This window comes from Hemiscyllium ocellatum, chromosome 32 (assembly GCF_020745735.1).
Source record: "Hemiscyllium ocellatum isolate sHemOce1 chromosome 32, sHemOce1.pat.X.cur, whole genome shotgun sequence".
In the NCBI taxonomy this organism is placed as follows: domain Eukaryota; kingdom Metazoa; phylum Chordata; class Chondrichthyes; order Orectolobiformes; family Hemiscylliidae; genus Hemiscyllium; species Hemiscyllium ocellatum.
This window is the reverse complement of record NC_083432.1, coordinates 1,817,028-1,889,116: the sequence shown is the minus strand read 5'-3', so window position 1 is coordinate 1,889,116 and position 72,089 is coordinate 1,817,028.

The following is a 72,089-nucleotide window of genomic DNA, read 5'->3' as shown; positions in this document are numbered from 1 at the left end:
AACTGCTTGTACTCACTCTGCAGCACCTTATCCCTCTTCCTACCCATGCCACTTGGACCAATACGCACAACGACCACAGGCTGCTCACCCTCCCCTCTAAGAATTCAATGCAATCGCTCAGAGACATCCTTGACCCTGGCATCAGGGATGCAACATACCAATCTGGATTCTCAAATGCAGCCACAGGATCAGCTGACTGTGCCTTTAACTAGCCAGTCTCCTACCACTATCACTTGCTTGCATCTTGCCTGACCATGTTTTACCGCAGAGAGTTATAGAACTACATGCATTGCTGCTAGTGGTACACTTCATTGAAAAGCTATACCACCCACATAGTATCCAAAATTGTATACCTGTTAGAGATGGGAATAGCCACAGGGGACTCCTGCAAAACCTGCCTGTATCCTGTGAGTCATGCATCTACCTGACTGAACCTGTAGTGTGACCCTAATGTGTCCAATGGTGCTTCAACCAAGCAACGTGGTCTGTGAGGAGCTGCAACTGACCACACTTTCTGCAAACGTAGAGGTCAGGGAGCCTAGACTGTTCACTGATGTCCCTGGCAGGAAGAGCACGCCACTGACATAACTACCATCTCTACCACTTTACATTGAGAAAGATAAAATAATCTTACCTTGCCTTTACTTTGCTCATCTCACTCACTTGTGTCCATATTCACCTTAGCTTGCACTTGTACTAACTAGCAGCACTAACTGGTTACTTTAATTAGAATGCACTCCTTACACACATACCAAATACCCTGCAACAAATATATATCAGTCCTGCCATTCCGGAAATCAGAATAATGAATCTTTGTTGGACTCCTTTAATAGCTAGAATATCCTTCCTCAGACTTGGAAATCAAAACTGCACAGAATATTCCAGGTATGGCTTCAACATGCCGTATAACTGTAGGAAGGCATCCCTACTCCTGTACTCAAATCCTTTTGCTATAAAGGTCAGCATACTAACAGCCTTCCTCACTGCCTGCTGCACGTGCATGCCAATTTTCAGCAATTGTTCCACCATGAGTCCACATTGCACTTCAAATTTCACTAAATAATATTCTGCCTTCCAGCTATCACTCTCTAAGTGGCTAAACTCATATTTATCCACATTACATTGCATTTGCCAAGTATTTACCCACTCAATCAACCTGTTCAATCACCCTTGTACAGAATATGTAGATAATTCCATTTATCCTCTGTTATTCCCAGGGTCAAACTGTTCATAATGAATGCCTTTGCCATGCTGTCCTGCCCAATGAGATTACCTCACCTTTATTGGGACTGAATTTATTTTGCCAATAATAACCCATTTAATCAGCCCGCATATATCCCTATTTAATCTAAAGCTCTCCTCCTCCTATTTACCCATCAATTATTGTATCACATGTGATCTTTCTGACTAATCCTCCTACATTCAAGTCCAAATCATTTGTGCAAACAAAAGAAAGAGCAGCGTACCACCACTGACTATTGTAGGACCTTATAGTACACATCATGCCATTGGAAACATACCCCTCAACCATCACCCCTCGCTTCGGCCAAACGGTCAATTGTTGATTCATTATGTAAAATTTCTTGGATCCCATGGGCTCTCACCTACACAATCAATCTCCCATGTGGTACCTTATCAAAAACATTGTTAAATTTCAAGTAAATTGCATCAAGAGGATTGCCTTTATCTGCATCCTAGGCACCTCTTTAAAAGTTTTAATCAGGTTGACGACAGTATATTTAAGACAGAGATAGATGGGTTTTTGATTATAAACGGGATCAAGGGTTATGGGAAGAAAGCAGGAGAATGGGGTTGAGAAACTTATCCGCCATGATTAAATGATGGAACATAGTTGATGGGCTGAATGGCCTAATTTCTGCTCCTATGTTTTATGGTCTATGACATTATCTCCCATTTTCACAGCCATGCTTTTTCTCCTTGATAGATCCTTGCCTCTCCAACTGCAGATCAAGTCTATTCCTCAGAATTTCTTCCAGAAGTTTCCCCACTGCCATGATTAGGTTCCAGTTTGGTTGTTTTTCTCTTGCTCACTTCTTGAATAATAGTGACACGTTGTCTGCCCTCCAGTCCTGTGGTATCGGTGTGAGCAAAACTTAGAAATGCCAAGGGGCTGAAAATTATACTGAGGATTTTGTATAGAGCCCTGAACACTACATTGGGCAAGGCATTAGACCCGAAAGTGGATAAAAATTTCATTGATTAAAAATTTGTTGTATGTGTAAGAAGTGGTTATCAGTGTCAAAACATTGAGGAGCCAATTTGAGAATAGGTCACCCTAGCGTGGGTATCCTGTTAAAAGAAATGAAGGTTCCTTGCACATTTGCGTCCATAGTATGATAGAATTCATCATCAAGAGGAGTTGCTGGTCTCGTCATGTGAGTGCTAGACTATTCATTCAAAAATTCAGACAATATTGTAGGAACCATACCCGAATACTACATTGCAACTTGTTGAAATTGAATTCTATAAAAAAACTGGAATGATGACCATTAACTACTGTGAATTGTCAGGAAAAATGCATCTGTCTTCTCTGATCTGTACTACAACTGACTTCAGAGCCATAAGAAAGTGAGTGATTCTGGAATGCACATTTAAATGACCAATGAAGTCACTTATTTATATCAATCACTATGGAGTTTCAATAAAAAAACTGAAACCAGACGGACAACCTGGTATCGACCATGACATCAGAAATGACAACTGCAAAGGTAGATCTGTCAACATTGGTAACTCCTCACTACTGGCATATGGGGGATAATGTCAAAACTGGGAGAGCTCTACCAGATACCATTTAAGAAACAATCTTACATAGTGATACGCAGAGAATCATAAATTACAGACAATGTCCAAGGCAGCACTACCACCATGTCATACCCAAACAACAGGACAGGTCCCAGGAGAGATGAAGGAACAATGGTATACAATCTGGAGGTTATTGCTAGTCCACACAATTGACTCTGGACCCTATGAAGCCTCATATTATCAGGTTAAGCATAGGTAAGGAAATCTCCTGCTGATTACTCCGTATCATCCTCCAATGGCTGATGACTCAGTCATCCTCCATATTGAACAACACTTGGAGGAAACAATGAGGGTGGAAAGGGAGCAACCTGTACTTTTCATGGAAGGATTCAATGTCCAATACCTGGAATGGATCGGCAGCAGCACCACTGATCAAACTGGTCGGGCTTGAAAGAACATATCTGTTCGTCTGATTCTGCAGCAGGTGTTGAGTGAACAAACAGGAAGGAAAACAGTTTGACCATATCCTCATCAATCTGCCAGCTGCATGTACATCAGGCCATGGCAGTCTCTGTAAGAGCGACCACTGCATAGTTTATGTCGGGACAAAGTCCTGACTTCTCATTGACAATAAGTGTTATGTGGCATTAGGGACACTCACGTGCTCTGAGTGAATATTGATTAAAAACAGACTTGAGGAAAGGGAGCAGTTTATATTTTAGCAAAGAAGGACAGAGGGATTAAGAAGGAAAAGTATTGTACATGAGCAACCTCCTTATGAATATGGAAGCTAATTGTAAATCATCCCATATATATGTGAAGAATGACAGATGAATGTGTCAAATAGAGGTCGCTTACAATCAGAAATAATGGAAATTATATGGGAATGTATATACCAGAAGACTGGAGGATAACAAATGTTGCCCCCTTGTTCAAGAAGGAGAGTAGAGACAATCCTAGTAATTATAGACCACTGAGCCTTACTTCAATTGTGGGTAAAGTGTTGGCAAAGGTTATAAGAAATAGGATTTATAAACATCTGGAAAGGAATAAATCAATTGATGATAGTCAACATGATGTTGTGAAGGGTAGGTCTTGTTAAGTTCTTTGAGAAGGTGACCAAATGGGTGGATGGGGGTAAAGCCATTGATGTGGTGTATATGATTTTCAGTGAGATGTTTGATAAGTATCCTAATGCTAGGCTGTTTTACAAAACATAGAAGTATGGGATTGAGGGTGATTTGATGGTTTCGATCAGAAATTGGCTACTGAATGAAGACAGAGAGTGGTGATGATGGGAATGTTCATCCTGGAGTTCGGTTATTCGTGGAGTACCACAAGGATCTGTTTTGGGGTGATTGCTGTTTGTCATTTTTATAAATGACCTGGATGAGGGCGTAGAAGGATGGGTTAGTAAATTTGTGGATGACCCTAATGTCAGTGGAGTTGTGGATAGTGCTGAAGAATGTTGCAGGTTACAGAAAAACATAGATATGCTGCAGAGTACTGGGCAAATGCAAGGTTCTTGGTCGTGTAGATGAGCAGGGAGATCTTGGTGTCCATGAACATAGATTCCTAAGCATTGCCACCCAGGCTGATAGATTTGTTGAGAAGCTATATGGTTTATTGGCATTTATTGATAGAAAGATTACATTTCAGAGCCATGGCGTCATGTTACAACCGCACAAAACACTGGCACGGTCACACTTGGAGTATTGTGCACAGTCTGGTCACCACATTATATGGAGGATGTGGAAGCTTTGGAAAGGGTTCAGAGAGATTTACTGGGATATTGCCTGATTTGGAGGGAAGATCTTACGAGGAAAGGCTGAGGGATTGAGGCTTTTTTTGTTAGAGAGATAAAAGTTGAAATTTGACTTAATTGAGACATATAAGATGATCAAAGGGTTAGATTGGGTGGACAGTGATAGCCTTTTTCCTTGGATGATGGCGATAGCCAGCGTGAGGAGACATAGCTTTAAGTTGAAGGGTGATAGATCTTTGATAGTTGTCAGAGGTACGTTCTTCAGCTCAGAGAGCAATAGGGGCATGGAATGCCCTCCTGCAACAGTAGTAGGTTCGCCAACTTTAAGGGTTTTTAAATGGTCATTGGATAAATATATGGATGAAAATGGAATAGTGTGGGTTAGATGGGCCTCAGATTGGTTTCACAGGTCAGCACAATATTGAAAACTGAAGGGCGTGCATGTGCTGTAATGTTCTATATTCAATGATCTACAAATCAAAGAGACAGCAAACTAAATAAATGCAAACTTTGGTTCTGTGTTTACAAACGTAGAGACAAATAACACCCAAATATGTTGGGAACAGATGGTTTAATGAGCAAGTGTAGCCCATAACAATGGACAATGGACTGACAGAAGAGACACAACAAACAGTGAGACAAACGGTCGTACCTATGATGATAAGAAAAAGACAAACACATAACCTCAACACCAAGGAGAGGGAAGCACTGAAAGCACTAAGAAACGATAAGAACATAATCATACTACCAGCAGATAAAGGCAGAATGACGGTCATCCTAGATAAATCAGATTACATCAAAAAAGCACAACAACTACTCGCAGATACCAACACCTACCAAATGAAGGATTCTGACCCCACACCACAACTCACCAACAGAATAAATAACACACTAAGGAATCTACAAAAAAACGGACAGATAACCAAAGCTGACCTACAAAGAATGAAAACGGAAAGCAACAACACCCCCAGATTCTATGGACTACCCAAAATACACAAACCAGACATCCCACTCAGACCCATAGTATCACTACCAGGGACACCAGCATACAAAACTGGCCAAAGAACTACAATAGAAACTGAAACACCTGGTCAGCGGATCCAAACACTCCATACAATCAACACAGGAATTCTTGGACGCCATCAGGAATACACACATAGACAAAGAAGAAACCATGATCTCATTCAACGTGACGGCACTGTTCACTTCGATTGACAAACCCTAGCCAGAGAAACAATAGCCAACCTACTGGACATACATAACAGAAAACAGGAGGCGGAACCTATCAACAAAGACGGCATACTTAAGCTACTGGACTTGTGCCTCACTACACACTTTACATTCAACAATCAGATATACGAACAAATCAACGGAACACCCATGGGATCACCAATCTCGGGACTCATAGCAGAGGCAGTTATGCAAAGGTTAGAACAAACAGCCCTATCACAAATTCAACCCAAACTCTGGGTCAGATATGTCGATGACACGTTTGTAATCATCAAAAACACGGAAATAGAAAAAACACACCGGATCATCAACGCCACACTCACAGGAATCCGATTCACGAGAGAAGAAGAAAAGGATAGCCAACTCCCATTCCTAGACGTGATAGTACAGAGAACACCGAACGGAGAATTCACCACAAGGGTACACAGGAAAACAACACACACAGACCAAGTCCTAAACTATGAAAGTAACCACCCCAACACACACAAACGAAGCTGCATCAGGACACTATTCAAAAGAGCCACAACACACTGCAGTACACCAGAACTGCGAAAAGAGGAAGAGGAACACCTATACAAGGTATTCGCCAAAAACGGATACCCACGCAACTTTATCAACAGATGCCTAATAGATAGACCACGGAACGAGGACATGCCACAACCAAAAGGACTAGCCACATTACCATACATCAGGAGCGTTTCAGAACTGACAGCCAGACTACTGCGACCCTTAGGACTCATAACGGCACACAAACCAAAAGCCACACTCAGACAACAACTTACTAGAACAAAGGAGCCGATACCCAACATGAGCAAAACTAATGTAGTTTACAAAATACCATGCAAGGACTGCACAAAACACTATATAGGACAAACAGGAAGACAGCTAACAATCCGCATACATGAACATCAACTAGCCATGAAACGACATGACCAGCTATCCCTAGTAGCCACACACGCAGACAACAAGCAACATGAATTCGACTGGGAAAACACTACTATCATAGGGCAAGCCAGACAGAGAACAGCCAGGGAATTCCTAGAGGCATGGCATTCATCCACAAACTCCATCAACAGACACATTGACCTGGACCCAATATACCAACCACTACAGCGGACAGCTGAAACTGACACCCGGAAGCGGCAAGGACAGACCACTATAAATACTGGAAGAAACATCAAAGAAGTGCTTCGCAGGAGGCTCCAGAGCACTGATGATGTCGCCTAGCCAGGGGACGAAACGTTTGCAACAACAACTTCCAGTTCAGCGAACAGAACCACAACAACGAGCACCCGAGCTACAAATCCTCGCACAAACCTTGTAGCCCAAAAGTTCAGTGCCAGTCATGAATTGGTTTGGGGGTCACTGAAGGCACTGAAGACCAATAAATCCTCTGGTCCACTAATCTACATTTCAGTTTATTTGAAGAAGTGGCATTAAACGTAATGAATGCATTGGTGGTCATCTTTCAAGGTCCCATCATCAATGCAGCTGTTCCTGCAGATTGGAAAATAGCTAATATACACCCACAATGTTTTTACAGAGATAGATAAAAAAAAAAGGAGCAAAGTTCAGCCATTTGTTTGATATCTGTAGTTATAGAGTCATAGAGTCATAGCGATGTACAGCATGGAAACAGACCCTTCGGTCCAACCCGTCCATGCCGACCAGATATCCCAACCCAATCTAGTCCCACCTGCCAGCACCCGGCCAATATCACTCCAAACCCTTCCTGTTCATATACCCATTTAAACGCCTCTTAAATGTTGCAATTGTACCAGCTTCCACCACATCCTCTGGCAGCTCATTCCATACACGTACCACCCTCTGCATGAAAACATTGCCCCTAAGGTCTCTTTTATACCTTTCCCCTCTCACCCTAAACCTATACCCTCTAGTTCTGGACTCCCCGACCCCAGGGAAAAGACTTTGTCTATTTATCCTATCCATGCCCCTCATAATTTTGTAAAACCTTAGGGTGTAGGTGTGCTCGCTGAGCTGTAGGTTTGATATCCAGACGTTTCATTACCTGGCTAGGTAACATCATCAGTGGTGACCTCCAAGTGAAATGAAGCTGTTGTCTCGTGCTTTCTATTTATATGTTTGTCCTGGATGGGGTTCCAGGGATTTGTGGTGATGTCATTTCCTGTTCGTTTTCTGAGGGGTTGATAGATGGTATCTAGATCTATGTGTTTGTTTATGGCATTGTGGTTGTAGTGCCAGGCCTCTAGGAATTCTCTGGCATGTCTTTGCTTAGCCTGTCCCAGGATAGATGTGTTGTCCTAGTCAAAATGGTGGTGTTTTTCATCCGTGTGTAGAGCTACGAGGGAGAGAGGGTCATGTCTTTTTGTGGCTAGCTGGTGTTCATGTATCCTGGTGGCTAACCTTCTTCCTGTTTGTCCTACGTAGGGTTTGTGGCAGTCCTTGCATGGAATTTTGTAGACGACGTTGGTTTTGTCCATGGGTTGTACTGGGTCTTTTAAGTTTGTTAGTTTTTGTTTGAGACAACTCATCAATGACATCCACCACAGACTCTGAAAATATAACCGGAAAATTGCGCGCCAAAAACCGTTATTCAAACAAGCAGCAAATCCAGAAAGGGACAGACGCCGTAGAATGATCCACAAACACCAAACAACGACAAACACAGAAATAGAAAAATCGAGACCTGAAGAAAAAACTTGACAAACTCACAAACAAAGACAAAGCCAATAACATAGGGGCATGGATAAAGACACAGAAAAAGCGGTACTAGAAAAAAGAACTAAATTTCAAGAAGGATTTCCTAGCGGCAGTAGAAACCACATTGAAGGACAACAATCTCACGGAAGAAACACAACAAACGATCAGACAGACAGTTGCACCTACTCTGAGCTGAAAGAGGGAAGGAAACAAACTGAACACACAAGAAAAGAAAGCCCTAGAAAACCACAAAAAAGACAAAAACCTCATTATATTACCTGCAGACAAAGTCATCCTGAACAGAAGGGACGACATAGAGAAAGCCAATGCACTACTCGCAGACACCAACACTTACCAACAGGTGGCGCTCGACCCGACCCCACAACTCAAACAAAATTACACAATTCCGGACAATTAAACAAGACGGAATTCCAAAACAAGAAACCCGACTGGACCAACACCCCACGATTCCACGGACTACCAAAAATCCATAAACCAGGAGCCCCCCTCAGACCCATTGTCTTTCTACCAGAAACACCAACTTACAGACTGGCCAAAGAACTACACACAAGACTGAAATACCTAGTAGAAGAGTCACAGCACTCCATCCACTCCACCCAGGAATTCCTAAACATCATCAAAAACACCAAAATAGAGGAAGACGAAGCAATGATCTCATTCGACGTAACAGCACTGTTCATCTCCATCAACATCGACCTGGCAAAGGAAACACTTACCACACTTTTAGAAGAGACCATCACACACACCCCAACCACCATCAATCACATTACCAACGAAAACATCATGAAGCTAATGGACCTGTGCCTCACCACCCACTTCACCTTCAACAACATAATCTACAAACAAACCAACGGCACACCCATGGGATCTCCACTATCAAGACACATAGAGAAGACTAGAACAAACAGCCCTACCAACCATCAAACCAAATATCTGGGTCCACTATGAAGATGACACATTTGTCATCACAAAATGAAACAAGATAAAAGAGACATTTAACATCATCAACAACACTCTCACAGGCATAAAGTTCACCAGGGAGGAAGAAACCGACAGCAAACTCGCATTCCTGGATGTCACAGTCGAAAGAACGGACAACGGAGAACTACAAACCTGCGTATACAGAAAACCGACAAAATACTTAACTACACCAGCAACCATCCCAACACACACAAACGAAACTGTATCAGAACACTATTCCAATGAGTCACCACACACTGCAGCACAGACGAATTTCGGAAAACAGAGAAAACCACCTATACAACGTATTCAAGAAGAACAGATATTCAAAAAATACAGTGCACAGATTCCTCAAGAACAAACCACGACAAGCAAACCAAACACAGCCAGAAACCCTAACCACCTTACCATACATCAAAGAAGTTTTAGAAATGACAGCCAGACTACTAAGACCCCTCGGAATCGTAGTAGCACACAAACCCACCAACGCTCTCAAACAAAAACTAACAAAGATAAAAGACCCAGTACAACCCATGGACAGAACCAACGTCATCTACAAAATTTCATGCAAGGACTGCCAGAAACCCTACGTAGGACAAACAGGAAGAAGGTTAGCCACCAGGATCCACGAACACCAGCTAGCCACAAAAAGACATGACCCTCTCTCCCTCGTAGCCCTACACATGGAGGCAAACCACCACTATTTTGACTGGGGCAACACATCTATCCTGGGACAGGCTAAGCAAAGACATGCCAGAGAATTCCTGGAGCCCCTCCTGAAGAAGGGCTCATGCCCGAAACGTCGACTCTCCTGCTCCTTGGATGCTGCCTGACCTGCTGTGCTTTTCCAGCAATACATTTTCAGCTCTGATCTCCAGCATCTGCAGTCCTCACTTTCTCCTAGAAGTTTGAATTTGAGTTCATCTCAAACCTCTCAACTCCATTGACTATAGAACCAGTTTATTCAACTGCTCCACATATGTTGTACCCTTCATCCTGGACCATTCTAATAAATTCTTTTAGACACTCTTCAACGCCAATTTAATGTCTTTAGATACAGTGCCTGAAACTGCTATCATGCTCCTAATGTGGTCTGACCAGAACTTTATATAGTGTCAGGAATACATCACGGCTCTTGCAATCTACACCTCTGACAATAAATGCTAACGTAGCATTTGCCTTCATAACTATCAACTGAACCTATATATTGACCTGAAGGTGACCCTGAACTAGATTTCCTAAGTTCACTTGAACTTCAGATTTCCATAGCCTTTCCTCATGTATAATATGGCCTCTAAATTATTCTTTCTACCAAAGGATATAAACTCCCATTTTCTCTCATTGTATCCCATTTGCCACTTCTTTGCACACTCTTCTAGCCTATCCAAGTCATTCTGCAGCCTTCTCGTTTTCTCAATACAATCTGCACCTCCATTTGTCTTTATGTCATCTGCAAAATGTAGCAACACTGCTGTCAGTTCCTTCATCCAAATCATTAATGTGCAGCATTAATTGTTGTCATCCCAACACAGAACCCTGCAGACTTCCATTGGCTGCGAGCCTGAGAAAGACCCTTTATGCCTTACCTCTGCCTTATGCCAGTCAATCAATCCCTATCCATGCCAATTACCCACCTCTAACACAATCGGCTCTGATCCTATTGAGCGACCTTAGTACGACACCTTGTCAAAGACTTTCTGGAAATCTAAATAGATCATGTTATCCTTTTTTATAACTTGCTCAAAGAAGTATTGAGTTGAGTGTTGACAAGCTCAATTGCATTGCATTAATAACATTGCATTAATAACATTGCATTAATAACATCGCATTTTAACTCCAGCTCCATGAAATATTGTTTACACTGAAGAGTGCAGCATTTGTAAAAAAAATGTGAACAGTTGTTATTTGTGTGCAAGTTCAGAAACTATTTATATTTCTTGAAATAAAAACTGCCATTACTGACCTTAGGGACTAGATTTGACTTTTCACTAAATTTTGCAACGTAAATTCGGCATGAGGCTTACACCTAAATACATAATTCAATGAGAGGTGGGGAAAAATGCCCTACATTTTTATATTTCTAAGATACTGATAAAGTTTCCTTGTATGGTTGTAGAAACGGTTCCTCCATTTTAGAAACTGACCATTAGTCATAATCTAATAGCATTGGCCACAGAGAGAAAGAAACATAGCAGAAACTAACTCATCCAGATGCACAAGAAATCTCAGTTGCACTGATCACTCACCAGTAACACCGATAACTGCAATGATGCTGTAGTATATTTTCTCTACAGTGTCAATCAGACGGTGCATTTTTCTTTTAAACTGTTTTGCCCCTTTGTGCTGCAGTGATATTTCCATACAGAAGTATGAGTTACTACATTCCCTGATCCTTTCATTTATACCCAGTCAGGCATCCTTTGGGACATCAACTTGTAAAATGCTTCAATTTCACTTTGCTTTAATTAAGCAATATATCATAACAGCAATCTGGATTAGTGGTGCTGGAAGAGCACAGCAGTTCCGGCAGCATCCAAAGTGCAGCAAAATCGACGCTTCGGGCAAAAGGGCTTTTGCTGCTCCTCGGATGCTGCCTGAACTGCTGTGCTCTTCCAGCACCACTGATCCAGAATCTGGTTTCCAGCATCTGCAGGCATTGTTTTTTACCTCGATCATAATAGCAAGCTAATTTTCTCTTGTCAGAAATCAAATTAGAGTTAACATGAAAGATTGTGATGGCTATAATTAAATAAGAAATTGGAACTGTGGGAAATATTGTTCACCAAACCAATAAAACAATTACATCAAAAATATCACATTGATATTATGTATTATTGTGTTACCAGTCAGTCACCAAACCCCACCAATGACACCACAGATTCTAAAAAGAGACAATGCAAGATGGCAGACGATGACACATTCCTCCCAGATCGTCTCAAGCTTTCTAAGCTCGCTTTGAGCAGAACTTCAGTGGAGAGGTAACACCTATTCTGACAAGTCCTAATGAACCTATCCCAACAGCCATTGCATCAGAGGTCAGATCAGTTTTCCTTCGTGTGAATCCAAGGAAAGCGATGGGACCAGATGGAGTACCAGGCCGTGCACTCAGAGCATGTGCAGATCAACTGGCAGAGGTCTTCTTGGACATCTTCAACCTCTCCCTGCAGTAGGCCACTGTCCCTGTCTGTTTCTAGTGGCCAACATCATCCCTGTGCCTAAGGCAGCTCATGCAGCATGTCTCAATGACTACCATCCAGTGGCCCTAACTTCAGTCATCATGAAGTGCTTTGAAAGGCTGGTCATGGCATTAATCAACTCCAGTCTCCCCATTACTCTTGACCCACTTCAATTTGCCTACCGGACCAACAGATCCATGTCAGATAACATATCACTTGCCCTTCACTCCTCCCCAGAACATCTTGACACCAAGAACAGCTACGTAAGAATCCTACTCATTGTCTACAGTAGAGCCTTCAACACTATTAACCCCTTGAGATTGTCAGTGATACATTGGCCCAACCACCCAGCTTTAAATCAAACAATTTATTCACACTATACAATGAAAGACCCAACCGAATTTAGAATAACTTAACCTATCTGAAAACCCAGTTAATTTGACCACAACTTAATGATGCTGTTCCGAATACCTGTGACATCCCATAACACCCTCTTGGCAAAAAGGTAAATTCAAACACAGGTTATTACAGAGGGTGGATTGCAGAGAGAGAGAGAGAGGGAGAGAGGGGATCAGCATGGAGCTGTTTCTTTTGGTCCAGCTACAGACTTGACCAGCAGCTTCAAACAGACTGTTTGCTAAAACCTGAGCTGTGAGAACTGGCCACTCCCCTTTAAAAGTACTTTAAAAAAAATTGAGAGGATATTTACAGACCTATCAGAATCTCGGCCTTTACATCCCCCCCCACACCCCGCCCCCCCCACCCCCACCCATGAAAAAAAACAGAACCTTGCTACAGGAGCAGCATTGTCAAACCTTTCCACTTAAAAATAATCAATATCCAAAGATGGCTTCATTTTAAAACCTCTTAATCTGCTGCTGGTGGTACCCTACAATATATTTACATTAGACAGTTATCCCTGCTTTTCGAATATTCACTTTACACAACTTCACTTTAATGAAAGACCTGCATTTGCTCCTGTTTTCGCTAACTGAAAGAAATCTGAAGATAATTTTCACTTTTACAGAAAATGGTGAAATTTGTCTGATATAAGTTCATGCTTTTTCACTTTAAACCATTTTGGCTTACAAAAGTTTTCATAGGAATGCCCTACTTTCAGATAATGGGGGAAACCTGTACTGGTTATAAACATGCAAACATGCGTTACTACATTCTATTTTAGTCCATTTACCAGAGCCACTGGTGGCCTCTGTTTCTCATTCAAGTCTGGACAATGCATCAACAATCAGGTTTTCTCATCCTGTCACATGCAGAATTTCAGAACGTTTAGATGACACAGTCTGTAACAACAAGCTCCGTCTAAACAGGATGGAATTTTTTGTCCTTAAATTTCTGCACAAACCTCAATGGGTTATGATCAGTGTATGTGATTATCTCAGATACATTACTGGTAACATAACCATTGAAATTTTGTAAGGCTAACACCAAGCTTAAAGTCTCCTTCTCAGCTGTCGAATCTTTTTGAAGATGAGAAATATCAGATAGTTCTTTCCAGGTTCTCATCATCTTCCTGTGAGAGCACAACACTGACGCCCACATCACTCAATAGCCACCTTGAATGGCTTTGCGTAGTTAGGTGTGGCTAACATTGGGGCAGTGGGTGACACAGCTTTCAGGCTATGAAATGCATTCTGAAAGACTGCTGTCTGCTGCAACATCTTCCCTTTCTTTAGTAATTCAGTGGAACAGCCACATTGCTAGAATTTGGGATGAATTTGCGATAAAATTCACTCAACCTCAGGAATTATGGTATTTTTCTTTTTATCGATGGTAAGGGGAACTCTCCAATTACCTATTTTTTAATCCTGTGGGCCCATTTGTCCATGCCCAATAACATAACCTGAGAAGCTGACATGGGCTTTGGCAAATTCAGTTTTAGCCAGGTTTCACTTGAACAATTTCAATAAATGTAGAAAATGTACCCTTCATCTGTGACTACAAATCACAAGGTTATCAATATAAATTACACAATTGTGTAATCTAGAAATTACCTTATTGGTAATCTTTAAAATGTTGCTGGCGCATTTTTCATCCCAAACAGCATGACTTTAACCTGATACAGTCCATTCAGTTTTATGAAAGCCACAGTTGACTTGGCTGTTTTGGATAAAGGTACCTTCCAGTACCCTCTGAGGAAGTCCAACTTCGAAGTATTAGCTGTTTGTCCCACCTATTCAACACAGTCTTCAACTGAGGGGTTGAGTATGTATCAGTCTTTGTCACAGCATTGACTTTGCAGTTCACAGAGAGTACACACCATTGGGTACCATCCAGTTTTGACACCATTCCTATAGGTGAGCTGCAAACACTGTAACTCACTTTGTTTGACAGCTTCAAAAAGTGTGATCTCATCAAGGCTCTGTCCAATTGCAAAATACTCCGATACACAAACCATCTTTCTATGAAGGCCAGGATCCATTAGCTTTCCTCACCACCTGCTGCCAGGCACAAGCCAACCTTCAGCAACTGTTCTGCCATGACAGCCAGGTTTCGGTGCACCTCACCTTTTCATAAACTGCCAGCATTCAGATAATAATCTGTCTCCTGGTTTTTGTGATGAATGTGGATAACCTCACACTGATCCACATTTTATTCCATTTGCCAAGTGATTGCCCACTCAGACAGATTGTTCAAGTTACCCTGCAGCCTCTTAGTATCCTCTTCGCAGCACACACTGCCACCCAGCTTCGTGTCATTGGCAAATTTGGGGATATTGCTTCAATTCATTCATCCAAATCGTCAATGAATATTGTTTACAGCTGGGGTCCCAGCACTGAACCCTGCGATACCCACCTCATCACTGCTTGTCACACTGAAAAGGATCTGTTTATTCCAACTCTCTGTTTCCTGTCTGCTAACCAATTCTCTATACACGTCTAATATTAATTTGTTTACTAATCCCTTGTATGATACCTTGTCAAAAGCCTTTTGAAAGTCCAGATACAGACCGTTTATTTATTCACATTGGTCCACTCTATTGGTATTGAAAGTGGTATAACTGTTTTGGAGGGAGATGTCTGTAATGGACACCTGCACTATCTTTCTACTCTTCCTCTGTCTGTTGATCACTCAGTTCCTATATTTCTCAGCAATTTTAATCTGCAGGTGAACAATTTATTGAATATTGAGAGTGTGGTGCTGGAAAAGGCAAAGCAGGTCAGGCAACATCCGAAAAGCAAGAGAATCGACATTTCGGGCAAAAGCTCCTCATCAGGAATTTCTCCTGATCCTTGGATGCTCCCTGACCTGCTGTGCTTTTCCAGCATCACAGTCGCGACTCTGATCTCTAACATCTGCAGTCCTCACTTTCTCCCAACTTATTGAACGTATTATCCCAATTCCCTCAGCCTCGTGGATGGTCTAAGTTGAATCTTATCACCAGTGTAGAGCTTTCAAGCACCCAGGGAGTAGCTGTAGTAAGACACAATTCCTACATGTGAAGCAGCCAGGAACATCAGAACGGTCCCGGAATTCCCACATTGCACAGGAGGGCATGACGCGGGTTATGGAACTCCTGTCATGTCTTAACACTAAAGTTAAAAGCAGCAGCAATCAAAGAAAAAATAAGAGAGAAGATAAACTACTCACCAGTTACTAGCCACTCACTTAACTGCTGTCTGTAACTTCACAGTTAAATTGTATTGTATTTTGCCTTTACCCTAGGCCTCCAGTAACTGCAGTAGTTCACGCCTCCTCCACCTACCTTACTTTTCTGCTGATCACCCTGTTCACCGAAGCCTGGCATTTATTTAAGCCAACACTTCAACTCTCCTTTTCCCGAAGGGTCTCAAGGACACTACGTGCTGACCACTTCCTGATGGACTTGTGGTCAAAGGTGGTTTTCTTCATAAGTTTCTCTACGAAGGACAGGTGATACGGAACAGTGGAACAGTCCAACTACTGAGTGTTCCGCGGCAGCGAGGCCAGGCCCATCCTTCGCAACACCGGGGACAGGGAGAACCTCAGTATTTCAAGCACAAGGCAACCCTTCTCAAAATGGCCACTGCAAAATTTGGCCACTCCTGTATAGCTCTCCTTCCTTTTATTTTTTTTCCTGGATAGTGACTGAGATGATTTTTTAATTTCAAAAATATACTTTATTCATAAAAATATTTTGATGGTCTGTACAATTGGTCATGCCATACATATGTAGACATTCCATTTCTTTGCAGACAGAGATGGAGTAATCATCATATATACAGGTCTGTACATTTACAATCCATATATTTAGCTGAGGTGTCAGCGGGGCCCGATTACTGCGTGGGCCCCCTGTTCTTAGGCAGGCAGATGGTACACGGTGGTCTTTCCCCACCGTGCCTTGGCGGCAGCTGCCCCAAGCTTCAGCACGTCCCTCAGCACATAGTCCTGGACCTTGCAATGTGCCAGTCTGCAACACTCAGTCGGGGTCAACTCCTTCACCTGGAAGATCAACAGGTTTCAGGCCGCCCAGAGACCATCCTTCACCGAGTTGATGATCCTCCAGGCACAGTTGATGTTCGTCTCGGTGTACGTCCCGGGGAACAGGCCGTAGAGCACGGAGTCCCATATCATGAAGCTGCTCGGGACGAACCTTGACAAACACCACTGCATTCCTCTCCAGACTTCCTCTGCATAGGCACATTCCAGCAGGAGGTGTGTGACAGTCTCATCCCCCCGGCAGCCGCTTCGACGGCAGTGTGCGGTGCGGCTGAGAGTCCGGGCGTGCATAAAGGATCTCACAGGCAGAGCCCTTCTCACCACCAGCCAAGCCATGTCTTGGTGCTTGTTGGAAAGTTCTGGTGATGAGGCATTCTGCCAAATGGCTTTGACAGTCTGCTCAGGGAACCGCTCGACAGGATCCTCCCTCTCCTTTTCCCGAAGGGTCTCAAGGACACTACGTGCTGACCACTTCCTGATGGACTTGTTTCTCTATGAAGGACAGGTGATACGGAACGGTCCAACTATTGGGAGCATTCCGCGGCAGCGAGGCCAGGCCCATCCTTCGCAACACCGGGGACAGGTAGAACCTCAGTACGTAGTGACACTTCTTGTTTGCGTACCGGGGATCCACGCACAGCTTGATGCAGCCACACACAAAGGTGGCCATCAGGGTGAGGGTGGCATTGGGTGTGTTTTTTCCTGTGCACAGGTCTGGTCTATTCCCAGTCACCCAGGCCATGTTCCAGTTTATATGGAGATCAAAGACGGACTGGGTCCGAAGGGACTCGCTATACAAAGATCTGGGCAACGGGGGAAGAAATACACCCAATGCCACCCTCACCCTGATGGCCACCTTTGTGTGCGGCTGCATTAATCTGTACGTCGATATCCGGTATAATAGCAATGACAGTGCCTCACACCTGATGACCAGGTATTTTTCCCGTGATGGAGAGCGACCGTAGCTTCCATCTGCCCAGTTTCTGCCTCACTTTGCTGATATTGTCCTCCCAAGACTTGGCGCACGCCCCAGCCCCCCTGAACCAAATACCCAGCACCTTCAGGTGGTCGGTCCTGACAGTGAAGGGGATCGAGGATTGGTCGGCCCAGTTCCCGAAGAGCATGGCCTCGCTCTTGCCTCGGTTTACCTTGGGCCCTAAGGCCCGTTCGAACTGGTCACAAATGCACATGAGCCTGTGCACGGACAGCGGATCCGAGCAGAAAACGGCGACGTCATCCATGTACAGGGAGGCCTTAACCTGCAGGCTCCAACTGCCAGGAATAGTCACCCCTCTCAGGCTCGCATCCTTCCTGATGGACTCGGAAAATGGCTTTATGCAGCACATACACAAGGCAGGAGAGAGAGAGAGAGGGCAGCCCGGCCTGATACCAGATCTGACTGGGAAGCTATCTGATTCCCACCCATTGATTGAGACTGCACTGACAATGTTGGTGTAGAGCAGTCTGATCCAATTGCAGATTCCCTTCCCAAAGCCCATTTTGGAGAGAACATCTCTCATATACCTGTGTGATATCCTGTCAAAGGCTTTCTCCTGGTCCAGGCTGATCAGGCAGTGTCCAACCCTCTGTCCTGCACGTAGGCGATCGTATCCCTGAGGAGTGCGAGACTCTCAGCGATCTTCCTGCCCAGCACAGCACAGGTTTGGTCAGGGTGGATCACCGACCCCAGAGCAGACCTGACCCGGTTGGCGATTACCTTTGACAAAAATTTGTAATCCGCATTCAACAGTGAGGTTGGTCTCCAATTTCTGATTTCCTCCCTCTCCCCCTTCCGCTTGTAGATGAGGGTGATGATGCCTTTCCTCATGGATTCACTCATGGTACCTGCCCGAAGCATACTGACATACACCTCCAGCAGGTCCTGGCCAATCAAGTCCCACAGAATGGAGTAGAGCTCGATCGGTAAGACGTCGCTTCCGGGAGTGTTATTCCTTTCGAAGGACTCGAGGGCCTTGGTCAGCTCGTCCAGAGATAGCGGCTGGTCCAACCTCTCCCATGTTCTGTCGTCTAGGACCTCTGTGATAGAGGACAGGAACGACTGGGAGGCCGTGCTATCGGTCGGCTTCGCGTCATACAGACTGGCATAGAAGGATTTACTGATCCTCATGACGTCAGCCTGAGATGACGTTATCGAGCCGTCTTCTTCCTTCAGGCTGCTGAGCACAGAGCTCTCTTTGTGCACCTTCTGGAAGAAGAAACGTGAGCACGTCTCGTCCTGCTCCACCGAGCGGACCCTGGACCAGAAGATTATCTTGGAAGCCTCCGAGGCAAAGAGCGAGGCTTGCTGGCCCTTCACCTCCTGGAGGTCCTCCGTGACATCGACCCCCATCGTCTGCAGCAGGAGCAGGTTCTGCATACTTTCCTGGAGCTGGGACAGCTTTCCCCGCCTCTCTCTCACCTCCTGAACACCTTTGAGGATGAAGAACCTCTTGATGTTCCCTTTTACTGTTTCCCCCCAGTCTGCTGGAGACTCAAAGAGGGGCTTCACAGTTCTCCAACCTGCGTAGTCCCTCTTCAGCTCCTCAATGTTTCCCGGGGTCAACAACTTTGTTAGATAGAATTAATGACACATCAAGGCTTTTTATTAGTGTGTTAAAAGTAAACGTTTACTCAGGAATGAATGGGGCCAATGAGGGATGGAAAGATCAACCTGCATTCACAGAAAAAAAAGACATTTAGGTTTGGGACTTCAGCTTGGATGATGAGGTTCCAGAATATGGTAAGATTAATAGGGAAGAGGCAATAGATGTTTTAGCAGGTGCAAAGGTGACGTGTGACTGGCTGTAATTTGTGCCAATAGAGTGGATTTTTGGGGCCCTGGCAGACATATTTCATACTTGGCTAGCCACAGGTGAAGTGTCAGATGACTGGAAGATTGATAAAATGGTTTCTTTGTCCAAGAAGGGATGGACATGTAAATTAAAGACCAGTCAGTCATTGTCTGTGATAGAGGAATTATTCGAAAAAATATGAGGGGCTGCATTAAACAACACTTGGAAAGGCAGGAATTAAATCAAAACAGCATGGATTCATAACTAATACACTTTCTAAGGAACATTCTTCATGACTAACTTAATAGAGTTAGTTACAAAACAGTGATGTTTTTGTAATTGGAAGCCTGTTAAGAACGGTATACCTCAGGGACTGATGCTCTGATGCTTACTATTGTTATGACAATAATGACTTCAATGTAAATATACAAAATATAATTAATAATGGTCCCAGATATGGTGGACACCTTGCGAGCTCCTGCATACAGAACTAAGGTTCCTATTTCCTACAATTGTTTTACACTCTTTAAACTCAATAGCATACTTTTAAAAATTACTAATAACTATGTTTAATCTGAACTCACTGGTTTGAAGGTCCTCTGATCCTCAAAGCCAGCTTACTGGATGAAGGCAGCAGCCGATGTGGTGCCCATGACCCATCCCACCACCTCGGAAGAAGGCTAGGCCCACGCGAGCCTCAGGTTTGGGGCCTGCCAGAAAATAGATGGACCCGAGAGACCTGCCCCAGGAGGAGAACTGACACGAAACACTCCCGACTCCATAAGACGCCTGCCTAACATGGAATCCATCAGAACGTACCTGGAGAGCAGCCCAAACACTTCTGCAAAGAAACATGGCTGGTCCTGGCAAAAATACCACACAATAAATTACCTGCTACACTGGGTCCTAAGCAGACGCTGTGCAAAAATACATTAAACTGCAACCTACCAGTTCCACAGGGTCCTAGGAAGGATCACCTAACTGGAAGTAACCACAATCCACTCCACCAGACCACTGGAGCACTCAAATGTAAGAAACCTGTGAGGAAGCGGGGTAAGCGTGCTGACCTACTAGTAAGACTGAGACTACGCAGTTTCAAGAGCCCCCCTTCCTAGCTTACACCAAGCAAATGTACAATGTCTGGAGAACAAGATGGACGAACTCAGATCACCGCTCAGCTTCCAGCGTGAACTGTGGGACTGCTGCGCACTCTGCTTCACAGAAACCTGGCTCAACCCATCCATTGCCAACTGCACACTTCAGGCTGATGGGTTTTCTATTCATCGTATGGACCGTATAGTGTCCTCAGGTAAGACAAAGGGTGGAGCGGTTTGCTTTTTAATCAACAACTTGTGGTGCATGGACATTGCGACCCTGGGCAGCCACTGCTCCCCAAACCTTGAACTCCTCACCATTAAATGCCGCCCCTTCTATCTCCCACGGGAATTTCCCGCTGCTACACTAACTGCTGTGTACATACCGCCACAAGCAAAGTTTGAGGAAGCTCTGGGTCTGCTGAACATCATCACTAACACCCTGGAGACAGAACACCCTGTTTATTGTAATTGGCAACTTCAATCAAGCCAATCTAAGGAAGTTGTTGCCCAAGTATCACGAGAACATTACCTGCCCCACCAAGGGCCTCAACATTTGAGACCACTGATACACCATTGTGAAGGATGCCTACCGCTCCTTTTCCCACCCTCATTTCAGGAACTCCGACCACAATGTCGTGTTTCCTTTCCCGGCTTACAGGCAAAAGGTCAAGCAGGAGACTCCCTCGCGGATACAGGTCCAGTACAGGTCAGAGGAGGCAGAGGATCAACTCCAGTGCTGTCTGGAATCAGCTGACTGGGACATGTTCAAACAGGCCGCAGGTACCTTGGACGGGTACGCCATCACCGTCACAGCCTTTATCAGCAAGTGTGTGGAGGGCTGCATCCCGAGGGAGTCAATCCGGGTGTTCCCCAACAGGAAACCCTGGATCAATCAGGACATACAGAACCTGCTAAAAACCCGGCGTGAGGCCTTCAGATCAGGAGACCCACTCAAATACCAGGAATGCAAGCATGACCTTCGCAGAGCCAATAAGACAGCCAAGGACTAATACCGATCCAACCTAGAGACCCAGACAGACACCCGGTGACTATGGCAAGGATTGAATTTCATCACAGATTCTAACAAGAGACCGTGCAAGATAGCAGCCGACGACATATCCCTCCCAGATCGTCTAAACACCTACTAGAACACGATTTCAGCAGAGAGGTAATACCTATTCCGACAAGTCCTGATGAACCTATCCCAACAGTCACTGCTTCAGAGGTCAGATCAGTTTTCTTTTGTGTGAATCCAAGGAAAGCGATGGGACCAGATGGAGTACCAGGCCGTGCACTCAGAGCATGTGCAGATCAACTGGCAGAGGTCGTCTCAGACATCTTCAACCTCTCCCTGCACCAGGCCACTGTTCCTGTCTGTTTCTAGAGGCCAACATCATCCCTGTGCCTAAGGCGGCTCATGCAGCATGTCTCAATGACTACCGCCCAGTGGCCCTAACTTCAGTCATCATGAAATGCTTTGAAAGGCTGGTCATGGCATTAATCAACTCTCGCCTCCCCACTACTCTTGACCCACTTCAATTTGCCTATCGGACCAACAGATGCCATATCACTTGCCTTTCACTCCTCCCCAGAACATCTTGACACCAAGAACAGCTACGTAAGAATCCTACTCATTGACTACAGTTCAGCCCTCAACACTATGTTCCCCTCGAGACTGATTACTAAGCTTCGTAATCTCGGACTAAGCCCCACTCTCTGCAACTGGACCCTCAGTTTCCTGACCCACAGGCCACAATCAGTGAAGATTGGGAACAATATTTCATCCTCACTAACACTCAACACTGGAGCCCCCCAGGGGTGTGTACTCAGCCCCCTACTGTACTCACTGTATAGCTCTGACTGCATCACCAAATACCAGACTAATGCCATTTACAAGTTTGCTGATGACGCCACCATAGTCAGTCGAATCTCAGATGGCGACGAAACAGACTACAGACGGAAGGTGGAAGATCTGGAAAAATGGTGCACTAAGAGCAGCCTAATTCCCAATACCAGCAAACCCAAGGAACTCATTATTGACTTTCAGCCAGATGTTCCTCATGCCCCCCTACACATTAACAGCACAGAGGTGGAACGAGTGGAGAGTGTCAAGCTCCTGGGGGTGGTCATCCTCACAAACATTCTTGGACTCCTCACATGGATACACTGGTTACAAAAGCAGAAGTGGGTACTGCAGGTGTTGGAGATTAGAGTCAAGATTCACATGGTGCTGGAAAGGAACAGCAGGTCAGGCAGCATCTGAGGAGCAGGAAAATCGACGTTTTGGGTAAAAGTCCTTCATTAGGATGAAGCCCTTCCTGATGAAGGGTTTTTGCCCAAAATATCGATTTTCCTGCTCCTCAGATGCTGCCTGACCTGCTGTGCTTTTCCAGCATCATTCTAATCTTGGCACTGGTTACAAATGATACAACATCTCTTCTTCCTCAGGCAGCTGAGGAAATTTGGCATGATGGCGAATACACTTGCCAACTTTTATAGGTGCATCATTGAGAACATTCTGTCTGGATGTATTACTAACTGGTATGGCAACTGTACCATTCAAGATCAGAGACGTTTACAGAGAGTGGTGAACCCAGCCCAGACAATCACAAAGGCCAACTTCCCAGCTTAGAATCCATCTACAAGGCTCACTGTCAAGGAAAGGTTGCCATAATTCTTAAAGATCCATCCCACCCTGTTTTTCTACAACCTCTACCATCGGGGAGAAGGTACAGAAGCCTGAACACACACACACCAGCTGGTTTCACAACAGTTTCTACCCTACTGTTGTTAGAATACTGAATGGACTCACAAACCCTTAACATTCTCCTGTGTCTGTGGTTTTGTTTTTGCTGCTGTTTGCCTGTTATTTACTATCTGTGCTATTTAACTCTGTGACCTATCTGTATTGCTTGAAAGATAAAGCTTTTCACTGTGCCTCAGTACACGTGACAGTAAATTCAGTTCAGTTCAATTCAATTCAATTCAGTAAGTTTTCATCTAACATGAAAGACATGATATTGTATGGACTATGTGCTGGTAACTAGGATCAGTGTAATATCGCATCTGTTGTTCACCACAGATATGGTGGACTGAAGGGCTTGCTTCAATGGTCTATGGCTGTATCAGTCTATCACCTTTGGAGGGCTGACTCAGGCTTTAGCTGATAGCTGCCTGAGAAACTGATATCAGACAGAGTGAACTAGTTTGTTACTCTTTTAACCAGATGACTGAATTTGAAGATATAAAAAGGAGAAAGAGCAGACTGACGAACCAGTTGTATTCACGTGCTGATCCAACATTCATGAAATAGGTCCTATCTCGGATTGTGTCTCAGTCTGGTGAGATCTCTCCTTCCTGACAGCGTGAAGCGTCCTGACAACTGAAAATATCCAGCTCAATAACAGACCAGTGGGCATGCCCAGCAAAGTCCCTCTGATCTTTAGTGCTTCCCCGGGTCCAACTGTTCATCACGTATTCCCTAGCCACGTTAATCCTATACATGTGTGTCACCTCATACTTACCGAGGCTGGATTCTATTTATCACTGATCTGTCCATTTGACCATAGCAGCGGGTTCCACGTTTATTTTAAGGTTGCCAAATTTCACCAGCGAGATTGTTGGCTTAGAAATGAAGATGGTATGTTTTAATCTGATTAATGTCTAAAATAATAACCCTGATTAGATGGTACGATGTGTAGTGGAGAAATTACTTAGTTTGCACAGTTGACTCCTACCTGATTAGATTACTTACAGTGTGGAAGCAGGCCCTTCGGCCCAACAAGTCCACACCGACCCGCTGAAGCGCAACCCACCCATACCCCTACATTTACCCTACACTATGGTGCAATTTAGCATGGCCAATTCACCTGACCCGCACATCTTTGGGCTGTGGGAGGAAACTAGAGCACCCGGAGGAAACCCACACAGACACGGGGAGAACGTGCAAACTCCACAGGTTCAGTCACCTGAGGCGGGAATTGAACCCAGGTCTCTGGTGCTGTGAAGCAGCAGTGCTAACCACTGTGCCACCGTGCCACCTGTGTGATCACTATGAATAGCAAAGAATCCAAGTGCATCAAGCTTCACACTTCCTGGTGGAACATTCTAACAGGATTGACAATTAACGAAAGGCAGTGAATGTTGACATGAGAAATTTAAAATGCCTACAAATGCTGAGACCCAGCTTTAAATCAACACTAACTATTTACACTGCAATAGTATAATTAATGAATATTTCTGTTCATAGAAGTTATGATTCTCAGAATGTTCATAATCACTTTTCTGGACATCCAAATGGATTCTTATAGAAATTATTATCGAATTTGGTAAATCTCAGAAACCAATTCTACATTTGAGTTTCTCAATAGTAAGACACTGGAGATGACACTCTCTCCAATGAAGTTTCACTGATTATCAGAATACACAAATGTGTCATCACGTTTTTCATATTGAAGTAGCTCTGTAGTATCATACCAGATTTGAAATTTTGATTCCATTTTCTCTCCAGAGATGCTGTCAGACCTGTTGCATCTCTCGAACATCCAGAGCAATTGACTCCGAATTTCAGCATCTGATTTAAGGTCAAGGAGTCATAGAGATGTACAACACAGCAACAAACCATATGGTCCAACTCGTCCATCCTGTCCAGATATCCTAAATAAAGCTAGTCTCATTTGCTAGCATTTAACCTACATCCCTCTGAACCCTTTCACCTAGATGCCTTTTAAATGTTGGAAGGACTCCAGTGTCCACCACTTCCTTGGCAGCTCATTTCATATGCACTCAACCCTCTGTTGAAACATTCACCCCTTACATCCTTTTATATCTTCCCCCTCTCAACTTCAACCTATACACTCACCCATCCCAGGAAAAGAACACATCTATTTTCATAGAATCCCTACAGTGTGGAAACAGATCATTCAGCCCAACAAGTCCACACCAACCCTCCAAAGAGCAAACCAACCAGACCCATTTCCCTAACCAATTACTCTTCACTTACCCCTGACTAATGCACCTAACCTACACATTGCTGAACACTATGGGCAATTTAAAATGGCCAATTCACCTAACCTGCTCATCTCTGGATTGTGGGAGGAAACCAGAGCACCTGGAGTAAATCTACACAAACATAGAGAGAATGTACAAACTCCACATGGACAGTAGCATGAGGTGGGAATCAAACCTGGGTCCATGGTGCTGTGAGGCAGCAATGATAACCACTAAGCTGCCGTACTGTCCTATCATTGAGCCACTGTGCCATTTAGACAAAGAATTATAAAATAACATTCAAATATGCAAGTAATATCCAATACCAATAAGGTTTGAAAAAGTATTGATTTTAAAGTGCGTTGCTGTGGTGTTGGGAGGGAGGTAGATAGACGGATGAGTCAATCTAATGAGTTGAAATGGCTAAAGAGATTACCATGAGCAATTATTATTTTTGACTGATTCTAAGGGAGCAATATCCAAAAGGTCTCCTACAATCTTCAACAATAGATTGAAGAAGATTCATCAGTGAAAAACAAAAAACATTTTCCAAAGGTACACTGATTAAATTAGTTAAATCCAGCACTATGACAGAGTAAAACAGATACAAAATACGATAGAAATGGAAAATCAAAGAAGAAGAAAATCCTTCAAACGTTTAGTAAATCGGCCACTTTATCAATAACATACTCTCCTAGACATGGGCATACTTCATTGATTCTTGACTATATATATACATAACTATATAATATACATATGAACCATTAAAATGTTTATGTATACATCCAAGACAGCAGAATATAAATTGAAAGAAACATTTTAAACTTTACAGTGTACTGTTGAGAACATGCCTGAAGCTCTGCACCTAGTTTTAGTTAATGATACACATGGAAAATACTCAAACCCGAGAGGTTCTGCACTAAAACCAGCAAATGGATATTATCTTTACAAAGCCTCTGCAAGGTCGAGCCTCAGTCTCAGATGCACCAGGGGAAGTAGTCCCAGTCTATTCAGCCTCCTGCTATAGCTCAAATTCTGCATTATTCCAATAGTCTCCTAAACAATGTCCTATACAGTTGCAACATGATCTCCCAACTCCTATATTCAATGAACTGACCAAGGAAGGCAAGTATCTGAAACGCCTTCTTCACTATCCTATCTACGTGTAACTCGACATTCAAGGAACTATGAACCAGCACACCAAGGTCTATTTGTTCAGCTACTCTCCCCAGCACCTTAGCATGAAGTATATATGTCACACAATTATTTCCATATTAAAGCTCCTCACATTTATCTAAATGGATCTCCATCTGTGACTCCTTGGCCCATTGGCCATCTGATCAAGATCCCGTTGTACTCTGAGGTAACTTTCTTCGCTGCCCACTCCACCTTCAATACTGGTGTCATCTGGAAACTTACTAACCATACCTCCTATGTTCACATCAAAATTATTTACATAAATGTCTAAAAAAATCTTGACACAGAAGCAATGGGAAAATTAAACTGATCCTAATGAAGTTGTTTGGATCAGGATATAATACCTATTTCTACCACTTCTTTTCACAGGTTCATACTCATCCATTGGATCAACTTGGCAAACTATGAAACCTTCCTGTTCAGCCCATCTGATGGAGAACAATAGCATTACACGGCAGAAACGGAACGGATGAATAATGGATAAAATGTTTCCACAAGAATACATTGGAAAAAGAGCACTACTCATCATATTAAAGCGAATCATATTCTTTTCTTTTTGAAGTGAGTTTATTTCTGCATGAGCAGAGTTGATGTGCTAAGTGCTAGGGGACTGGAGGACGATTAATATTATCTAGTTATTAGGAGGGTAGGTAGAGAAGAATCAGGAAATTACAGACCAATGATACTTACGTCAGTGAGAGGAAAATGATTCAAGAAATTAATACCCATTTGGAAAGGGATTGGCTAATTACATGAGGCAGCACGTCTTTGCAAGATGTCGTTCATGCTTCACCAATTTGTTTGCATTTTCCAAAGTATGATGAAGTGTGTGGACGAGGCAAGTTCAGTGGACGTAGTTCGTATGGACTTCAGCAACAGTTTTGACAATGGGAGACTGATTGACAAGGTTAAAATACACAGAATTGAAGGCAAAACGGTGAGGTGGATGGGAAAGTGGCTTAGTAATAGGACACAAAGGATAGTTGTTGAAGGCGGTTTGAGTAACTGGAGGCTGGTGTCTAATGATGTACTAAAGTGATAAATACTAGGATCTTTATTGTTATATATATAATTGATGTAGATGAAAATAATGGGAGAATGTTAAGCAAATTTGAAGATGACACCACACATGGTTCAGTGATGAATGGGGCAGAAGGTAGTTGTAAATTACAGGAAGATATAGATGAGTTGATCAGATGGGCAGACCAGTGGTAGATGGTATTTAATGCTGATAAGTGAAGGTAAAGGACTTCAGAAGAAGAAGAAAATAACAAGATGAGGGAGTATTTAATCAATGGCAGGTCACGGGGCAGTTTAGAGGAACAGAATGATCAGGGGGTAATTATTCACATTTCCGTGATCTCGGGAGAACATGTGAATAGGACAGTTAAAAAGACAAATGTGATGCTTGCTTTCATCAGCCATGGCGTAGAGGAGAAGAGCAATGAGACAATGTTGGAGTTGGAGGCAGTGTTAGTTCGGGCACAATTGGTTCTAGTTCCCTCACTACAGGAACAATGTGATAGCACTGGAGGTGGGACAGAAACGGTTCACCAGGATTCTGCCTTAGGTGGCGATATTGAGCTATAACGAGAGACTGGATAGGTTTGATTGCTTTCTTCAGAGCAAAGAAAACTGAGGGGGGACATAGTTGGATATATAAAATTATGAACAGTAAGGACAAAGCGAGGGGGAGGGGACAATTACGAGATGGCATGACTTTATAGTAAGGGGCACATGATTTACGTTAGATTTGGGAAAATAAACCTTTTCCAATAGCTGGCGGTGGGAATACGGATTACACTGTCTGCGAACTTAGTGGAGGCTGGGATTCTTAAAATGTAAAAAAATGATTGAATGAGCCCTTCAAATATCAGAACATTCAAAAAGATGGGAAAACTGCAGGAAATTGGGATTAGTGTGCTTTGAGTGGTAGTTATGTCAGCGCAGACTAGATGGGGACTGGGATCTCTTTTGCTCTGTATGAATATATGAATCTATAAGAATGGAATCACTGTAAATTGAGAAATGAATGTATTACTGATCCCTCCCTGCTTTTCATGGGCCAATTTGCTTCTCCCAATGCCCCATCTACTTATATTCGCCCAGTCTTCATCTGTTATGCAAAAGTGCATCACTATATTTTGCCATTAGACATGATACATTAGTGAGACTGAGCAGAGGCTATGGCAGTGGATGAATAGACACAGCATATCGATCAACAGACAGGAGTGTTCCCTCCCAGTCAGAGAACACTTCAGTGGTGTGGGATATACGATCTCGGCCCTTCAGTGCACACACACAAATATATAAGTTTGTGGGGTGAATTTGTTCTTGCAGAACCACATTTTATTTTGCTCACAAACTGCATGAATCCATGTAAGATTCTGTAAATCCCTTTCTGAGATTAGAATCAGACTGAACACTGGGGCACAAGACAGCCTCACACATGGAACCTCACACTTTCAATGCATTATCTGGGCCAATATTGTTAACGTTCACTTGATAATGTAACTTTAAGAAGTTCTGGGATTTACACATGAGCAAACTGAAACCAACATGCCCTTTATAAAAGAGAAGAGACTTAACAAACAATCCAGGTCTTCTTCAGTATATAATTTCATTAACATCACACTGTAAACTTTTGTTATAATTCTGTGCCCTACGATTTTATGTTCTACAACCACCTGATGAAGGAGCAGCGCTCCAAAAGCTAATGCTTCCAAGTAAACCTGTTGGACAATAACCTGCTGTTGTGTGATTTTTAACTTCTTGGAATAGTTGCTCTTTTAGGTTTTCCATTTGAGTTGAATTTAGACCAATTCTTTCTTTAGTTTGTATTTCAGTTGTAGAGTAAGAATACAGTTTGTTTTGTTTGTAGATGAGTATCATAGAGTCATAGAGACCTGCAGCACAGAAACATGCTCTTTGTCCCTCACTGGTCATATTAGATTAGAGTGTTGCTGGAAAAGCACAGCAGGTCAGGCAGCATCTGTGGAGCAGGAAAACCAACATTACAGGCAAAAGCCCTTCATCAGGAATGAAGGCAGGATGCCTCCAGGGTGGAGAGATAAATGGGAGTGGGGTGGGGTTGGGGAAGATAGAAAAGTTACAATAGGTGGATGGGGGTGAGGATGAAGGTGATAGGTCAGAGAGGAGGGTGGGGGAAGTTAACAAAAAGTACAATGGGTAGATGGGGGTGGGGATGGAGGTGATAGGTCAGAGAGTTGGGTGGAACGGATAGGTGGGAAGGAAGATTGGTAGGATTTTCATGAGGATGGTGCTGAGCTGGAAGGTTGGAATTGGGGTAAGGTGGGGGAAGGGGAAATGAGGAAACTGGTGAAGCCCACATTGATGCTCTGGGGTTGAAGTATTCCAAGGCAGAAGATGAGACGTTCTTCCTCCAGGCATCGGATGGTGAGGGAGTGGCAGTGGAGGAGGCCCAGGACCTGCATGTCCTCGGCAAAGTGTGAGGGGAGTTGAATTGTTGGGCCACGGAGTGGTGGGGTTGATTGGTGAGTGTGTCCTGGAGGTGTTCCCCGAAGCGCTCTGCAAGAAGGCGTCTAGTCTCCCCAATGTAGAGGAGACTGCATCGGGAGCAACACTGGTGGATATGCAGGTGAAACTTTGATGGATGTGGAAGGCTTCTTTGGGGCTTGGATGGAGGTGAGGGGGGAGGTGTGGGAGCAGGTTTTGCAATTCCGGCAGTGGCAAGGGAAGGTGCCAGGCTGGGAGGGTGGGTTGTTGGGGGTCGTGGACCTGACCAGGTAGTCACAGAGGGAACCATCTTTGCGGAAAACGGAAAAGGATGGGTAGAGAAATATAACCCTGGTGGTAGGGTCGGTTTGGAGTTCCCTAGCAGGAGAGATGGAGAAAGTCAAAAGGGTTTGAACTTTAGAAGGTGGCAATGAAAGAGAAGAGTCAACTACAAATAGCAAAGGTCAAATATAGGAGTACATAGAACATAGAAACATAGAACATAGAAAAATACAGCGCAGTACAGGCCCTTCGGCCCTCAATGTTGCGCCAACCGAAGCCTACCTAACCTACACTAGCGCAATAACCTCCATATGCTTATCCAATGCCCACTTAAATGACCATAAAGAGGGAGAGTCCACCACTGTTACTGGCAGGGCATTCCATGAACTCACAACCCGCTGAGTAAAGAATCTACCCCTAACATCTGTCCTATACCTACCACCCCTTAATTTAAAGCTGTGTCCCCTAGTAACAGCTGACTCCATTAGCGGAAAAAGGTTCTCACTGTCAACCCTATCTAAACCCCTAATCATCTTGTACACCTCTATCAAATCTCCCCAAACCCTCTTTTCTCCAATGAGAACAGCCCCAAGTGCCGCAGCCTTTCCTCATCCGATCTTCATAGTAGTTAGAGGATAGTGATGAAGAGCAAAACCATTGTAGCCAAAAGCCTGGTGGGGCTCTGTTTAAGTATGTTCAAGTGTTGATGAGAAGGACAGAGAAACCATTTTCATTCCTTTTGAGAAAACAACTCAACAAATGCAGTGCCCTGTGACCATGCAGATATCTCTCAGTCAAACAAAATTGGTAGGTTAAGCTAGTGAGCCTCTGGATCAGTGGTGCTGGAAGAGCACAGCAGTTCAGGCAGCATCCAACGAGCAGCGAAATCTGAACTGCTGTGCTCTTCCAGCACCACTGATCCAGAATCTGGTTTCCAGCATCTGCAGTCATTGTTTTTACCTAAGCTAGTGAGCTGTTGCATCATTATCAATGGAGATGTCTGCAGAGTATCATGAGGTGAAAAAAGCAATATTAACTCCATACAAGCTAGTTCACAAATCTACAGACAATGTTTTAGGAATCTAATGAGGGAGCATGGTCAGATGTACATAGAATTTAAAAGGATCGAAGAGAGCTCCATTTTGAGAGTGGTGAGGAGAGAAGGTGGAGTGAAGCGAGGGCTGCCAGGAAGGTAAGGCCTTCATTTATATTTGGGCAGCGGCTAAACCTGAGACACTACACGAGTAGTATCTCCCTCCTGTCCACCCCCCCACCCCCCACCTCCTCTAACAAGAGGAAAAAGACTCTGTAAGGTAAGACTTTTATTTCTTTCTCTTTCTTTTTCATATATTCAAGTGCATTGTTTGGTTTTAGTTAGGTCGTATAAAGCTAAGCTGACAATGGCAGGGGACCTCAGACCCGTGGCATGTGCCTCTTGCCTGATGTGGGAGCTCAGGGACGTGGCTGACGTTACTAACTCTTACACTTACAAGACGTGTGTCCAGCTGCAGATCTTGTTTGATCGCATGACGGTTCTGGAGCTGTGATGGACTCACTGTGGAGCATCAGCGATGCTGAGGAGGTCATGGATAGCACGTTTAGTGATCAAAGTTTGGGAGAAGATTTGTAGCTCGGGTGCTCGTTGTTGTGGTTCTGTTCGCCGAGCTGGGAATTTGTGTTGCAGACGTTTTGTCCCCTGTCTAGGTGACACCCTCAGTGCTTGGGAGCCTCCTGTGAAGCGCTTCTGTGATGTTTCCTCCGGCATTTATAGCGGCTTGTCTCTGCCGCTTCCGGTTGTCAGTTCCAGCTGTCCGCTGCAGTGGCCGGTATATTGGGTCCAGGTCGATGTGTTTGTTGATAGAATCAGTGGATGAGTGCCATGCCTCTAGGAATTCCCTGGCTGGTCTCTGTTTGGCCTGTCCTATAATAGTGGTGTTGTCCCACTCGAATTCATGTTGCTTGTCATCTGAGTGTATGGCTACTAGGGATAGCTGGTGGTGTCGTTTCGTGGCTAGTTGGTGTTCATGGATGCGGGTTGTTAGCTGTCTTCCTGTTTGTCTTATGTAGTGCTTTGTGCAGTCCTTGCATGGGATTTTGTACACTACGTTGGTTTTGCTCATGCTGGGTATCGGGTCCTTTGTCCTGGTGAGTTGTTGTCTGAGAGTGGCTGTTGGTTTGTGTGCTGTTATGAGTCCTAGTGGTCGCAGCAGTCTGGTTGTCAGTTTGGGAATGCTCCTGATGTATGGTAGTGTGGCTAGTCCTTTGGGTTGCGGCATGTCCTCGTTCCGTTGACTTTCCCTGAGGCATCTGTTGATGAAATTGCGCGGGTATCTGTTTTTGGTGAATACCTTGTATAGGTATTCTTCTTCCTCTTTTTGCAGTTCTGGTGTGCTGCAGTGTGTTGTGGCCCTTTTGAATAATGTCCTGATGCAACTTCATTTGTGTGTGTTGGGGTGGTTGCTTTCATAGTTCAGGACTTGGTCTGTGTGTGTGGCTTTTCTGTATACCTTCGTGGTGAATTCTCCGTTCGGTGTTCTCTGTACCATCACGTCTAGGAATGGGAGTTGGTTGTCCTTTTCTTCCTCTCTCGTGAATCGGATTCCTGTGAGTGTGGCATTGATGATCCGGTGTGTGTTCTCTATTTCTGTTTTTAATGATTACAAAGGTGTCGTCCACATATCTGACCCAGAGTTTGGGTTGTATTTGCGGTAAGACTGTTTGTTCTAACCTTTGCATTATTGCTTCTGCTATGAGTTCGGAGATCGTTGAGCCCATGGGTGTTCCGTTGATTTGTTCGTATATCTGGTTGTTGAATGTGAAGTGTGTTGTGAGGCACAGGTCCAGTAGTTTAAGTATGCCGTCTTTGATAATAGGTTCAACGTCCTGTTTTCTGTTCTGTATGTCCAGCAGGTTGGATATTGTTTCTCTGGCTAGGGTTTTGTTGATAGAGGTGAACAGTGCCGTTACATCGAATGAGACCATGGTTTCTTCCTTGTCTATGTGTATATTTCTGATGAGGTCCAAGAATTCCTGTGTTGACTGTACAGAGTGCCTGGATCCGCTGATCAGGTGTTTCAGTTTTTGCTGTAGTTCTTTAGCCAGTTTGTGTGATGGTGTCCCTGGTAGTGATACTATGGGTCTGAGTGGGATGTCTGGTTTGTGCACTTTAGGTAGTCCATAGAATCTGGGGGTGTTGATGCTTTCCGGTTTCATTCTTTGTAGGTCAGGATCGTTAGCTGTCTTCCTGTTTGTCCTATGTAGTGCTTTGTGCAGTCCTAGCATGGGATTTTGTACACTACATTGGTTTTGCTCATGCTGGGTATCGGGTCCTTCGTCCTGGTGAGGTGTTGTCTGAGAGCAGCTGTTGGTTTGTGTGCTGTAATGAGTCCTAGTCTGAACCAGACCTGAACCAATGTCCTTGGGGGAGCTTTTGCTACTGCTGTTGGGGAGGTTTTAAACTAAATGTGGCAGGGGGTTGGGAACCAGAAGAGAAAACAAGTAGGCAGCGAGGTGGAGACTGGAGACTGTAAGAATCATGAAGATAGTGTTAATAAAGGGGTGAGGAGGCAGAGAGTTGGTGAGTGCAAAAGAACTGGTGGCCTGAAATGCATCTACTTTAATGCAAGGAGTATCGTGCGTAAGGCAGATGAACTTAGGGCTTGTATTGGTGCCTGGGAGTATGATGTTATTGCAATCACAGAGACTTGGTTGAAGGAAGGACATGATGATTGGCAAATAAATGTTCAGGATATAAATGCTTCAGACAGGACCGGGAGGGAAGTAAAAGTGGGGGTGGGGTTGCATTGCTGGTCAGGGACGATATCACGGCTGTGCTAAAGGAGGACACTATGGAGGTCGTGGGTAGTGAGGCATTATGGGTGGAGCTGAGAAATAAGAAGGGTGCAGATACATTGTTGGGGCTGTATTACAGACCTCCCAACAGGGAGCGTGAGGTAGAAGAACAAATAGTTAAACAGATCATGGAAAACTATAGAGGCAATAGGGTAGTGGTGATGGGAGATTTTAATTTTCCCAGCATTGACTGGGATACACTTAGCGTCAGAGGTCTGGAAGATATAGAATTAGTAAGAAGCGTACAAGAGAGTTTTCTAGAGCAGTATGTCAATAGTCTGACGAGGGAAGGGGCCATATTGGATCTGGTACTGGGGAACGGGCCAGGACAGGTAGTAGAAGTTGCAGTGGGGAATTTCTTTGGGAACAGTGAACACAATTCTGTAAGTTATATAATACTCGTAGTTAAAGAGGAGAGTGGTCCTAAGGGAAGAATACTAAACTGGGTCAAGGCCAATTATATCAAAATTAGGCAGGAGCTGGGAAATGTGGATTGGACACAACTATTTGAAGGGAAGTCCACATTTGAGATGTGGGAGGCTTTCAAAGATAGGTTAAAAATAGTGCAGGATAGGCATGTCCCATTGAAGGCAAAGGATAGAAAGGGCAAGATTCATGAACCATGGATGACAGGAGAAATTGTACAACTAGCCAAGAGGAAAAGGGAAACGTACATACAGTCTGGGCAGCTAAGAACAGAATGGGCCCTGGAGGAATAGCGGAAGAGTGGGACAAGTCTTAAATGAGGAGTCAAGCGGGCTGAAAAATGTCATGAAATAGCTTTAGCAAGCAGAATTGAGGAGAATCCTAAAGCATTTTATTCTTATATAAGAAACAAATGGGTAACGAGAGAAAGGATTGGTCCACTGAAGGATAATGAAGGAAGGCTGTGTGTCGAACCCGAGAGAATGGGTGAGATTCTGAATGATTACTTTGCAACAGCATTCACTGAGGAGAGGAACATGATGAATCCTGCGATTAGAGATAGAAGTTTGATTAGTCTGGATGATGTTGACATAAGTAGGGAAGATGTGATGGTAGGCTAGAGGTTATCAAGGTGGATAAATCCCCAGTTCCGGATGGGATCTATCCCAGGTTACTGGGGGAAGTGAGAGAGGAAATAGCTGGGGTTCTGACAGATATCTTTGTGGCATCCTTAAATGCAGGTGAGATGCCGGAGTACTGGAAGGTTGCTCATGTTGTCCCCTGTACAAGAAGGGTAGTAGGGATATTCTGGGTAAGTACAGATCAGTGAGCCTGATGTTGGTGGTGGGAAAGTTACTGGAGAGGGTACTGAGGGATAGGATCTATTTATAATTAGAAAAGATCGGCTTATAAGTGATAGGCAACATGGTTTTGTGCGAGGGAGATCATGCCTTACCAACTTAATAGAGTTCTTCAAGCAAGCGACCAAGTTGATAGATGAAGGAAGGGCTATTGATGTCATATACATAGAATTTATTAAGTCGTTTGATAAGGTTCCCCACTAATGGAGAAAGTGAAGTCACATGGTGTGCAGGGTGTTCTAGCTAAGTGGATAAAGAACTGGTTGAGCAACAGGAGACAGAGAGTAGTAGTTGAAGGGAGTTTCTCGAAATGGAGACAGGTGACGAGTGGTCGTCCATAAGGGTCAGTGTTGGGGCCAGTGTTGTTCGTGATATACATAAATGATCTGGAAGAGGGCACTGTTGATATGATCAGCAAGTTTGCAGATGACACGAAGATTGGTGGAGTAGCAGAAAGCATAAGGGACTGTCAGAGAATGCAGGAGGATATAGATAGACTGGAGAGTTGGGCAGCGAAGTGGCAGATGGATTTCAATCCAGCCAAATGTGAGGTGATGCATTTAGGCAAGACTAATTCTAGAGCAAATTATACAATGAACGGAAGAGCCTTGGAAAAGTTGATGGACAGAGAGATCTGGGAGTCCATTGTACCCTGAAGGTTACTGCACAGGTGGATAGAGTGGTCAAGAAGGCATATGCTATGCTTGCCTTCATTGGACGGGGTATTGAGTATAAGAGCTGGCAAGTCATGTTAAAATTGTACCAGACATTGGTTCGGCCGCATTTAGAATACTGTTTGCAGTTCTGATCGTCACATTACCAAAAGGATGTGGATGCTTTAGAGAGAGTGCAGAGAAGGTTTACCAGGATGTTGCCTGGAATGGAAGGTGCTAGCTATGAAGAGAGGTTGAGTAGGTTAGGTTTGCTTTCATTAGAAAAAAAGGAGACTGTGGGGGACCTGATTGAGGTTTACAAAATCATGAAGGGTACAGACAGGATGGATAGAGACAAGCTTTTTCCCAGGGTGAAGGATTCAATAACAAGAGGTTACGCTTTCAAGGTGAGAGGTGGAAGGTTTAAGGGGGATACACGTGGCAAGTACTTCACACAGAGGGTGGTGGGTGTTTGGAATGCGTTGCCAGCAGAGGTGGTAAAAGCAGGCACTGTAGATCCGTTTAAGATGTGTCTGGGCAAATGCAGGAGTTGGTGGGGAGCAGAGGGATACAGATGCTTAGGAATTGACCGTCAGGTTTAGACAGTAGATTTGGATTGGCTCAGGCTTGGAGGGCCGAAGGGCCTGTTCCTGGGCTGTAAATTTTCTTTGTATTTCTCTTTCTTTGAAAGGAAAATTGATAAGTGAGATGGGCATTGAAAATAAATCAGACATATGCCTCTCTTAGAGAGAATACTATTTTGCAGGAGTTGAAAAATATACTCCCTGAAGTAGTGAGAACTCATGTGCAAGATCAAAGAGCTAAACAGCAAGATTAGCAGCACAAATAGCAAATTATTGTGAAATAGTTCATAAATCAAAGTGTGGCCTCTGGTACAAATTAAATCTGTGTGGGATGAAAATTGTGGAAATAGAAAACCTCAGGCAGTAAAGGGAGGAAATCCCATTAAAGATAATATACCTCAGATTAAAAGAATGTTTAAAAAGAAATCCAAGATGGGAGAAGAGACATAATATATCTCAAATGTTTTCACTGCACCAGAGTAGGACATGTAAAGTCACACTATCAGTTGTTCAAAAATGGGCGCGGAAAACGGATGTGGCAAAACAGGATAAAACAACGGGGATGATTATAACGGAAAAGTAAATCCCAGTGGAAGCTAAATCACTGCCAAATAATGCACAGCCTGATCAGGGGTTGGGTAGAAAGGAATTAGCAGATCTCTTTAAAGAACTTACGTGTGTGGGTAAGTTTATTTATGTTTGCCAGGAGCAATAGGTTTAAAAAAAAGTCAATCTTTGATTGTGAGAGATGAGGAGCTATGTCCTTTAGAAGGAGTGTTGCAAGAAAATGTGGCGTTACTGAAAATCATGGTGAAAAAAATGTAGTGTTCTATCGCATCAGGTGAGGATGCAGAGTATGGTGAAAAGTGGTGAATTGGGGATAGGAGTAATAAAGAAATTCTCTATTTCATAAATAGAGCATATTCTCAGGCAAGATATAGTTGGATCACAGATGGCAGTGATGTTTACTGTTCTTGAAAAGCTAGTGGAAAATCAGGCAACTGAGATGTTCCAGGGTGTGATCATGGCATTTTTCCTGAAAGTGTGGGAATGAGATCACAAAGCCATACATTGAAACCGAAGAAGAAAACAAGGAATAAAATATTGAAGCTGAAGTTCAATTATCAGAAACTACGTTTGATCAAATGGTTAGAACAAAGAAACAAAAGCATTTGGAGGACAGTGTCAATATTTTTGGTTCAAAGAGGTTATTTTGTTTACAACAAAAATATGAAAAAAGGCAGTTGTATCAAAATATATGTTCAGAAAATGAATCTGAGTTTATTCTGAATTTTACATCAATCTTAAAATGATATCTCAATGTGGAAATGGAAACCATTACATATACAGAACGTTGGAAAATAGTCAGGACTTCATCAAGTTGTAGTACTGTTGGGGTATGGAAAGGAAGTTTTGCAGGAAGCACATGAGGTATCAATAGCTGGTCATATGTAAGTAAGGGAAGTTCAAACCCAAATATACAATAGCTTTAAAAGCCTGGAATACAAAAACTGTGTTTCAATTTTGCCTGACATATCAGAAATATCAAGAATCAGGAAAACCTCAGGCGGTGGTAAAACCAGCATGCTTAATGGCTATTCCATCATTTGAAGAACTTTTAACAAGTGTTTTACCTGACTTACCTGTAGGACCCTTCCCTAAAACAAAAAGTGGGCAGAATGTCTTGACAATGTTCATGATGTCTACTAGATTTCTTTGGAGGCCATCCCATTATTCAATACCACACTTAAAAGAACTGTAGAAAAAAATACTCAAACGTTTATAAAATCATGAGGGTTATGGATAGGATAAATAGACAAGATCATTTCCCTGGGGTGGGGGAGTCCAAACTAAAGGGCATAGATTTGAGGTGAGAGGAGAAAGACATAAAAGAGACCTAAGGAGCAACTTCATTCATGCAGAGGGTGGTGAGTGTATGGAATAAGCTGCCAGAGGAAGTGATGGAGGCTGGTACAATTACAGCATTCTAAAGGCATCTGGATGGGGATATGAATAGGAAAGGTTTAGAGGGATATGGGCCAAGTGCTGGCAAATGGGACTAGGCTAGATTAGAATGTCAGGTCGCCATGGACGAATTGGACCGAAGGATCTATTTTTGTGCTGTATATCGCTATGACTCTGTGTTTGGATTGGGCAGAGACTGACGACAGAAATGTAATCAGATCAAAGGTTAAATTTTACATCAAAATTATTCAAGGAAGTTATGGATATCTTGGGAATAAAACTATTTACATCAATTGCAGGAACATTAGAATGGTGAAATCAAAGTTTAAAGATTAATTATGGATATAAGGCCCGAAAGTATTCAGACAATTCAGATTAAGACATTTCATTTGCAACTTTTTGCAATTAAAAATGCATCTAATTATTCAAGTAAATTCAGTACATTTGAATTAGTGTTTTGGAAATGAGGTGAGAGGACCTGTGAACATAATAAAGGCAAAATTGACAAGTCAGGCTTCAGAGGGCACATATTTGGATTATGAGTCAAATCTTCGGGAAAGATTGAATCGAGTGGATGAGTTAGTGGGACAGCATTTGAAAATAGCACAGTGCATGATTGTGATGATGTTGTTCCTCTAAGAAGGAATAAAGTGGGTGAACTTGCACCGTGGGTTGGTACCTGCGATTTCAATGTTGTGGCCATTTCAGAGACATGGTTAGAGGAAGGACAGGAATGGTTGTTGCAGATTCCGGGATTTAGATGTTTCCACAAGAACAGAGATGATGACAAAAGGGTGTGGTGGTGTGGCATTGATAATCAATGGTAGTCTTACAGCAGCTGAGAGAACGTTTGAGGATTCATCCACTGAGGTAGTTTGGGCTGAGGTTAGAAACAGAAAAGGAGAGGTCACCCTGCGGACTTTTCCAAAGGCCTCCAAATTGTTCCAGGGATTTAGAGGAAAGGATAGAAAAATGATTCTCGATAGGAGCGAGAGTAACAGGGTAGTTATTATGGCGGACTTTAACTTCCCCAATATTGACTGGGAATACTATAGTTCAAGTAGTTTAGATGGGTCAGTTTTCGTTCAATGCGTACAGAAGAGTTTTCTGACACTGTATGTAAACAAGGCAACAAGGGATGATGCCATATTAGATTTGGTACTGGGGAGTTAACCCAGCCAAGTGTTAGATTTGGAGGTAGGTGAGCACTTTGGCAATAGTGACCATAATTCAGTTACGTTTACAATAGCAATGGGCAGGGAAAGGCATATACCGCAGGGAAAGAGTTATAGCTGGGAGAAAGACAATTATAATGCGATTAGGCAAGATTTTGGATGCGTGGGATGGGGAAGAAAACTGCAGGAGATGGATGCACTTGAAATGTGGAGCTCATTCAAGGAACAGATACTGCGGGTCATTGATATGTATATACCAATCAGGCAGAGAGGTAGTGGTTGAGAGAAGGAACCATGGTCGACTAAAGAAGTTGAAGTCTGGTCAAGAGAAAGAAGATGGCTTATGTGAGAATGAGGCATGAAAACTCAGACAGGGGGCTTGAGTGTTATAAGTTAACCAGAAAAGATGTAAAGAGAGGGCTAAGAAGAGCCAGGAGGGGACATGAGAAGTTGTTGGTGGATAGGATCAAGGAAAACCCTAAGGCCTTCTATAGGTATATCAGAAATAAAAGAATGACTAGAGTAAGATTAGGGCCAATCAAAGAAAGTAGTGGAATGTTGTGTGTGGAATCTAAGGACATAGGGGAAGCGCTGAGTGAATACTTTTCATCAGCATTCACATTGGAAAAGGGCAACGTTCATGAGAATACGGAGATACAGACTCTAAGCTAAGGTGGGATTGCAGTTGACAAAGAGGAGGTTTTAGCAATTTGGAAGATCTGGAAATAGGTAAGAGCCTTGGGCCAGATGGGATTTATCCTCGGATTCTCTAGGAAGCCAAGGGGGAGATTGCAGAGTCTTTGGCTTCGATCTTCATGTCAACATTGTCGACAGGAGTAGTCCAGAAGACTGGAAGAGAGCAAATATTGTTTCAGAAGGGGAGTTGGGACAACCCTGGTAATTATAGACCAGTGAGCCTTACTTCGGTTGTGGGTAAGGTGTTGGAAAAGGTAATAAGAGATAGGATTTAGAATCATCTGGAAAGGAATAATTCGATTAGGGATAGTCAACACAGTTTTCTGAAGGGTAGGTCGTGCCTCACAAACCTCATTAAGATTTTCGAGAAGGTGTCAAAATAGGTGGGTGAAGGTAAAGTGGTTGATGTGGTGTATATGGACTTCAGTGAGGCGTTTGATAAGGTTCCACATGGTAAGGTGGTGCCACTGTTTACGAACGGTGGTAAGGACAAGCCAGGGAACTATAGACCAGAGAGCCTGATATTGGCAGTGGGCAGGTTGTTAGAGGGAATCCTGAGGGACAGGATGTGCATGTACTTAGAAAGGTAAGGACTGATTAGGAATAGTCAACATGGCTTTGCACATGGGAGATCATGTCTCACAAACTTGATTGAGTTTTATGAAGAAGTAACAAAGAAGATTGATGAGGGCAGAGTGGTAGATGTGATCTATATGGACTTCAGTAAGGCGTTTGGCAAGGTTCCCTATGGGAGTCTGGTTAGCAAGGTTAGATTTCATGAAATACAGGGCAAACTAGCCATTTGGATACAGAACTGGCTCAAAGATCGAAAACAGAGGGTGGTGGTGAAGGATTGTTTTTCAGAATGGAGGCCTGTTACTACCTGAGTGCCACAAGTATTGGTGCTGGGTCCTCTACATTTTGTCATTTACATAAATGATTTGGATGCGAGCATAAGAGGTACAGTTATTAAGTTTGCAGATGACACCAAAATTGGAGGTTTAGTGGACAGCGAAGAGGATTACCTCAGGATCTTGACCAGATGGACCAATGGGCTGAGAAGTGGTATGGGTTACATTACTTACAGTATGGAAACAGGCCCTTCGGCCCAACAAGTCCACACTGACCCTCCAAATAGCAACCCACCCTGAACCATTCCACTACATTTACCCCTTCCCCTAACACTATGGGCAATTTAGCACGGCCAGTTCACCTAACCTGCCTGCACATTTTTGGACTGTGGGAGGAAACCAGAGCACCCAGAGGAAACCCACACAGACTCAGGGAGAATGTGCAAACTCCACCCGGACAGTTGCCTGAGGCGGGAATTGAACCTGGGTCCCTGGTGCTGTGAGGCAGCAGTGCTAACTACTGTGCCATCGGTCCGCCCTATGGCAGGTGGAGTTTAATTCAGACAAATGTGAGGTGCTGCATTTTGGGAAAATAAATCTTAGCAGGACTTATACACTTAATGGTAAGGTCCTAGGGAGTGTTGCTGAACAAAGAGACCTTGGAGTGCAGGTTTATCACTCCTTGAAAGTAGAGTCACAGGTAGATAGGATAGTGAAGGCGGCGCTTGGAATGCTTTCTTTTATTAGTCAGAGTATTGAGTACAGGAGTTGGGAGGTCATGTTGCGGCTGTACAGGACATTGGTTAGGCCACTGTTGGAATATTGCGTGCAATTCTGGTCTCCTTCCTATCGGAAAGATGTTGTGAAACTTGAAAGGGTTCAGAAAAGATATATAAGAATGTTGCCAGGGTTGGAGGATTTGAGCTATAGGGAGAGGCCAAACAGGCTGGGGCTGTTTTCTCTGGAGCATCGGAGGTTGAGGGGTGACCTTATAGAGGTTTTCAAAATTATGAGGGGCATGGATAGGATAAATAGACAAAGTCTTTTCCCTGGGGTGGGGGAGTCCAGAACAAGAGTACATAGGTTTAGGGTGAGAGGGGAAAGTTATAAAAGAGACCTAAGGGGCAACTTCTTCACACAGAGGGTTGTATGGAAAGAGCTGCCAGAGGAGGTGATGGAGGCTGGTACTATTGCAACATTTAAAAGGCTTTGGATGGGTATATGAATAGGAAAGGTTTGGTGGGATGTAGGCCAGGTGGGACTAAGTTGGGTTGGGATATCTAGCCGGCATGGGTGGGTTGGACCGAAGGGTCTATTTCCATGCCGTACATCTCTATGACTCTATAACTCTATGCATGTGATTTAGTGGTTTGGATCAGAAATTGGTTAGCTGAAAGAAAACAGAGCGTGGTGGTTGATGGGTAATGTTTATCCTGGAGCTCAGTTACCAGTGGTATACCACAAGGATCTGTTTTGGGGCCACTGCTGCTTGTCATTTTTGTAAGTGATCTGGACGTGGGCGTAGAAGGATGGGTTAGTAAATTTGTGGATGACACTAAGGAAGGCAGAGTTGTGGACAGTACTGAAGGTTGTTGTTAGTTACAGAGGGACATAGATAAGATGCAGAGCTGGGCTGAGAAGTGGTAAATGGAGTTTAATGTAGAAAAGTATGAGGTAGTTCACTTTGGAAGAAATAACAGAAATGCAGAGTACTGGGCTAATCATAAAAGTCTTGGCAGTGTAAATAAGCAGAGAGCTCTCGGGTCCAGGTGCATAAATCCCTGAAAGTTTCCACCCAGGTTGATAGGGCTGTTAAAGCGTATGGTGTGCTGGTGTTTACTGGTAGGGGGATTGAGTTTCAGAGCCACGTGGTCATGCTTCACTTGTACAAAACATTGGTAAGGCCGCATCTGGATTATAGAGGGGAAAGTGACAGCCTTTTTCCTCGGATGGTGAAGTCGAGCATGAGAAGACATGGCTTTCCGCCTTCCGTTCCCTCCGTGACTACCTGGTCAGGTCCACGCACCCGTACAACCCACCTTCCCATCTTGGCACTTTCCCATGCCACTGCAGGAACTGTAAAACCTGTGCCCACACCTCCTCCCTCACCTCTATCCAAGGAGCCTTCCACATCCATCAAAATTTTACCAGCACATCCACTAATATCATTTATTGTATCCGTTGCTCCTGATGTAGTCGCCTCTACATTGGGGAGACTGGGCGCCTCCTAGCTGAGCGCTTTAGGGAACATCTCCGGGACACCGGCACCAATCAACCACACCGCCCCATGGCCCAACATTTCAACATCCTTCCCACACTGCCATGGACATGGAGGTCCTGGGCCTCCTTCACTGCCACTCCCTCACCACCAGACGCCTGAAGGAAGAACGCCTCATCTTCCTCCTCGGAACACTTCAACCCCAGGGCATCAGTGTGGACTTCAACAGTTTCCTCATTTCCCCTTCCCCCACCTCACCCTAGATCCAAACTTCCAGCTCAGCACTGTCCCCAGGAGTTGTCCGGACTTGTCTGACCTGCCTACTCCACCCTCTCCTCCCTGACCTATCACCTTCATCCCCTCCCCCACTCACCTATTGTACCTTATACTACTCTCTCCCCACCCACACCCTCCTCTAGCTTATCTCTCCACGCTTCAGGTTCTCTGCCTTTATTCCTGATGAAGGGCTTTTGCCCGAAACCTCGATTTTGCTGCTCCTTGGATGCTGCCTGAACTGCTGTGCTCTTCCAGCACCACTGATCCAGAATCTGGTTTCCAGCATCTGCAGTCATTGTTTTTACCTACGGTATGTACAGTCAGATTCAGATGGGAACGACTTGTGTGATATTTCCTTTTGTATTAAGTAATAATATTAAGGAATAATATTCTTTCACCTCCGCTGAAGAATCTTACATCTTTCAGAAATGACAGCTTTCAAGCTTCCAAACTCCAGCACCAGTGGATTCCCGTTGGTCATGAACTGAACTGCACTCTACATATGAAAATGGTTCAAACAAGAAGAGGTGGGAATTCTGCCAAAAGTCACACAAATGAAAGCAATAGTAATGGGAATAATGATAGTCATAATGGAGGGAATAATGACAGGAATAAATGTAGGAAGAAAGAGAGTAACAAAGGTGATAACAAGAATTGACCCAAAAGGGTCTGTGACATCTCCAGAATTTGCTTTTTCAAGTATATTTTGTTACACTTCACTTCCCTCCAAATGCTCCAGGAAGTGTCATTCCCACCTGCCAGTCCCTTTACACTCGTTCAAACATTAGCTTTAATAAGACTCTCACCTTATTTTGTATGACTAATTTCTCCCGTTCATGTATATTTAGGTCACAAGATTAAATGTATTTGATTGTCCTATTGATTCTTTTCCTCCTCACTTACTTGAGGATCCCCCAGGTGTCAGCTTCCATAACGGGCTCTCTCCAATGTCCAGCTAATGCTGTGAGTTTATTTCCAACGGAACTGCTCACACAGTCAATAATTATATTTAGGGTGTAGGTTTGCTCGCTGAGCTGTAGGTTTGATATCCAGACGTTTCATTACCTGGCTCGGTAACATCATCAGTGGTGACCACCAAGTGAAGTGAAGCTCTTGTCTCCTGCTTTCTATTTATATCTTTTTCCTGGGTGGGGTTCCTGGGGTTTGCGGTGATGTCATTTCCTGTTTGTTTTCAGAGGGGTTGATAGATGGTATCTAGATCTATGTGTTTGTTTATGGCATTGTGGTTGGAGTGCCAGGCCTCTAGGAATTCTCTGGCATGTCTTTGCTTAGCCTGTCCCAGGATAGATGTGTTGTCCCAGTCGAAATGGTGGTTCTGTACGATGACAGCCAGACTACTAAGATCCCACGGAATTGTTGTGTATCTGCTCGCCGAGCTGGGAATTTGTGTTGCAGACGTTTCGTCCCCTGTCTAGGTGACATCCTCAGTGTTTGGGAGCCTCCTGTGAAGCACTTCTGTGATCTTTGCTCCATCGTTTGTAGTGGTTTGTATCTGCCGCTTCCGGTTGTCAGTTCCAGCTGTCCGCTGTGGTGGCCGGTATATTGGGTCCAGGCCGATGTGCTTATTGATTGAATCTGTGGATGAGTGCCATGCCTCAAGAGCATTTCTGAACTGACAGCCAGACTTTTGCGACCACTAGGACTCATAACAGCACACAAACCAACAGCCACTCTCAGACAACAACTCACCAGGACAAAGGACCCGATATCCAGCATGAGCAAAAGCAGTGTAATGTACAAAATCCCATGCAAGGACTGCACAAAACACTACATAGGACAAACAGGAAGACAGCTAACGATCCGCATCCATGAACACCAACTAGCCACAAAACGACACGACCAGCTATCCATAGTAGCCACACAGGCAGATGACAAGCAACATGAGTTCGACTGGGACAACACTACTATTATAGGACCAGCCAAACACAGAACAGCCAGGGAGTTCCTAGAGGCATGGCACTCATCCACAGATTCAATCAATAAGCACACCGACCTGAACCAATATACCGACCACTGCAGCGGACAGCTGGAACTGACAACCGGAAGCGGCAGATTCAAACCACTATAAATGCCGGAGGAAAGATCACAGAAGCACTTCACAGGAGGCTCCCAAGCACTGAGGATATCACCCAGACAGGGGACGAAATGTCTGCAACACAAATTCCCAGCTCGACGAACAGAACCACAACAATGAGCACCCGAGCTACTAATCTTCTCCCAAACTTTGAACCCCTCGGAATCCTCGTAGCACACAAACCCACCAACACTCTCAAACAAAAACTAACAAACTTAAATGGCCCAGTACAACCCATGGACAAAACCAATATCATCTATAAAATTCCATGCAAGGACTGCCACAAACCCTACGTAGGACAAACAGGAAGCAAGTTAGCCACCAGGATACATGAACAGCAGCTAGCCACAAAAAGACACGACCCTCTCTCCCTCGTAGCCCTACACACAGATGATAAAAACTACCATTTCGACTGGGACAACACATCTATCCTGGGAAAGGCTAAGCAAAGACATGCCAGAGAATTCCTAGAGGCCTGGCACTCCAACCACAAAGCCATAAACAAACACATAGATCTAGATGCCATCTAACAACCCCTCAGAAAACGAACAGGAAATGACATCACCACAAACCCCAGGAACCCCATCCAGGAGAAAGATATAAATAGAAAGCAGGAGACAACAGCTTCGCTTCACTTGGAGGTCCCCACTGAGGATGTTACCTAGCCAGGTAATGAAACGTCTGGATATCAAACCTACAGCTCAGCGAGCAAACCTACACCCTAAACCTCAACCTGAGCTACAAACCTTCACAAACCTTGCAAAAAATATTGATTTTTTTTTTAGTTCCTCCTCCAGGCATTTTCTTTCCAATTTCCAGGAATCGGCATTAGTCCCCGATTGCTCCCAATGGATTTTGTTGTGGGTCTCATTAAATAACTCTGGAGAAAAGAGCTTTCACTGTGTTCCGAATTTTCTCCCGAAACTTGGACAATGTCACTACGTAAATAATAGTATTTGTGCAGGAACCTAAATCCCGAAGCATATATGCAATTTTTTGAAACCTATATTCAGAGTCATCATCTAACAAATACTTTAAAACTCCAAAATAATCTAAGAGGTACCACAGCCACAGAATGATGAAGCTGCCAGATATGGTGAACAGTAAAATCATCCCCTTCCTTCTGCTCTCCATCTCAGTGTCAGAGTGACCCTGCCTCTGTTTCTGACCCATCAGTACTTTACGAACACGACTGGCTACAACAATGTGTCTGATAGTTAGAGTGTTCAACAGCAAAATTAAAATGAATGGGAGCATTGGGGTTAGAACCTTTTCAAATTGTTTAAATCCCTTCCATACAGGATCATGATAATACGCTCGTGTGTTCCAACATTTCCAGGGTACATTGTCGATTATCTCAGAAGGCCGAAATCTAAAGTAGATTGGAATATTTTTCAGAGAAAGCAGAATGCCAATAGTTGCTAGAACCACAACTGCGGTTTTCTCATTGCAATATTTTGATCTCAGCTTCGAGCAACAAATGACGATAAAACGGTCAAAAGTAAAGGCGACAGTGAACCAGACAGAGCAATCTGTGACTGCACGGCGGAGGGCATAGCGAACAGCGCACACAGGGGTAATGTCCAGGAAATTCCGAGGGAAAAAGTTGTCATTGATTCGGTGCGTTATAATCTCAAGTATAATGAACAGTAGATCTGTCGCTGCCATTGCCACCAAATAGCGTGTGGTGCAAGGGGAAACACCGCATTTTCCCTTGGACAAAATCAGGAAGGCCACTAGATTCACTATAAGAGAGAGAAAAGGGAAACGTGATTATAAATTATGGATAAAAATCAATTCAGTTTCTTCATAATTGATGAAAGTTTGTAAAATCACACAAACTCCAATCAGAGCAGAATTTATTGAATCTGAAACATGAACTCAACATTGCTACAAAACGTGCAACTCTCAGTCTGACACACCTGACATGGGATATCCAATCAGCTGCTCCCAGGAGGCAGAGCTGCAGTGTGATGAAGAAACCAAAGGCAGGTCACTGAGAGACACCTGCTGAGGTTAACCAAATTCCCTGAGATGGGATGGTATCACCATCGTCCTCTTGGATCATTTCTGGGATTAGGGAACCTTCCTTCCAATTATGTACAACACAGTCAGGCTTCAGGCCCTCAGCTTTCTTGGGAATTGTATGATGATTGGTGTATAATGGATTGAAAGGTGCATACAATTAACGTTTAAAATTAAATTTCCAACACCTTTTAAGTATGCTCCAAGAACTGGTTTTCAATTCTTGAGGATGATCGTGATATCATGATAATGCAGACTTTGGGGACACATACCCCTTGATTACTTTATGCAATACTCATCTTCACTTCATAAAACTATTGAATTTTGGAGCTTATATCAATGTTCTATTAAATGATCACACAGCACCTGAGATATTAAAAAATGTTGGGAAACGTGATGTGGATTGTGTCCATTGAATAGCTCCTTTGAATGGATGGGCAAAGCCTCGAACCAATGAAAGGTCTGCCTGACATTGCAAAAGGGCAGAGCACAGGAATGGAATTTATGGGCAATCTTTCTGTGGCAAACATGATGTCATTCTAAACAGATCCCATCTGTCTGCACATGCTCCATAACCCTCTGTTGTCTGCCTGACTATGTGTGTGTGTAAATGAGGCTTAAACATTGTTATCTGGTATATTTCTATCATCTCCCCAGGAGCACATTCCAGTCACCTCGCGCTCTCTCTGTCAAAACAAATGATTTACTTCAGACATATCCTTCAGAGTGTCGTCATTTCAACGTAAAACTATACCCTCCAGTATTTGATATTTCCACCCTGGAGATGATTATGTGAATATCCCACTCTGAGAAATCAATATATTTTATATAAGTGTGCCTCTCATAATATATACTTCTATCAGGTCACATCTCAGCCTTTGAAGAAAACAGTCCATTCATATAGGAAGCTTCAAGATAGACAGAACAGAGTTATGCAGAGTGAACAGTTTGTGTGCTGCAACTACTTGGCTTGAATATTGAATCAGTATTTTGCCCATATTTTCGTATCTATTCTAACATTAAACCTGATGATGATCGATGTGCTTCCACATAAAGATACTTGGTAAAGCTGTGTCTCCCCACGAATGGAAGGACTTCATGGCCTTGCTCAGGGAGGATTATTAATTGATCCCAGATAGTTCTAAGTCGAGCTGAATTTGCAGAGAAGGTGTGATGATCTACGACGATGCTTGTAAATATTCAAGACTAATTACTAGAGATGATACACAGTCTCTGGGGTGTTAGATCTATTCCAGGGAGTCTACCTCACTCCCGATATTGTTAGCGGGCAGTTAATGCCATGAACCCATGGACATTTGTTGACATGCCCTTACAATGATAATGACACACGCTCAGTGATATTCTACACTGAAAGATGATCCCAGTCTTGCTCTCCCTCACAGTGTCCTTTCACATTCAACAGGACAAAACCCTGCACTGTGATGACTCCCATAATCTTCCCAAGCTGCTTTGAAATAAGGAGAGTTGTAGCAAGAGTTAAACCACAGGCAATGTATGACCCTCTCCAGCTAATAGCACTTCAATAGGAGGCTGTCACAGAATTGCAGAATTGGTCCTGCACATGAGGAGACCATTCACCCCTCTGTGTCTGTACAGCCCACTCAAACGGGCAGCTTCCCCTGATACCAATCCCCTGCTCCTTCTACAGAATGTTGCCCACTATTTCAATCCAAATAATGATCCTGTGCCCCTTTGAACGCTTCGATTGAACATGTTTCCATTATATTTCCACACACTTTACCCTAACCACTGAGGACAGATTGCATCCTTTGGGCGACAGATAAGGAGGGAGTGGCCCAGTGTGAAAACTAATTTCTTATAACATCAATCAAAATCCACGTTACACATTAAATTGTTCCCCCCTCATTTTTCTTTTGATTTCACCAGCAATAACAGCTGCTTCATATCTGTTCTTTACAGCTGGCTCATGATTTTGGAAATCACAATCAAATCTCACCTCCACCTCCTTCCCTTCAGGGAGAACAGTTCTAACATCCTCAACCTGTCGTCATTACTGAACTCTTCCTTTTCTGACGCAGCAATAGGTGAATAGTTAGAACAGAGGATATTTGAATTAACAAAAATATGTTGTTGACTAGCTGTCCTTCCAACAGTTCCATCAGATTAGCAAGCGACATTCTCAATCACAGTTTAATGGCAGAAACCAGCTCACTCAGAATTATGCAGAACCCCAACGGTTATAGTCACTTACCAGGGAGGCCAATTATACCAAGGATCAGATAGAATATGTTCCTGGCTGTCTGAATGGGACGGTGCATTTTCTATCAGAAATGGTACATTCCTTCAAGTGTCAGGGTGTCAATGTAAATCATATTCTGATATGATCCAATCTCCTTTTATATCACCTGCATGGTCTCTCTCAGGATCTGAGGTTACAGCACTCTTTCTGATGTAATGTTTGTATAAACAGAACGCAGCAGCTGGGTTAATTCCCTGATGTTGAAATATATTTAGAACAGGGAATTAATTTGACTGTCAACCAGGCATTACAACAGGACAAGTCTGATCTAAGGATGAGTATTTATTCATATCCATAACCGTGTTGGAAAGTAATGGAGTTACTGTCTCTAACATTGCTCACACCATCCCTCACCATTTTAGAGATGGCCGCTGCAGACGAGGAAGTGCTCTGCAGAGTGTACCATCAAACTGTGCAGGGTCCTGTTGTTAACCAAGCCATTGGACTGGGACAGCACCAATGAAAGTGATAATGGTTGGTAATGCTATAATTAGGAGGACAGATAGCATCCTTTGAGTGACAGATAAGGGGGGGAGATGGGGCGCGAGTAGTGGTTCAATGGTATTATCAAAAGAATTTTACTCATGAGACCCAGGTAATGTTCCAAGTTGCAGGGTCTGAGTCTCCTCATGACAGATGGTGAACAAAATCCAATTTTAAAAACCCTGGAATTAAGGGTCTAATGTTGCCCTTTGCCGATTGTCAGGAAATAATATCCATCGAGTTCAATAACTTCCTTTCAGGAAGGAAACTGCCATCCTTCCTGTTTCTGACCCACATGCGAGGCCAGACACACAGCAATGTGGTTTACTCCGAACAGCCCTCTCAGCAATTAGGGATGGACAATCAATTCTTTCCGAGCCACTGAATCATTAAAAATATCAGATGGGGGTCTGTGTGTCTGATGTCACTGTGAGGAACAACACAAGTGGAATTGAGAGGATACTGGTGAGGGAACAGGAGGGGTTCATTGTCCTACAGAATCATAGAATATGCAGAGTGTGTAAACAGGCCCTTCAGCCCATCGAGTCCACACTGACCTTCGGAAGAGCATCACTCACAGAACCACCCCATTCTAGTAACCACACAATCCCCATAGGCTAATCCAACTATCTTACATATCCAGGGTACAGTGAGCAAATTAGCATTGCCAATCTGCCGCACGTTCACATCTTTGGACTGCGGGAGGAAACCAGAACACCCAGAGGGACCCACGGAGACACACGGAGAATGTACAAACTCCACACCCCTAAGGTTGAAATCGAATGCAGGATCCTCACGCTGTGAGGCACTACTGAGTTACCGTGTTGTATCATGGTGCCTGTTAACACCAAATACATCGGCAGGGACAGGCAGGAGGGACTGTTTGGGGAATCTCAGTAATTAGGAACAAAATCTGTTTAAAAAGGACTTCAAGGAATGGAATCGCTGAATTATTACCAGAAAATGTGTAAAATGCCAAAGACGTGAGAAGATGAGGGAAGTAAACACATGGGTGAAGGAGTGATGTGGGAAAGAGGGATTCACATTCGTGGGGCATTGATGTCTTCATTGGGACAGCATGGGACTGCACCATTTGGACGGGCTCCACCTGAACTGATCTGGGACATAAGGATGTAAGCACTAGGAGCAGGAGTAGGCCGTCCGGCCCTTCGAGCCTGCTCCAACATTTAATAAGGTCATGGCTGATCTATTCGTGGGCTCAGAACCACTTACCCAGACTCTCACCGTATCCCTTAATTCCTTCAGGTTTTCAAAACATGATCTACTTTCGCTTTAAAACTGTTTACTCAACCAGCGTCAACTGCTTCCCTGGGCAAGGAATTCCATAGATTAACACTCTCTGGGTGAAGAGGTTCCTTCTCAATTCAGTCCGAACTCTGTTCCCTCTAATCTTGAAGCGATACCCTCTTGTCCTAGTTTCACCGGCCAGTGGTAACATCCTCTCTACTTCTAACTCAACCATTCCCAAAGATACACCCACATTCTTCTGAATTCCAATGAATATAATCCCAATTTACTCAGTCTCTCCTCATAAGACAACCCCCTCAACTCCGAAATCAACCTAGTGACCCCCCTCTGCACCAACCCCAGTGCCAGTCCATCCTTTCTCAAGTGCACACAGTCCTCCAGGGGCGGCCACCCCAGCACCTTATACAGCTACAACATTACCCCCCCTGCTTTTAAACTCAATCCCTTTCGCAATGAAGGACAAAATTCCATCTGCCTTCCTAATTCCCTGTTGTACCTGCAGACCAACCCTCTTTGATTCACACACACGGACACCCAGGTCCCTCTGCACAGCAGCATGCTGCAATTTATTACCATTCAATTAATAATCCTTGTTCCTGTTACTCCTTCCAAAATGGATGACTGCACATTTATCAACATTATATTCCATCTGCCAGATCTTTGCCCACTCACTCAATGTATCTGTGTTAGAAGATCGAACATTACAGCGCAGTACAGGCCCTTTGGCCCTCGACGTTGTGCTTCATCAGAAGAAAAAGACATGACCAGTTTCGTATTCTGAGCTTTTATTCAGAGATGGGATGTGGACCTTTGTTGCCTGTCCCTAATTGCCCTGAGCTGAGGCGTTTTATTTCAGAGAACAATTCAGAGTCAATCACCTTGATCTGGAGCCCCGTGTCAGCCAGACTGGGTAAGAATGGGAGATTTCCTTCTCTCAAGTACATTATGAACCAAGTGGGTTTTCACAATAATGGCCACGTAGCCACCATGAGGGAAGCTTTTCATTCTCCATGTTATTGATCACTTGCTGCAATGAACTTTGAACTGATATTCCCGGAATATTAGCCTTGTGCTCCTGATTAAAGTCTACTGATCAGCGATTACACTGAAGGGAAGACTGGCTGGATTTCATCATCACAAAACCTGAGATTTTTACAAACCAGGTGGAACCTATTTGGTTTTGTCTTTAAAGGAATTGCTTTGTTTTGTCTACCCTGCCTGCTATGTTCACTGGAACTGAAAATTCCTCATCACATGATTTATCCTGTTCCATTTGAAACCCAGGATTGAATCTGCTTCCAGCAGGTCCTGAGGCAGTAGATTCCCAGATTTTCCTGATGAAGGGCTTATGCTCGAAACGTCGAATTCTCTATTCCTGAGATGCTGCCTAACCTGCTGTGCTTTGACCAGCAACACATTTGCAGCATTCCCAGATTTAAACAACTCTCTGCATCTGAAAACAATTTCCTTTTTTCTCCTCAGCTTTTAAAATCCTTCTCGTGGTGAATGTGTCCTTGAAAGGAATGTCCATTATGTATCAGTGAAGGTCAATCGTATGTTTCAGGAAAGGGCAGTGCTGCCAATGCTGACCCCCGGGCAATATCACAGTGTTCTCCCCTTCCAGTCTGAACCATGGCCATTCACCCATTCCCATTATAATCTGTCCCTTAACCAATGCCTTATCCACACTCTCACTGCACCTTTTTCATCATAGCACTCATCCACAGATTCTAAGAATTCCCTGGCTGTTCTCTGTTTGGCTTGTCCTATAATAGTAGTGTTGTCCCGGTCAAACTCATGTTGCTTGTCATCTGCGTTTGTGGCTACTAAGGATAGCTGGTCGTGTTGTTTCGTGGCTAGTTGGTGTTCATGGATGCGGATCGTTAGCTGTCTTCCTGTTTGTCCTATGTAGTGTTTTGTGCAGTCCTTGCATGGGATTTTGTACACTAGCCCATGCAGTTTTGTAATGTACAAAACATCCATACACTCATACACACACACACACACACACACTGAACCACACACACTCACACAAATACACACACACACTGAACCACACACATTGCTCACTTGGGAGAGCAATCGACTGAACATTTAAAGGCCCCTTGGTGAATACATTTAACTTTACTGACCAAGTATCTGCTTTCTTGGTCATCAATGGTCAGTAATTCTCTGGTCTCTTATCACAGTCCGGTCAGCAAAGCTATCAAAGGTAATTTCTCAGATTGAACTGATAATGCGACCTCAGGGAAAGAAAATAAAGAGCTTGTGTTTGGGTAATTGGAATGTTGTTTCCAAAGGGTATTCTCAGGATTCAGTATTTGTTCCCTGCCTTTCCTGGTACACCCCACCACCTGGAATTAATGGGGAGAATTACAATGTACAGATGGCCTGGTAGTGATAGTGAAGGAGAAATCTGCAGCCTGCAAGCTGAGGGAAATCAATCAGTCAGTTGTGTAGGAAAGGGGAAAGTGTAACTCGCTTCAGCAAATGTGAATTCATGCAAATAACGGAATTCACAACAAGTAACAAATTGCAATCCGAGCTGACTGTTTACAAATCTAAAGTTAAAAATCACACAACACCAGGTTATAGTCCAACAGGTTTAATTGAAAGCACTAGCTTTCGGAGCGCTGCTCCTTCATCAGGTGGTTGTGGAGGCCACAATTCTAAGGCACAGAATTTATAGCAAAAGTTTACAGTGTGATATAACTGAAATTCTACATTGAAAAATACCTGGATTGTCTGTTGAGTCTTTCATCTGTTTGAATACCATGATAGTTTTACTTCTTTCATGTGTAAATCACAAAACCTTTGTTTAAAAAGCTGAATTCTCAGGTTAGCTGTAACAATTGGTGTTAGCTAGACAATATGTTGAAGGTGTTTCATATGTTGAACAATGATCTGTTTGAGGTTTGGCGGTTGTTTAAAGGTGAGCAGTGGGGATGTGGGGAAGGGCTTGGTGAGGTGCTCATCCTCATTGATAATGTGATGCAGGTCACGAAGAACATGGCGTGGTTTTTCAGCTCCTGGGAAATACTGAACAACGAAGGGTACCCTATCGGTCGCATCACGTGTCTGTCTCCTGAGGAGGTCATTTTGGTTCCTTGCTGTGACACGTTGGATCTGGCGGTCGATGAGTTGAGCATCGTACCCCATTCTGGGAGAGCAGCTTGTGTATTCACAACTCTCGGGATCAGTGAGAGCATCGACTCTCCCTCAGAGCGCCAACACGGACTCTATAGCGATGAGCGATCTTAACTCCACCCTTGGCTGGAACGGTCCTCCTGTTCACTGTAGGAGCGAGAACTTTCTGAGGAACTTCCCGGACCGCTCGATGTCTCTGTCTGTTTAACCCTGGCAATTTCTGAAAAACATTTTTCTGTCCCTAAACATGTTTACACATAAAATGTGGAAATCTAGGGAACAAAATATTTTATTTGAAAATTGCAAAAGGAATCCAGTGGGAAACGATTGTCTGTGATTCTTTGGCTGCAGTGAGATCGATGAGAGTGGGATGAGGCCGTGTTTGATGGGAAATGGTGGTGTGGTGGGAATGCTTCTGGGATGGAAAACAGAGGGCCAGGAGACAGGAGTTACAATGTCAATCTCCCACCTGGGGGGGGGAGTTTCTCTGAAATATTAATGAGTAGATGGGAACTGAGGAAACAGGGGCTGGAGGAGGGCAGTCACAGCCCTCTGCGTCATTTCACTCAAACAGATTTGTTCTCCCACCCCCTGCTATTTCCCCACGTGATGCTCAGCTTCCTTACAGCTTTCATAACGAGAAACCGATCTCGTTTTGTCCGGCACATAGTCAGGAACTGAAGCCAAACAGCACTTGGGCAAAGAGAACTCCACACAGAGGACATTAGCCCTGAGAAGGCATGTTAGTTATTTAAATTGATTCTCTCTTTCCCTGGTCTTTATCCCCCTTTTCTAGGAGCCACTGAAATCTAGAAAATTGCAGCACGTTCAGTTCTGGTGAACATGAAATTGTTATCAATTGGACTGAAGATCCGTTGGTTCATGGGTCGCTGTTCTCAGGTCTCACTTGTCAATCCCTGACCATCCCGGGTTGGTTAACTCTGACAGATCCATGCAAAGCCCCAGCAAACCATTCGGCTTTGGCAATAAGAATCCGTGCGGATTGCTAGCCCCTCCCTCAATCCACAATCAGTGAGATGGACAGTTTGAAACAGTCGCTGTCAGCTGGGAGAGAGTGGACAGCAGCTGGAAGGAGGAATATCAGCTCAACGTTGAAGTACACAGAAGCAGTTCAGGGGGTGGGGCTATCGTGTTTAACCACAGGCTAACCCCACACAGATTGGAATTTGAATTTTATAAAAAAAGATTTCTGTCCATTATGTGGAATCTCTTGGGTCGAGTATAAACAATGACGAACTTGCCCACAATGAGGACAATGTGGAAGGAAGAGGCGACAGGTCAGTCCCAAGGATGGAGAAGCTGCACTTGCAGTGGTTCAGGTGCACAGAAATGTTGTTGGTACAAACTGAAAGAAGAAGAAACACAAACATGAGTAATTATAACAAAAAGCTCCAGAATTGCTTTCCGTGGCTGGTGGTGAGAGGGGCTCTGGCCGTGAGAAGACCATGGGAGAGGCTGGACCAGCCGCTCTCTCTGGACAAGCTGACCAAGGCTGTCGAGTCCTTCGAAAGGAATAAAACTCCCGGAAGAGACGGTCTGTTCCCCAGGACACACACCAAGACAAACATCAACTGTGCCTGGAGGATCATCAACTTGGTGAAGGACGCTCTCTGGTCGGTCCGAAACCTGTTGATCTTCCAGCTGAAGGAGTTGACCCAGACTGAGTGTTGCAGACTGGCACATTCCAAACGCCAGGACTACGTGTTGGGGGACGCGCTGAAGCTTGGGGCAGCTGCTGCCAAGGCGCGGTGGGGAAAGACCACCGTGTAACATCTGCCTGCCTAAAGAAGAACAGGGGGCCCACGCAGTAATCGGGGCCCGCTGACACCTCAGCTAAATATATGGATATATGATTGATAAATGTACAGACCTCTATATAACAATGATACATTCTGATCTCTCTATGCAAATGTTTACCTATGTAGGGCATGACCAACTGTACAGACCATCAAATTATTTTATGAATAAAGTAGATTTTTGAAATACAATAAAGCAGCCTGAAGGAGGAAGACGGCTCGATAACGTCCTCTCAGGCTGACGTCATGAGGATCAGTAAATCCTTCTATGCCAGTCTGTATGAAGCGAAGCCAACTGACACTGCGGCCTCCCAGTCATTCCTGTCCTCTATCACGGAGGTCTCAGACGACAGAACACACGAGAGGCTGGACCAGCCGCTATCTCTGGACGAGCTGACCAAGACCCTCGAGTCCTTCAAAAAGAATAAAACTCCCAGAAGCGACGGCTTACCGGTCGAGCTGTATTCCGCTCTGTGGGACTTGATTGGCCAGGACCTGCTGGAGGTGTATGTCAGTATGCTTCGGGCAGGTACCATGAGGGAAGGCATCATCACCCTCATCTACAAGCGGAAGGGGGAGAGGGAGGAACTCAGACATTGGAGAACAATCTCACTATTGAATGCGGATTACGAAATTCTGTCAAAGGTAATCGCCAACTGGGTCAGGTCTGCTCTAGGGTCGGTGATTCACCCTGACCAAACCTGTGCTGTACCGGGCAGGAAGATCGCTGAGAGTCTCGCACTCCTCAGGGATACGATCGCCTACGTGCAGGACAGAGGGTTGGACGCCTGCCTGATCAGCCTGGACTAGGAGAAAGCCTTTGACAGGATATCACACAGGTGTATGAGAGATGTTCTCTCCAAAATGGGCTTTGGGGAAGGAATCTGCAATTGGATCAGACTGCTCTACACCAACATTGTCAGTGCAGTCTCAATCAATGGGTGGGAATCAGACAGCTTCCCAGTCAGATCTGGAGTCAGGCAGGGCTGCCCTCTCTCCCCTGCCTTGTGTATGTGCTGCATAGAGCCATTTGCTGAGTCCATCAGGAAGGATGCGAGCCTGAGAGGGGTGACTATTCCTGGCAGCGGGGGCCTGCAGGTTAAGGCTTTCCTGTACATGGATGACGTCTCCGTTTTCTGCTCGGATCCGCTGTCCGTGCGCAGACTCATGTGCATTTGTGACCAGTTCGAACTGGCCTCAGGGGCCAAGGTAAACTGAGGCAAGAGCAAGGCCATGCTCTTCGGGAACTGGGCCGACCAATCCTCGATCCCCTTCACCGTCAGGACCGACCACCTGAAGGTGCTGGGTATTTGGTTCGTGGGGGCTGGGGCGTGCGCCAAGTCTTGGGAGGAGCGTATCAGTAAAGTGAGGCAGAAACTGGACAGATGGAATCTATGGTCGCTCTACATCACGGGAAAAATCCTGGTCATCAGGTGTGAGGCACTGTCATTTCTGTTGTGCGTGGCACAGGTCTGGCCTATTCCCAGAACCTGCGCCGCTGCAGTCACTCAGACCATCTTCCATTTTATATGTAGGTCAAAGATGGACCGGGACCGAAGGGACGCGATGTATAAATATCTGGGCAACGGGGTAAAAAAATACCCAATGGCACCCTCACCCTGATGGCCACCTTTGTGTGTGGCTGCATCAAGCTGTGCATGGATCCCCGGTACGCAAACACCAAGTGTCACTACGTACTGAGGTTCTACCTGTCCCCGGTGTTGTGAAGGATGGGCCTGGCCTCGTTGCCGCGGAACGCTCCGAGTAGTTGGACCGTTCCGTACCACCTGTCCTTCGTGGAGAAGTTTATGAAGAAAAACACCTTTGACCACAAGTCCATCAGGAAGTGGTCAGCACGTAGCATCCTTGAGACCCTTTGGGAAAAGGAGAGAGCGGATCCTATCAAGTGGTTCCCTGAGCAGACTGTCAAAGCCATTTGACAGAATGCCTCATCACCAGAACTTTCCAACAAGCACCAAGACATGGCTTGGCTGGTGGTGAGAAGGGCTCTGCCTGTGAGATCCTTTCTGCACGCCCGGACTCTCAGCCGCACCGCACGCTGCCCTCAAATGGCTGCGGGGGGGACAAGACTGTCACACACCTCCTTCTGGAATGTGCCTATGCAGAGGAAGTCTGGAGAGGAATGCAGTGGTATTTGTCGAGGTTCGTCCCGAGCAGCTTCATGATATGGGACTCCGTGCTCTACGGCCTGTTCCCCGGACGCACACCGAGACGAACATCAACTGTGCCTGGAGGATCATCAACTCAGTGAAGGACACTCTCTGGGTGGTCTGAAACCTGTTGATCTTCCAGCTGAAGGAGTTGACCCTGACTGCGTGTTGTAGACTGGCACATTCCAAGGTCCAGGACTACGTGCTGAGGGACGCGCTGAAGCTCGGGGCAGCTGCCGCCAAGGCGCGGTGGGGAAAGACCACCGTGTAACATCTGCGTGTCTAACGAAGAACAGGGGGCCCACGCAGTAATCGGGCCCCGCTGACACCTCAGCTAAATATATGGGTATATGATTGATAAATGTACAGACCTGTATATACAAATGATAAATTCTGATCTCTGTATGCAAAGAAATGGATGGTTTACGTATGTATGGCATGACCAATTGTACAAATCATCAAAATATTTTATGAATAAAGTTTATTTTTGAAATAAAAGAAAGGTCTGACCATCCACACCAGAGCCCACTCCAACAGCCATCCCTGCCCCCGCTCCAAGCCTCAGACCGCTCTGTACCAGCACTCAGCTGCTCCCAGGTAAGTGCTAGGATTGTCTCCCTCACACTAGACTCCACCCGGGGCTCACTGCTCCCGGTGTTCCGGGGCTTCCCGCTCCCGGTGTTCCAGGGCTCACTGTTCCCGGTGTTCCCGGGCCTCATTGCTCCCGGTGTCACGGGGCTCACTGCTCCCGGTGTTCCGGAGGATCACTGCTCCCGGTAAAATACTCCCTACTGCTGCTGTATTCTTCTGGTGCTACTTTGAAACGTGAATATTCAGTCTTCTCTCTCTCCTGGCTGCATTTAAAAATCACACAACCCCAGGTTCCAGGCCAACAGGTTTATGTGGAAGCACTAGCTTTCGGAGCGCTGCCCCTTTATCAAGTGGTTGTGGAGAACAAGATTGTAAGGCACAGAATTTATAACAAATGTTTACGGTGTGATGTAACAGAAATGATATGATGAGAAAGACCTGGGGCTGTTTGTTCAGTCTCTCGTCTTTTAGAATGACCACCTTGGCTTCAGTTCTTTCAGATTGAAGATCCCAGAACCTTTTTTTAAAGCCACATTCTCAAGTGAACTAATACAATAGGTGTCATGTCAGCTCAGATAATGCGTTGAAGGTGTGAGGTTAATGTCTCTGTCTGTCTGTGTTCCAATGTTCAGATTGATACTATTTCAAAAAAAAGCGATTTACTGAATAGAACATAGAAGGATACAGCGCAGTACAGGCCCTTCGGCCCTCGATGTTGCGCCGACCGAATCCTACCTAACCTATACTAGCCCAATAACTTCCAAATGCCTATCCAATGCCCGCTTAAATGACCATAAAGAAGGAGAGTTCACCACTGATACGGGCAGGGCATTCCATGAACTCACAACCCGCTGTGTGAAGAATCTACCCCTAACATCTGTCCTATACCTACCACCCCTTAATTTAAAGCTATGTCCCCTAGTAACACCTGACTCCATTAGCGGTAAAAGGTTCTTAGTATCTACCCTATCTAAACCCCTAATCATCTTATACACTTCTATCAGATCTCCCCTAAACCTTCTCTTCTCCAATGGGAACAGCCCCAAGTGCCTCAGCCTTTCCTCATAAGATTTTCCTACCATTCCAGGCAACATCCTGGTAAACCTCCTCTGCACTCGTTCTAAAGCTTCCACATCCTTCCTATAGTGTGGCGACCAAAACTGCACACAATACTCCAGATGAGGCTGCACCAGAGTCTTATACAACTGCAACATGACCTCAGGACTCCGGAACTCAATTCCTCTGCCAATAAAGCCCAGTACACCATATGCCTTCCTCACAGCACTATTTACCTGGGTGGCAACTTTCAGAGATCTGTGTACATGGACACCAAGATCCCTCTGCTCATCCACACTACCAAGTAGCCTACCATTAGCCCAGTAATCCATCATCTTGTTATTCCTACCAAAGTGAATCACTTCGCACTTAGCTACATTGAATTCCATTTGCCACATTTCCGCCCAGCTCTGCAACTTATCTATATCCCGCTGTAACCTACCACTTCCTTCCTCACTATCCACAACTCCACCGACTTTTGTGTCATCCGCAAACTTGCTTACCCAGCTTTCAAGTCCTTCCTCTAGATCATTTATAAAGATAACAAAAAGCAATGGTCCCAAAACAGATCCTTGTGGTACACCGCTAGTAACTGCGCTCCAAGATGAACATAATCCATCAACTACTACCCTCTGTCTCCTTCCAGCCAGCCAATTCCTAATCCAAACCTCTAATGTATCCTCAATGCCATACCTCCGAAGTTTTAGCATTAGCCTACCATGGGGAACCTTATCGAACGCCTTACTAAAATCCATATACACAACATCTACTGCTTTACCCTCATCCACTTCCTTGGTCACCTTCTCAAAGAACTCAATAAGGTTTGTGAGGCACGACCTGCCCTTCACAAAACCATGCTGGCTATCCCTGATCACGTTATTCCTACCCAGATGTTCATAAATCTTATCCCTTACCATTCTCTCTAAGACTTTGCCCACCACTGAAGTCAGACTCACTGGCCTATAGTTACTAGGGCTATCCCTACTCCCTTTCTTGAACAATGGGACCACATTCGCTATCCTCCAGTCCTCTGGTACTATTCCCGTTGACAACGACGACATAAAAATCCAGGCCAATGGCTCTGCTATCTCCTCCCTAGCTTCCCATAGGATCCTGGGGTAAATGCCATCAGGCCCAGGAGACTTATCTATATTCATCCTTTCCAATATTCCCAAAACCTCTTCCCTGCATATTTCCAGGGCATCCATTCTAATTATTTGTGATTCCATATTCACATCAGCAACAGTGTCCTGTTCCTGAGTGAATACTGATGAAAAGTACTGATTTAATGTCTCTCCAATCTCCTCCGCCTCCACACACAACTTCCCACTACTATCCTTGACTGGACCGATACCTACCCTAGTCATCCTTTTATTCTTGACATACCTATAGAAAGACTTTGGGTTTTCCCTAATCCTACCAGCTAAAGACTTTTCATGTCCCCTTCTCGCTTCTCTTAGCTCCCTCTTTAGCTCCTTCCTGGCTACCTTATAACTCTCAATCGTCCCTACTGAACCTTCACGCCTCATCTTTACATATGCCGCCTTCTTCCCTTTCACAAGGGACTCCAATTCCTTACTAAACCACGGCTGCCTCACAAGGCCCTTTACACCATGCCTGACTGGTACATACCTATCGAGGACACGCAGTAGCTGCTCCTTGAACACTCCCCACATCTCATTAGTGTTCTTCTCTTGAAGCCTGTTTTTCCAATCCACACATCCTAAGTCATGCCTCACTGCATCATAATTTCCCTGCCCCCAGCTATAGCTCTTGCCCTGCGGCGCACGATTATCCCTCTCCATCACTAAAGTAAAAGTCACCGAGTTGTGGTCACTGTCCCCGAAGTGCTCACCTACCTCCAAGTCTAACACCTGGCCTGGTTCATTACCTAGAACCAAATCCAATATAGCCTCCCCTCTTGTTGGCCTGTCGACATATTGTGTCAGGAAACCATCCTGCACACATTGTACAAACACCGACCCATCTAATGAACTCGAGCTATAGCTCTCCCAGTCAATATCTGGGAAGTTAAAGTCCCCCATAACAACCACCCTGCTACCTTCACTCTTTTCCTGAATCATCCTCGCAATATTATCCTCTACTTCTCTAGGACTATTAGGAGGCCTGTAGAAAACACCTAACAGGGTGACCTCACCTTTCCTATTTCTAACCTCAGCCCAAACTACCTCAGATGGCAAGTCCTCTTCCATCGTCCATTCCACTGCTGTGATACTGTCTTTGACAAGTAATCTTGCATAGTTTTTGAGCAAAATCATTGTAATTGTACAAGAACAAATTTAATCCCAAATTTATATGTGTGTGTGCGTGTGCGCACATGTGTGTGCGCGTATGTATGTGTATGTATGTGTGCTGCAGCAGGGGGGTGGAGAGGGGTGGGTGTATCAGGGGAAGTGTGTGTGTGTGTGTGTGTGTGAGTGTGTTTGTATGGGAGTGTAATGGGGTATAAGTCTGTGGGAGGGTGCGTGTGTGAGTGTGAGTGTGGGGGGGTTTGTATGTGTGAGTGAATGAGAGAGATCTGATGGATGAGAGAGGGTCTGCGTGAGTGTATGGCTCTGTCGGTGTGAGTGAGAGAGTGTGAGTGTGAGTGTGAGTGTGAGAGTGTGTGGTGCAGTGGGGTGACCTGCAGTGTGACATGAACCCAAGGTCCCAGTTGAGGACATCCCCATAGATACCGAACTTGGCTATCAGCCTCTGCTCGCCCACTCTGTGTTGTTGCCTGTCCTGAAGCCCACCTTGGAGGATGGTCACCCGAAGGTCTGAGGCCGAATGTCCCTCACCGCTGGAGTGTTCCCCGACTGGGAGGGAACCCCTCTGTCTGTTGGTTGTTGTGTGGTGTCCATTTGTTCATTGTCATAGCCTCTGCTCGGTCTCACTAACGTACCGTGTCTCAGGGCATCCTCGCCTACAGCGTATGAGATAGACACCGTTGGCCGAGTCACATGACCACCTGCCGTGTACACGGTGGGAGGTGTCCCGAAGTGTCATGGTGGTATCGTGTCAACACTCTGACACACCCTGCAGCAAGGTGTGACAAGGTAGTATGGTGCTGTCCTGGAAACCAGGCAGTTTGCTGCCAACAATGATCTGTTTAAGGTTTGGTGGTTGTTTAAAGGTGAGATGTGAAGGTGTGGGGAAGGTCTTGGCGAGGTGCTCATCCTCATCAATAATGTGCTGCAGGCTGTGAAGAACATGGCGTAGTTTTTCAGCTCCTGGGAAGTACTGGCCAACAAAGGGTGCCCTATCTGTAGCTGCTGATGCTGCCTGGCTTGCTGTGTTCTTCCAGCCCCCAGCCTGTCTGTGATAGAGCAGTGAAGGCAGTCAATTATCGCATTCAATTGGGAACGGGATCATTATCTGAAGAGAAAAACATTTGAAAACTACAGGCAAACAATAGGCCGGTGGGACAGGCTAACTTCATGTTACAGAGGGCTGCATGCACATGATGGGCCAAATGGTCTCCTTCTGTGCTATAACCAGACTGTGACTCTATTCACATCAACAGCTTGTTTCAGGAAACAATTCCAAAATACACTTGATTGCAATCTACAGAAACACACCAGCTCATATTCACAGAGAAAAACATTCCATCCAGAACTCAGTAAGAAAAGATCTCTCTCTGTCTCAATCTCTCACAATTTAGTTCCCTTTCTCTCTCTCTCTCTCTCTCCCCCCCAACCCAATGACTTGTTCTGCGTCTCTCACATAAGATTGTGTCTCATCTCAAATACAAGCTCTGCAATTGGAATTTTAGCTCATACACTATCACTTTCAAAAAATCCTCAAAATTAAAACAAGGATACGAGAAATTACAATTTTCTTGTCACATTAAAAAAATGTAGATCATTAATATATAAACACACACCCAGTATTTCAGCTATCTTCTATATTCTGGAATTTCCATTTTTATAAGGCTGTCTCTTTAAATAGTTTCTTTATGTCTGTTCCATCTCCTCAGGGTCACTTTGTTTTCAATCTCTCACAGAGTGATTGCTCAGCTGAAGCAGCTAAGGGGCTGATTAGCAGCTTATTAAAAGAGCCTGTGGGTCAAGAGCTGCCCTTTCAGTCAAGGAGGCTGTGTGGATAGACCCCTCTCTGTAGCTGTGAGGGACAAGGACAGCTAGTACAGAGAAGGGGGGTTGCTAACAGATACAAGTCGAGCTTGCTCTTGGCAGGGGGGAGAAACCTTCTCAATGTGGGGTTGAGCATCAAAGACAATGTTCAGACCCTTCCTCAGCCTGGGAACCCAGTGGAAGGGGTTGGAGCAGCTTGTTCCTGGCCAACAGCTGGGGTCGACTCGAAATCCTGTTTCTCCTTTCCTGTCCCTCTGCATTCTGACCAATCCTCCAGTTCCCAGTGAAAAAAGCCCCCTCCATCTGGAGAGGAAAGGAATTGCTTTATGAAAGTAAAAGGCTGCACTGTGAGATGGAGTCAGGATTGTAGGGAAGAGCTGCTAATCTCTGAGAAATGGTTGTTACCACAGACTTGTCCCTCACTGGAACAAAACACAAACTGACCCACAATTGACAATCAGCACTAAATGGATTCTGGAGGGAACACCATCTGAGAGGGTGGGGATGGAAACCACGACCAGCCTGGCTCCTGGCTCCAGGCTCCAGAAGGAATTGATCGGAGGCTCCTTCACTGGAACGGAGGGTGAAGTGGCAGGAACTAGATTAGAGTCTAGATTAGAGTGGTGCTGGAAAAGCAGGGGGTGGAGTAACTGGGAGAGGGAGCTGGATTAAACAGCAGGGAGGTGGTGACTGGGACAGGGAGCTGGATTGATCGAGAAAACAGACTCTGGTTTATCTCACCATGTTGTTTATCATGAAGAGCAGGGAATTTGCATGATATTCTCTCTTCACTTGCTGCCTGTGCCAATACAGTGACTGTTAAACAGCTACACTGACTTTAATAAACCACAGAACTGTAACTGCATAATGTGGTGAGTTATCCATTGTCCCATGATCAGTGATTGAGATGAATAGATCCAGTCACACAAGACCTGCAGGAGACTGAGGAAGGGATGGTAAAGAGATGGTGAGAGCAAGCCTGAAATCTCCAGGGTGTTCTATCTCCTACTAGAGTTTTGCTCTGATTAGAGCATTTAACCCTTCAATGATCGTCCCTGCCTTAATCCTGGATCCCCACTACTCCAGGTGTCTGTTAATTATATTGAGGCACACCCTCTCACTGAGGGAAGGTAGAAATAGGACTGGCTTTCTGCTTGAAGCTGGTGTTTAGTCAAAGCTATCTCTACCCAAACGCTCAGCTCCATAATGTTGGCTCCATTTAAAATAGTACAATCTACACTGAAGCTGCTTAATTCAGTCTGAACACGGAGACATGGAGGTTAAACTAATCCACTCTGGTTATGACTCTCCTGATGAGTCCCATTTAATTGAAATGATTGACAAATGCCCATCTGAGCTTAATCCCTTGATCACACCAACACCAATTAATTCCATGTGAACAATGACCTTGGGATAATAACCCCTACAACTGAAGACTGTGACAGCCCGACTGTGTGGGCTGGGCTCAGTTGGAAGCTGAAGTTCATCAATATCCAAGTTTATTAAATGCAGTTTCAGTAATTGCCCTCCATGGGTCATGTTGTACAATGTTGTGTCCTCCCCCACCCATCAGCAACCCACCTACGAGCCAGAAATAATTGATCTCCCTTTGACCACAAAAATAAGGCAACACTTTCCTCACTCACGAAGGATTCTCTTTGTCCTTGGAGTCTCGGCTCAAACTGTTCAGTGATCACATCTACTCGTGTATTATGTGGAGAATGAAGCCTGTCTATCTAATTATATACTTGTCATGATGACCCTTAATGAGTTCATGTTGAGTCATGTTTTTCAGACCATTAACTGATCTCAACAATATCAGACTGCCAGTGATTTTGATGTGAGAATGGAGTCTGTCTTTACCAGACTGGACAGAGCTGGAATATACCCTTTGGAGGATATTGGGGAACTGCTGGGTGTTCATGGTTCCATAGCTCCCTTGTAGATGAACTCTAATGCCACCCAGCTGGCATTCTGTTCTCTACCCTTTCGATGGGGTTTGACAAAGTTGGGCCACCCTGTACTTCCCAGTGTGATGCTGTAATGTCTTCATCTTGTGTGCATTTTTTTAAACAAACTCATTTTGACAGAGGTAGGACAGTCTCCACTGGTGTTTGATGTCAACATTACTCTTTCAAACATGGTCTGCCTTGAGTCAGGTGGTTCTCGTGGGGTATAAAGAATCTTTTCAGATTTAATTTGGAAATCCCTTTAAAAGCTCTTTCAGTTTCTGAATCGGAGACTTTGTCTCCCTTAAAGTAACCAATTCCAAAGCCCTGCCTTTTCAAATTAACCCATTTGGCAGACTCTAACTCCCCCCTACATCTTATGGTTAAAAGCAGATGTTCAAATCTGTCCAGGGTTCCAGGGATTCATGTTGCTCCGATGTATGAGGGTTGGGCTGGGATTTCTCACACATTTCAACTTCTTTGAAAACCTTCACCTGAAGAAGCTCTAACATTCCCAAATTCCTTCCCATACAGAAATGGGAGGAGGTCTGGCCCACTCTGGTGGGAGATTCCAGGTTCTCCTGGTTAATGATTGCAATGGGAATGTGTCACTCAGTCTCAGCATCCCAAGGCCACCATCCCTGTTCCTTGTGCAGATGATCCCATCGGTTGTATCATGGGGAAGATGATAGACCTTTTTGTAAAATTACCAATAATATGAATGTTTTGAGATGCTTCTATTTAAAATCAGATGGTACACCTGTCAGGTGCCATTGTTGAAAATGAAAAGCTCCACTTGTAGGTGTTAGTGCAGCTGATCTTAAATTAGCCCAGAGTTTTGCAACTTCCCACCCTTCTTCCTGTGGACCTGCCCAAGGGTCAACCCCTCCCCCTGAATAGTTCTGTCTCCACTGGGGGATGGAATTAACAGGAGTCCAGCTAAATGACCAATTGTCTCAGTAATTATACTAATGTCTGGTGAGTTTTGAGAAGATTCCTCACTCAGGTTGAGGATCTGGGTGTAAGTTTGCTCACTGAGCTGAATGAAAACTAACGTCCCAGCTCAGTGAGCAAACTCTTCTCCAGAAATGTTTGATCCACATGGGGGCAAATCAACTCCTCCTTGGTCATTAATGTTTAATGACCAATCCAGTACAATCCCAACACTGACCGGTTTCCAGGTGTCTGGTTATCCCCTGCTGAGTTGCTTTAGTGCTTTATTGTTGAAGGTCAAAGTGGAGCAGTTAATATAATCCTCATGGAAAGGTATAACGCCATGATCAGCTTCCTCCAAGGCTGCAAAGCAAGGGATTGGACACTGTTGAAGAGAAATCTCCTGCCTGCTTCACTCCCCTCTTTCTGTACTAAAACACTACAAAATAGTGCCATCTTTGAGTTTCATTGTTGCTCATCAACACCTTTCTGGATACCTCTATCGCGAAGCCAGCTAGATGTTAGAGACCGCAAAATAATAACTGACCTGACAATTGGCCAAGTGAGGGACGTTGAGCTGGGTCCAATAAGCTGCTCAGTTAGTTCTCCTACCTGAAGCTGTCAGTTGTGTTGTGTGAAATTGAGAAGACCCCAATTACCCATCACCCTGACGAGTGAACTAAAATACAATCAACTTTATTAATATCAGCAAATCACTACACTAAAATTATTAACTATCATTAAAGACCTGCAAAAGTTCAAGAGTCCAATTGCGATGCACGCTGGCAGAAACCTCTAAACTGGTGAATCACTTGGGGATTCAAAACTTTGAACATTTTGTCTTCACCCACTTTCCTCCAGGATCCATTACAAACCCATAAAAAGATGGAGTGACTCCGCTTGTTAATCCCATCAGCTGTGTGAGAAGATATTTGTTCGCCCATATTTTCATCGCATACCTTCTCCAACACACCTGTGACATCGACAATGACCACCAAACCTTTCCTGGAACATAATGTCTGACTTCCATCCTCTGTTCTTAGCTTCTACATATTTTCCAACCATATTTCCTGACATGTTCATACAATCTCTCAACTACCTTTTTAATGCCATTTAATTCTCATTTGTAACTGCAGGATACCCAGCTTGGGGGTGTCTTCCGATGTATCTTTCATGGCTAAGGGTTGTTCCAGTGGATATAAATCTGGAGATCTTCCTAATTATTGCTGTCTTTCTCCACATGTTGGAGATTCCATTATCCTTGAAGTATCTCACTTGCCTCCATTGGTTACAGCTATTACTAAATAGGCTCACCATTATCTTGTTCTTCCTCATCATCTCCACCATCTTCTGGTCATATTTCTTGAGGAAACTTTCACTTTGCCAGCACCTTTAGAACATTGGTATTGCTTTCTTTGCTGTACTGAAGGAAACGTGGATTACATTATCAGTTGGTTTTTCATGTTTTCTTCATTATTGTGACACTTGTATTTCCAATTTAGGAATCCCCAATCCTCTGTCCCTCCAGTGTGCGGAAATAAAACCCCATTGGTGGTAAAATGTAGCAAATGTAAAATTTCTTTCTGAAATCTTGGAATAAGAGTGTAATCATTGTGAAAGATTGAGATACTTCCTTTGAAGTATCTTAGGGGGCGGCATGGTGGCACAGTGGTTAGCACTGCTGCCTCACAGCGCCAGGGACCTGGGTTCAATTCCCGCCTCAGGCGACTGACTGTGTGGAGTTTGCACGTTCTCCCTGTGTCTGCGTGGGTTTCCTCCGGGTGCTCCGGTTTCCTCCCACAGTCCAAAGTTGTGCGGGTCAGGTGAATTGGCCACGATAAATTGCCAGTAGTGTTAGGTAAGGGGTATATGTAGGGGTATGGGTGGGTTGCGCTTCGGTGGGTCGGTGTGGACTTGTTGGGCCGAAGGGCCTGTTTCCACACTGTAAATAATCTTGAAAACCAGATAGTAATACATCCTCTGGATTATTGAAGTTATTTTTCTGAATGTCAATTCTTTGTCGGGTGTAGGGCTGATGGTAAGATTCTTTATCCATTCTTGCAACTTAGTTTCTGACTTGACCCCGCCCAATGCCAATTCATGGATATGTTTGTGTTCTTAAAATATTTTGTCAATTCCCCAGGACAATGGATTGGATCGGATTCTTGTCAATCTTCCAGTTCTTTTGACCTGTAGGTGTAAGGTCTCATTTTATGAAAGAAATGGAACCCTCCAGTTTTTGTTAATTGACAGTCTGTCTAACACTTGTGAGAATGCCAATCTTCAAATTACACACCCGACCTGAGTGAGTCTCACTGAGAAGTGCTGTATCATCAGCAAACACCAGGGGCACACGGTGGATACGGTCATCTTTAATATTCATAAAAACACCTGACTTCCCTCCCAACGTACTCAATCAATCCATAGCAGAATTAAACAATGAGGGACAAAGGATCACCTTACTTTACACCACAAGCTATCTTTATAAACACAAAATTAATGTCTCCATCACTGTCATGTTATTTGTCCAAAGATTTACCATTGTATAAAATCCTCAGGCTACTCTGTAATGATTTAAAAGTAATTTGTGCCCGATCAAATCAAAGGCCTGAGCTAAGTCCATGAAAGCTGCCCAATCTCTCCCATTTCCCTTTGTCCCATTAATAACGTTACTGACAGTGAAAGCATTGAGACTGTAACCCAGGGTTGTCCCAAGGAAACCTTCCTGTCTCAGGGGAAGTACAACTGCTTCGCTGAGTCATTTTGCAATAGGTTTTGTAAATATACGAAGCCGAAGTGGCCCTATAGTCACTGGTCGCCAGTTATTGGTGGTCTTGGGGATAAGCACTGTCCTCCCATTCTCGAGCATTTCTGGTAGAACACCAGTTTGGAGCCACAATGAAACCAGCCTGGGCAGACGTGTACTATCATCCATATGAATGGGCTCTCTCTCCTTTAACCAATACCATCGGGTCCTGCTGCTGTTCTGGGATCTACCCCACGAATGATCATCCATTTCCTCTACTCGTTGGCTCCATCAGGTGATGAGGGGAAGTAATACCTCCATTAGACTTCAATCACACAATGAGCCTTTATTGGAGGTTAATGTCACTCTCTGATCTATTCACTGACCCGATGGGCTTGCAACCTGGTATCAGCTATGGACACAAATCTGTGGATCTCCAGCGGTCAGTTAGTGTTGGGACGGTTATTATTTTTCTCGTGTGGTTAATATTTGTCGCAATCCCCCCAGCACAAGTGAGCTTACAGGGTGTGGCCAGGTATCTGTCCATCTGGAACTCGGGAGATTGACTAAATCGCCCATTATTTATTTAATAGCACCATCCAATGACAGTGCCTACAGTCCACACAGGTCAACAGTGGATCCAGCCAGACCAGACCAAGCCAACCGGCTGTTCCACAAACTTAAAGTCAGTACTCTGGTCCAAAGACCAGTAAAACCAACTCTTAAAAACAAGTGACATGAGTTATCCAGGTACACTCTCCCACTGCCATTACCAGGGGAACCATGAGGTACAGTTTGTGATGGAGTTGAAGGCTGTAGCCAATTCCAAGACAACTGAAAGATCCTTTCTATTTCTCTGGGTTCCTTTTGAATAGTATTTTGTAAGGAGGCTGTATTTCCATTACAGCCCAGTGTTGCTACAATACAACCATTCTGTCCAAAATTCAAACTGAGTCCCCTCGCTTAAACCCTTAGGGAAAAGACTTGCTAAAACCAGGCCAATAGTAA